The following is a 72,089-nucleotide window of genomic DNA, read 5'->3' on the forward strand; positions in this document are numbered from 1 at the left end:
AAAGAGGCATAAGAACCATGAGGATAGGGACCTTTAGTATTTAAAGAAATACTGAATGGGGGTAGAATGTGGGTGATCTCTAATGGAATGAGCTGCAACAAGCTGAATATCAGTTTCACCTGAAGTTCAGCTTCTGAGAACAGAGTAGATTAGTCGTTTTGACTAAAGCAGACCAACTGAAGATTTACCAGAAAGGGGTAAACAAAACCTGAAGGGTAAATGAATGTGCACAATGCCAGGTGTAAATGCTACTGCTAATGATGCAATGGCAACACCCAGATCCCCTAACGAGGCTGGTGTACCCATCCTAGAGCTGTTTTGAGTATAAGAGGCTGTTGGTACATAATTACACAACTGCACCCTTCCCGGGAAGGAATAATCAAGAACAGGAGGTATCCTCCCTGGTAGATTATTCACCACTATGCAGTCATTGTTCAATGAATGAATGAATGAATGAGTGGCAGAATGTTATGAAATTACCAAAGGCCTACATTAAAAATGAGTAAATAGGCAATATCCACAGAAAATCTCTGGGCCATATTAAATCCTCTATTACCTTTGTTATATCAACAACATTGTCAACCATAACTTTGCTTACTTTAAATGAAGATCCACTCAATTTTATGAATTTCCTTACCCAAGACACACACTTTTTTTTAAAGCCTGAAAATGAGTGACAAAAAATTACATCAATTTGTTAAAATCTGAATTATTTAAAACATAACCTACTATAAAGATTTAAGGAATATACTATAATTAGCATAACACATTGACTTTTTAAATTTTCTTCTTTCACTTAGGTTTATTGCATATATTAACAACAGATTGGCTACAAACCAAATATATTATAAAAATGGAAATCAAGTTCATATATTAATGGAGATTTTATACACTCAGAAAAATATATTAGTATTAGAATTGAAGAAATAATGAGCTGGGCTCTCTAGAGTTTTAGGATGAAATGAGAATTAAAGATCCAGTAAACTTCAGTTTCTTCCTAAGAAAAATTTTATCTTTTAATAATCAATGGAACTATAAAACCCAAAATTAAAAAATAGCAATATTAAGGTGACTATTATAAAACATCAAATTGTAAGAGCATTGAATGGTTTTATTTATTTGAGTAGGAGAAATCCATTGGGTTATTTCATCATGCAATTATTTTGTGAGTATATAAATATAAAAATGTTCTTACATAATGAAATTATGATTTTACTCTTAAAAATACAAAATTGAACTTTAAATGTGCAATATTTTTGTGAGTAAACACTGAATTTTAAACTTTTACAAAATAACTATGCAAATAAAATCAACATAAAGCAATACTTTAGCATACCAGTTTCTTTCAAATATACAAATTTATGCAATATATATTTCCATATTCCTCACATTGTCTCCTTTATAGTTGAAATCTATGCGTGCATTTGAAATACTTATTCTATAAGCTAGTTAATACATTCAAATCATTAAACCATCGTTGAGTTTATGATCTGAAGAAATTGTGAAATATATACTCCCCATAAATAAAGGTGCAAATTTTTTTAAATCAATATTAAGTGATTAGAAGTAGTGCTTTTACTGGGAATTTAAAATTAGAAATAAGCATAAAAATGCAGAAATAAGCTGAAAAAATGCAGTCACCACAAGTCTGCAGAAACTGGACACCTATTTGGACATTAATTATTCTATTTCACATCAGGATTACCCACATGCTCTGCCATCCTCCATTCTACAAATACGTGTTGAACTGCTACACGTGTTGTTAGTGTAGTCATGAGTTGTCAAAATTTTAAGTACTTATGGGGAGGTTAACAACCATTGTTACAACCCTCTCAAGAGCATATTTCTCCAATACCGAAAGCTTAACCCAAGGATCCCCAAGCTCCCCACAATTAAAAAGCTTAAATCCAAGTAAAACAGGTGTTCTCAACTCTACTGTTTCAACTCTACTACTCCTATCCACTATGAGTAGCCAAGACCAGTATCATACCTGGTTAAATATTTTGCATACTCTTGTAGATCTGTATTGGGTCAACTCAGCTAAATCGGAAGTACACATCCCAGAATTCCCTTCCCTGCATAATCAATCCCCTGTCATCATGAACCACAGAGATATTTTGTTCATGGTGCTGAATATCAAAGTGAAGCAGCAGACACATTCCTAGGACATCAAAATGCCAGTGTAGGTCATGAGAGATTGTTATTTATCATGCAATTGTCTATGGAATTTCAGAACCTTGAGTTAATGCTAAAATATTTTAAATATCGTTTTTAATTTTCTTATTATTATGGTTATCTGATATTACTTAAAACATGGGACATATAATTTAGTACAGCTTGCAATGGGCGGCAGTTATAGTAAAAGCTGATGCTTTGAAAGTGAAAAAGTGGCATATTTGGGTGGCATTAAAATGTTCCCTGAAAACTGCCAAAGTTAAGGCACAATTGCTCCAGAAATGTGTTATATTCTTTGGAACACCACTCACAGGTTTTGTAGATGTGTATTATGTCAATGAACAAATTAAATTTTTATTTGCAAAATAACATGACAATAATTACAAACAGGATTCACTGAACAGGTCATGCTTCATTTTTTTTTTTTTTTTTAAGTCTCTGCTCCTGCTGTGGGTCTCAGAAATACTGAACTTAACCTTTGATGGTACATCAACATGCACTGATCTTGCTTTTAATTTGATGTCAGTGGATCTCTCTGCACCAGTAACAACGCTCTGCTGATGACTAAAAATCTAATTTTCACAGGAGATTATACTCTCCCAGGTTCCTAAACAATTTTTCTCAGGATATGAGTTTCAGAAAAAACATCTAAATTCCCTATGAGTGTCAAGAAAAAAATTATCACATGGAAACTGTTCTTTTGGAGTTGTTAGGGACTTTCTTCAGTTCCCTGATGAAGGAGGGAAAGCTGTCTTCCTATCTATATATCTATATACAAGATGAAGATGCAGAAAACTCTCTTACTCCCCTTTTCCTGTCCTGATATATGAAGGTATTCTACCTTTCCTTTCTCTGGATCATTCCTTGCAATTCTCTCTTCATTCTCTCTCCAGCCATCTCTCTCTAGCCCCCCCTTAATTTCTCTCATTCTTGTTCTTGTTCTCTCTCATTCTTTTTCTTCCCATTCTCTTTCTCTCATTCTCACTCAACAATAATGTATTTTTAAAACTCATTTAGGGCCTCTCTGGTGGTGCAAGGGGTTAAGATGCAGCCTATGAAGATATTCGCAGCCACTGCATCATGAGTTCAATCCCTGGACAGGGAGCCACCCTCATGGCGCAGCAGATCTCTCCTGACTCACCCGCTGCTCCTCTCAGCAGTGTGTTTCAGTCAATCTGACTGTTCTGTTCCCCCCTCTGTCTCTGGTGAGTCCTGTCAACTCCCAAACCACTGGCCTGACCCCAGTGCTTGTATGCATAAATAAATCTTTTTAAAAAACCTCATTTATAGCAGGAATCTAGAAAACTTAAATAAGAGACCAGGAAAAAGAATAACCATACGAAAGTAAAAATCAAAATCAACAAACAACTATGAACCAGAGACACTCTATGGGGAGTAGGGGGTGGAAAGGGAGGGACTGGGGTCAAAATAAGGGGGTTAAAATTGTATGGGGAATATAAAAATAAAATTTAAATTAAAAAAAATAAAATAAATGTATTATGAGTGAAAAAAAACTCATTTAAACTTTCCTATGTTATTATTATGTGATCCTCTCAGCACTTATTATTACATTTATAGCTAGAATATCACCCGAAAATATATATGTAAAATGATTTCCTACATTATAAACTAATACATATCTCATACAGTAGGGATCAAACACACATACACTGACACACAAACACACACAGTTTAGTTCTTTTGAGAAATAAGTTGAAGAAAATCACCCTGTGAATTTTCTAGAGAGATGAAATATAAAATAGACCTATTTTGGTGGTAGATTTAAGGATGCCAAATAAATTCAAATGTGCTATTTGTATTTGAGGCAGTTGTGTTGTATACAAGTTGATATGAGTTATATTATTTAGAAATGTGGAGTCAAATTTCTGATGATGATCCATTCTTATTGAGACAGGTAAAAGTACTTTGATGTAAGAGAGAAATGTACCAGGTTTTCCGTGAATGGAAAATAAAGAGATGCAACAAAAGGAAGCAAAAGAGAATGACAGTGACTTCTAAATAGATTAGAGACTTATTTACGAAGAAGGTGAGAAAGGATTAACTGGGATGACTGATGAACCTCACCACATGTTGAGGAAATGTTAGAGTAAGTGACACTGAGGATAGAAATTATATTTGACAAGAAGAAAATAGCATAGACGATGATATAGAATGGGTTATAAATAGAAGCCAGATTACTAAGTATCAAGAAAGTGCACATTGAAGCTTAGAGACATTCTCTGTGGAGGAGCTAAGTGAACTCCAAATACCCACTAAATCTTTCAAATATTATATTAGTAACATTTATGCAGTGACTGAAAGAAAATAGACATGTAATTTTATTTGGCAAATGATTGCACCATATATAACTACAATTAATTTCATATCAAAATCATTGCTTTAGTAAACAAAATAAAACACATCAATATTTCAAATATACTCACTTAGAGCACCTTAAAATTCTGTTCATAATTTGTCAATAAAAGCATTCCTCTCTACTAAGAACCAAATCTATCACAAACTCATACCGATACCTTTAAAGTAAAATAATCATAAAAATACTGTTAAAATCCACCATCAATCAATCATAACTTGTATATATTTCCAATTTTCCTTCTCCCAGGAAAAAATCAGCAAATGCACTCATTTTATCTTATCTCACTATAAAAATTATTGCAAAAAATAGAGCACATGAGAATTGCATTGATTCTTGAACAGTGCAAAAGGTTAAAAAATAAGAAAAAATATTTTTAGCTTTTATTCTCCTTAGAATAATCATTGATACTATAATCTGTAATATAAAAATAAAATAGTTCTCACTTGTAATACCAAAATAGTAATTGGTATTTGGTATTTGTTTTTAGTGGCATGTATTCATAAGATAATATGGGACTGAATAAATAATAATAAGGCAATAAATTGGAGCAATTTTCCCATATATACCAATTGCATCAATGAAGGATCAAGGTCTCTCAGCAACCCCATGACTCACGGCTGCAGGAACTACACTTATTCAGAAAGCCCAGTCATGCATGCACCAAGCACTGCTCTCTCAGCAGGAAAGAAACCCTTTTAGAACTATAGGCTCAGCAGGATCACTACATATAAGCTTCGCAACAGACTCAATTGCAATAAACATCCCCTTCTTGTCTCCATAGCAGTTTTGACTCTACAATGAAGTATGCATCATGCATAATGCATGTGCACACATATGCAGATATACTATATACCTGTTAGATGTTTGCATTTACATACCTGCATACATGTATATACATACCTGCATGTACATACATGTGTGTAGGTGTACACATATTACATCTATATAGGGAATACATGACATGTATATATACCTTGGTATACATACAACTAAATATATACATAATTTGGACAATTATATCATATATTGTATTTAGATATATGTGTGTGTGTGTATATATATATATATATATATATATATATATACACACACACACACACACACATATATTCTCCATCATGGTAATGGATATTTTGGTTAAACATACTTTTTTCCCATTGAAAAAGTTAGATAGCATATATTCAGTTAACTTACATCATCTTTTTTTACTATTCTATAGTGATTTGAATTTATAAGCCCTTCCGTTAATTCTCTTAATATATATTAAGCAGCATGTTAATGGCTTTAAGATTTGAAGAGCAATTCAAATTTATTTTAAACTTCTAGGGGTTTAAGAGTTAGTGGGGCAAGCAGATAAGAACCTATTATTATTTGGCAATATACTGTGGATACTGTGGTATAATAGTAATACAGAGATTTATGGTTAGATGCAGTGTGCATTTGTATTTACATCATGAGCCCACATATACCATCAGAAAAGCTTGCTTTCTAAATTTTATCTCTTCTGAAGACTCACATATTACCTTTTGTTTCCCTAGAAAACCAAAATCAATTTCTGTTATTTTATATTAATGAAATCTTGGGTAAGCATCATCTCTAAATTGTAATAAATATATTTTTAAAATTGATTTAAATTTAGTTTGAAAAATAGAACATAATAACAGTGGCATCTGTAACACCTAAAACTGGAAATTCTGACATCAGTTAAGTATTCATTACAACAGTCCTTTGCAGAGATTCTCACATGGCACCATATTACAGGTAAGAAATAAATACACAATCTAGCACTCTGATTAGAACATTCAGCTACATTTATTTTTATTCACTCACTTGACTGGATGATATCCCCATGCTCTCCCTATTTTTGAGTTTCCTAATGAAGTACAATTTCTCCCGGAATTCAAAAAATGAAGATAACTTCTTTCACTGTCCCAGAAAATGCAAGGGGAATAAGAACTAAATTTGTCACAAATGCGATGCTTTCACATGTGACCTTAAATCTTCAAGGCAATATTATATAAACAATTGGAAGTTATATGTCATGTGTAGCAATGGAAACTCTCATTATTTTCAGGAATAGAAAATGCAAAATGGTACAATCACTTGGAAGAGTATTTGAAAGTTTCTTATAAAACTAAGCATAATCTTATACATGATCCCCCAAATGTGCTTGTTGATATTTACCAAAATGAGTTGAAAATGTAAATAGACGCAAAAACATGAATACTGATGTGTGTAGGTTTGCTCATAATTGCCAGACCTCAGAAGAAAATATCTTTCAGTAGGTGAATGGATTAAGAAAACCATCTAACATACAAACACCAAAATGGGGATATTATTTAGCACTAAAAAAAAAAAAAAAGAAATTTCAAGCTATAAAGAGACAGAAGAAATGTAAATGCACATTACTAAATAAAAGAAGCCTATTTAGAAAAAGCTACAAACTGCTTGATTTCAACCATACGACTTTCTGAAAATGGAGAAAATATGTATATTGTAAAAAGATCAGAGGTTGCCAGTGGTGAAGTGGGAAGGGAGCAATAAACAGACATAACATAGAGGATTTTTAAGACAGTGAAATTATCCTGTATCACACTAAAATGGTAGATGCAGGTTATACATAGTTTAAATACATAGTATATATAACTCCAGGAGTGAACTCTAAAGCAAACTACAACTTTGGATGATAGGCATGTGTGAAGATGGATTCATCGTTTGCAGCAAATGTACCATGATGGTGAGGATGTTGATAGTGGGGAAGCTGGGGGTGGGGAGGGGCCATGCAGGGCCATGCGCTTTACTTTCTGTTCAGTTTCCCAGCAACTTTTCTTGCTTTTTGCTGTTGTTTCTGTTTTTATATGCTTTTTTTCTGTAAAAAAAATCTTGAAATATTTCTATTCTTTGTTGCATGTGTATACTGATACATGTTTGTAATCCCTGATGCCTCATATGTTTGATCTTTTTCCAGTGATGGATAGATATCTATTTCCTTAAATGCATGGGGCCACTAAATCTCCCAGTCTTTGCTCAGAACTCTGTGTGATTGCAGGCACATGCCTCACCACTCAGGCAGTTGGGGCTTCTCTTCCTGTTTTTATGTTCTCCAGGTCAGCCAGGCGAGAGCCTCTGAGGTCTTTCTTGGTTCTATACAAAGCTCATTATATGTGTATAACATTTTATTTAGATTCTCAGGTATTTGACAGTTTAACAAAGTCCCACGTATGTTTCACTCCCTAGCTTTTCCTTTAGGTCAGCCTCCAGCTTATCTCACCAGTTATCCACAATTCAGAAACCCATTTTAAACAACTGCATATTTTTTGCACCAATACCCCTTAGGAAATGATTTATTTCACTGGGCTATGGAATGGCTCCCAATTATGATAAAGGCAGCCTTGGAAACAAGAACTTTGCTTTGAAGGATCTCAATCACTGTTCTGCGTCCTTTAGAGGATACTTGGTTATTAGAGAGGCAAGTTTCAGGATAGACACAAGTTTCAGGGAAAATTAAAACATCACACATTATTCATAACAGCCAATATATGTAAGCAACCCAAGTGCCCCATGATGGGTGAATGGGTAAGTCTATGATTTACATATACATTTGCAATACAATAGAATACCACTCAGCATTAAAAAAAAAAAAAAGATGAAATCTTTCTATTTTGACAATATGGATGAAACTTGAAGGAATTATTCTAAGTGAAGCAAATCCAAAGAAAATTGACAAATACTCTATGGTTTCACTCATTTATGGAATAGAAAGAAAACAAAAGCAAAAATAACCGTTAGACACTGAAACAGATGGTGGTTATCAGTGGGGAGGCGAATGAAAATGGAAAGAAGAGACACATTTATTGGTGGCCAATAGTGACTGGACTTCCTGTGATGGGCATGGTGAGAATATGTGATCGTGAAACCTTTGCAGTGATGTAAACTGATGTTTTCTCAATAAAAATAAAAAAAAAAACAAAACTGTAAAACCAAAGAAAACAAAAATACTCCTGCACATAATGCCATTACTATTGGTATTCATTTTTTTAATTAAAATTCCCTAACTTATAAAAGTCTCTGCTTGCTCTTCAGAGGTCTGACAAACTTGAGTCTATTTTTGACAGTTTTCCCATTATTATGGAAAAGAGATTATCAGAGGCCTTTACCATTTTCACTGACATCACTCCCTGTATCTATATCACAGGTATCTTTTTTTGTAAATAAATTAGGATGCATAGAAATTCATGGGAAAGAATGGCATAAAATATTGAATTTCAGGTTGAAAAGTTATTAACTTATATAACCCAGAGCTCAAATTTAAAATGAATATTTTGAAAATTATAATCACTTCTATTTCCTGTAAACTTGATTTTATGCTGCCTTCGTGTTTTTAGCATCTTCAGAAAATATATCTATCATGATATATTAAATTAAAATAGGTGAATTATTTTAGTAAAGTTATGTGTTTTTATCTATCAAGATTTAAATGAGACACTGTGTTAACAGCTTGTTTATTGTAACCAAGGCAGTTTCTTTCTACAGTGTATCATTTTCTTTTTTATCAGTAAGCCATCATTTCATTTCCTTTCAATTTTTAAAATATTTTTAGCTAAATTTATGATTCTTGTCTAGTTCTGTTATTTTTATTTTCTCTCAAGCATTTTTCTTCATGTGGTAGATAGGAACAGTCCATGAGAAATAATATTCATATTGATTAATTTATTTGCCCTTGTAGTATGGCAATAATTAATTTATTTCATCTTTCTATCCCTTAAGGGGGTGTAGCTTTTTTTAAAAATAACTCTTTAATTTTAATATGTTTTCTAAATTAAACATAATCACTGAATTTATTTTCTTCAGCATGTGTATATAACACACAAAATTTTGCTTTTTCTGCATATTTATAGCACATTGAACCTAAAAGTTCAGAATTTGCCTATAATTTGTGTCCTACATCTTCGTTTCACACAGGTATATAATGCTATTTGGAATTAAACAAATGGAAGGATGATTTCCTTGCTGAAATCAAACCCAATCGAAAGTAATCTACCAGATTGCTTCATTAATTTCCAAATTGTTGAAAATTTATGTTTTCACAAACTGAAAAAGCAGTTTGCGATTTTTGAGACTGTTTATCCAAGTAATTTTATGAAAAGCAAAGATGAAAAGATCATTTATCCATATCTGATTTTTGCTCTCCTATATACTTTTTATGTAAAATAGAGCCAAAAAGATACAAAAATTAAAATGTAAAAAGAATCAGCAGGTTCGTGTATGTGTATTACATGTTTGAGGAGGGGGTAGTGAAAATGAACCACCCAGTTTCCAGTCAGTCTTTCCTTACTCTCGTCTAACAGCTACATTTTTCAGTTTTTGTAAATTGTATGTTTAAAATAAATATATGTGAATCTAACCCATGGTAGCAGATAGAAAAATTAGTACAAATTCTATTTCCTCCCTTTATTAGCCTTGAAATCTTAAAGCAGTAAAACATCTCTAAACATAATATCCATAATCTTTCAATTTCTATCCTAATGTTAACCTGTAATAATTTTTTTTTTTAAAGATTTATTATTTATTTATTTGTTTGTTTGTTTATACATACAAGCACTGGGTACAGTCAGAAGTGCGGGAAGGTGAGAGAATTCACCAGAGCCGGGAGCAGAGCAGGCAGAAGGACCGAAGTACACTGCTGAGGGGAGCAGTGGGCGGCAGGAGAGGTCTGCGCGCCATGTGGGACCCTCCTTTGGTGGCCAGGGAGCAGCCGGGGATTGAACTGGTGCTGCAGAGGCTGCGGGCAGCTTCGCAACCCAGCGCTCAACCGCTGCGCCACCGGGGAGGCCCTAACCTGTAATAATTTTTATAAATAGTTTGTAAAGGATTTAGCAGAGAACTAGATGCATAAGACTAGCAAGAGTTTTGCATTTGACATTAACTGTACATTATTTAAATCTATCACTCAAAAAATGAGATATTTTATTCCACATTATTTTAAAAATATAACTATTAAGCTTTCAGTATCTTGTAAAAAAGGTTTCAAAAATCACTATCTATGAAAGAGTAATTTCATTAATATATGTTTTATTTTTATATTAATAGGCATAGGAATAAATAGAGCAATATATGGAATAGCAAGCTGTTACTTTTCATGAGTTAAAAGACAGAATCTGTTAAGATAAGTTTGCTACTGTGTCCCTCACTGACAACTAAGAAGCCACCTGATATCATTGTACAAAGTCAATGTATCAACATTCTACAAATGCATCACAAGAAAACAAACTAACCAAACCAATTTGGGATAAATTTAACAAATTCAAAATGTGTTTGGCACTGGAAATTTATGTGATACTACAATACATAATAGAATACCAAGAAATAATCTACTTACTAATAATATAATCAAAAAAGGAAGTCTATTTCCACCATTTATTTCTTTAGAATCAAGTGAATCAAAGACTATTTTACATTATACTTTAGAAAATGTACATCAATCACATTGATGTGAAATAATAGAGGGATATACAAAATATCATTATTCATCTAAACAGGACAATAAAGACATGTTAAAACTAAATAAATCTTTATGCATATATAACCTTTTACAACTTTTCTTTAGCAATGAAATGACAGCCAATCTCCCAACATTTTTTTTTTTTTTTAGCAAATAAGATGAAGTGTTTATCTTTAGAAGGAATAACATACTGAATGTGTCCATTGTATCTGCATTAGGTATTTAACATGGGAGTTATTCTACCAAAAAAAAAAAAAAAGATAGATTCCTTTTTTAGGAAGAAGAGGTCTCAAAATAATGTCCTCCCCTAATGAAAGTTCTATTAACTTGAATTCACAATTCAATATTTAAAAATTTTCCTATCAGTTCATCATTCATTATCATTATCAAATTTATAAGTAAAGATAAACAATATCATTGCATAAATGTATTAAACTACTATTGTTATAAAAATAAACCTTACCCCTCAGTTCTAACAAATCTAACAGGCTGAAAGCCTATTTCTGAATTTCTTATCAGTTAACATCATTCAGATAGAACTTATAAAAAGACACACAAAAAGGAAAAACTGATTTATAAAGATCTTACTAGTTTAAGATTAAAAAACACATACCTGCATACCACAGAAAGACAACTTACTTTAAATAAGAAATATGAGCTTACATCAGTTGAAAACTAATATTAAATACAGAAAAGATATTAGAATTCCACTTTTTGCCTATGTAAAAATGTAGATATTTTCCATGTATAGTGTCTTGATGGAAATTATTTAAATATTTTTTGTTTCAATGTGTGAAGGAAAATTGTGCTCTAAAATTGTCAGAATTTATTTTTAGTCAGCTTATGTGCTAAGACATAATTAAGATGGTTGGTTTTCTTCTGGCTGTTACTTACTCTACCAATTCTGGTACCAAAATATGTACCCATCAGAGATCAACTAGGGAAGCAAAAGTAGTGGGAGATATTTATTAAGATTTTCATTACAATGAATTGGCTTTTGTGATTGTTAGGACTGACTGTGCAAGCCAAAATTTAAAGGGAATGTCAGAATAATAAGCTGGGACTCTCAGGCGTCAGCAAAAACTGCAGTCCACAGGCAGAATTTCTTATTCAGGGAAGTCTCAATTCAATTCTCAAGTCTTTTCAATGATGGATTAAGACCTATCAGAATTACCCAGTGTTCTCATTTACTTAAAGTCAATTCATTTGAAGTTTATTCACACTTATAGCATACCTTCACAGTAGTAGCTAGGTTTGTGCTTGAAAATCTGAGACCATCTTCTCCAACTTGACACAAAACTGCCCACCATAGTCTACCCTTTGTGATTTGCCAATCACATCTCCTTGAATCATTATTCATCTCCAAATAAAGATAACAATGTTATATTTCTACTTAACACAATACAGCTATCCCACATACAACTGGAAGCTACTAAATCTGTCCCCAGCAGGGGATACCAAGTCCTGGGGTGATGTTTACTATCTTTTGATATCCTTAAATACTATCCTTAAATACTATGACATAAAATTAGCTATTATTAGTAAATGCATGTTAGATAAGGAAATGCAAATTTTATATACACCAAATTATTTATAACGATACTAAGAACAATCACTCCTATTTCAGTTCTCATTTATAACTACCTTCCTCACTACCAGTTCATATGCCTTTGCCCTAGTAAACACTTCATCTGGTCATGAAACTGCCTAGTAAGGTGAACTGAATCGCCTAGAGCATCTGGACCATTATAAATCCTGTCTCAACTGGATTGCTGAAGTTTTTCATTAATTTTGATCATAGGACATGTCACAGTACCTTCTGTATTTCAGATATATTTTCCTATCTCCACGTTATAGTAGTGTGATAATTTCCCTCTAGTAACCCCATCCAATATAATAACACCTTTTATTGTTTGCTGATCTAGAGGAATAAATGGGTGAATGACAGGTAAGTTTACAATTCAGTGGAATCATTATATTGTCTGCTTGTAAAAGCTTTACTCCCTTGAGGACTTACACATCTAGACCACCAGAGTTTAAGGACGTGGAGGTAAAATATTTTGCTAGTGGACTACTGGCAAGTGGAGTCATTCCATTTCTACACATTGATTCTGTACCTGTGACTCTTGGTAATGGGAGTAACAACACTATATATTGGGTGACTTGATTTAGAGTGCATATACCCACACTTTCCTAGCCCCAGAATCACTGTCACCTAATTGGTCCTGTAATTGAGTCCTCAAAGGACATTCCACATATCATTATCAGTGAATAAAATGAGTGCAGTAAATTTTCACACTTTAATTACTTCCAAATGAGTTATTTTATCATCAGATATGGAATATCTGGTGGATTTTCAGTATGCATGCTGTATGGAATAACATGATGTTGGATTAGGTATTGCCTAAGTCTACAAATGTATATTTTAGTAGAAGTTTTAGGTGTCAAAAATGTAATCCATATCCAGAGTAAGAATTTACCCAGGAAGAGCAAAACCCTAACCTTTCTATAACGGGAGAAGTTTAGTGTGACCAACCTGTCCTTAGGTAGCTAAATGACTACCTATGGGAATGAGGGTAATATTAGGGATTTAGTGTTACTTCTTGCTCCTGGTAAATAAGTAATTCAACAATGGCTATAGCCAGGTTGACCTTGGTCAGTAGAAATCCACATTGCTGATTTCCTGTACAGTCACTGCCACTGAGACCAAGTCACCTTGTTAATGAGTCATTTGGGAAATAAATTTTTGGATTAATTATTTGCCAAATATCTTCAGAATAAACCATCCTATGCATCTACTAAAACCCTCTCCTGTTAAGGTCACACTTCAGTGATAATTCAAAAGGGACACAGATTTCTTCACATTGTTTCCAATTCAGAGAAGTGGATCCAAATACATCTTCCCCAGATCTTATTGATTCCATTTCCCAATTATATTTATTCCAAGTTCCTGACAATTCAGTCAAATGATTGGCCACAGCCCATATGCACCATTACTTCTGGCCACTTATGCTTTCAGACTGATTGAAAAAACAAGCTGTACCACTTCAAGTCCTGCCTACAGGAGAGGATTTTCTTTTATCTCTGCCCTTCAGACCTGTCCTAGAATGGCATTACAGTGCTCCAGCTGACTACATTCAGTTGGTGTCTGTCTATGATGCAAAAGCATCTGTAATCCAGACCAGTGAATTATTTTTCGCAATAAAGTAGTTGAAAGGGACCCCCCCCCCATGAATTCATAGGTGTAGAGTAGGAGAGAAGTAATATAGTAGAGGAAATAGTCATGGGAATTTCGGTCCCTTTTTTATTCAACTTACCTGTGCATTTGGAGTCTGCGAGAGCCTGCTTTCACATATATCACCACATTTGATAATGGAATGCTACTAGGATGCTCAACATAATGATTCAATAGTGAGATTATAAAGGCTTATTGATCAAACAACAGTTCTTGTTACTAGGTAAGTGGTGAGCATGACTAAGTCTTGCAGCAGAGAGGTTGGCTGCTTGTAAGAGCCAGCATTGAGATTCCCCTGGAGCTCCCTTCTAAGGGATCCAAACAGCACTGACAGGTCAAGTATCACTGAATGTGCTATTCAATACATCATACACTACTCAAGTGGGATCATATCTCATACAGCAGCCCTGAATTGTAAGGTTTTCTCTTGTTTGAGTACTATTAAAAAGTGAAAGATCTCTGGGCTTTTTCAATCAGACAACACACCCAAATGAAAAATAGACTGTTTCTAAAATTCAAAAAAAGCTCACTAGACATTGTACCATTTTTTTGGTTGTAAAAATAATAAAGCATGACAATTTAAACTTTATTTCAGCAATAATGTGTTGATATACACCAAGTCACTATTTCACCAGACATTTCCCTGTGAAGTTGCTCTCAATTTTCAGAATTATTCTCCAAACTCACATGCAAATCCTCTACCAAGATGTCTAGAGTAGTTGTTTCCTCTTGCACACTGGGATCAATACATACCAGGAACAATCAACCCATCACCATCAAGATAATGGACCAGTAGTATTTCTTTCAGAAGGAAAATATAATAAAGGTCTCTGAAGATTAAATTATGACATGGAGTAGGCAACTTGATATGCCCCTGATAGAGTTCGGGTATATTACTGGTATTATTTGAAAGCAAACTAATAGTAGGTAGGTATAGAGAAGAAAAAAAATTGCCTGATTATATCTACATATCAAGATTTATGGTATCTGTCAATTTCCTCAAACAATAAAACCTCATTTGAAATAGTGGCAATTAGAGTTACATAATGACCTCATTTGTAACTACTGTCATGGTCCACATCCATCTGCTTTGATCACAAAAAGCAAGTTCAATGGGATATGGAGGGAATCCCAACCACTACATCTTCCAAGACCTCAGTGATGGCACCAACCTCTACAGTCATTCCACAAATGTGGCTTTGCCTTCAGCTTACTAATTTTTGTAGGTAGAGGCAGTTATAGTGATGTCCTCTTAGATTTTGTACCATATTAACTCTTACCCCACCTATCAGGGAGCCAATGCATCACATTCTAATAGTTGCTGATTTTTCCCCCTAATCATGCATTCTTGAACTAGAAAATTAACTAGAGAAGGGATCCAGAGACCAACTGGTTCCATCGTAAGCAGAAGAGTTAAAACTTGGTTGACCGCTGAACTTCCAATAGCCCTTCTCCCACTGATAGATCCAAGGTATGTTTCAGGTTGCAGGAATCAATACTTGCAACCTGTCTATTAGTCTTACAAAATTATTATTTCTTTCTCTCTAATGCATATTCACCCTGATAAATTTATGCATAGTCTGATGGATAAATCTTTGATATACATTTTGAAAGTTTGGCAGGATCCTTTTTTAAAAGGATCAAGCCAATGACCATACTCTCCTTGTCTTTGGTGGTTAAGCACCACTAATTGACCATAACACCCCAGAATCCTATTACCCCTAATGAATTTAGGGATCTCAATTCAAATGCTGCAATTTCCATTGCACTTGTCTTGGATCTATCAGAGAAACATCTCGGGTCTAGCTGACATTCTGAAATCCAGAGAGACAGCCAAATAAAAGAGTCAGAAATAAGGCCAACCTGAAGCAGAAGTTCTGGAGCCATAAACTGTAGAAGATCTCAATCGTAATTTTCAAAAATTGCCGGAGGGCTTGCCTGAAATAGAACAAGAGTGCAATCTCAAAGGTTTGCGGTCTAGCGGAAACTCCATATTCTCATGGGTATTCTCTAAGGACCTTTGTAGGGTAAGGTAAAAGGTATCAGGCTTTTCTGCCCTCCCGCCATCAGGATAGATGATGGATCCTTGCAGTCCTGAATGCATGCCTGATGGCGGGCACCTCGAGTAGGATGTGGGCATAGGCAGATGGGATTCACCTGGGCTGAGACTGTGCTTTTAAGGGCAGCGTCACGGGGATGCCAGTAGAAGCTGAAAGAGAAGCCAAGAAAGAAGGAGAGAAGACAAGAGAGAGAAGCAGAAAAGGCTGGAGAACCCAGATAGAGTGAAGACTTGCTGGGGGCTGGGAGGCCTGCCAGCCTCCCAGCCCCCCAGTATCCCTGCCTGCTGTGTACCAGGTAAATCCCAATAAAAGACCTGCAAAACCACTGAGGACTCTGACTCCTCCTTTACCCGGTCTGCTGGATCCTAGAAAACCTGCCCTGTGTCCATTCCTGACCTTACAACCTTCATAGGTCCTCAAAATCAAGATATAAGGGAAAAATCACTGCATATCTCTGGCAGCAGAAGGAGGTAAGGATTTTGAAATATGCTGAGTGTATTCTCTGCAACAATGGTCTCCTTTCCAGAGAAAAATGACATTTCAAGAACTTCATTTCCCCTGTTGGGAGAGCTTTCACTAACTCTCTCTCCCTCTGGACTTCTTTTTATGAACTAAGGACCTGGGAGGATAAAGAAAATGTTATGAAGTTTGTAATTCTGGGACACAGATTTCTTAAAACCTTAAAACTAATCATAATTTAGATAATAAATGTCTTTCCTTTCCTGCTACTTACCACCACATCAGCAGGGCCCATGTGTAATGATGAATTAAGGTGGAAAGATTTTTAAGGTACAGTCTCTATTTAAGAAGGCTTGTTGGAGAGAAGGAGAGACATCTGTGAAAACAAAATAAAGAACACCTGAGAACTTTTCCAGCTTTGCATCTAAAACTATAGCAGTAATTAAAAACAGTCCAAATTTGACTCTCTTAACATAAGACCTCACATGAAAAGATTATTTACATCGATTTGTATTATCCACTGTTGCAGGTTGGATTGCATCTCCAAAAATATATGTTGGATTTTTAATTTCTGATATCTGTGAATATGACCTCATTAGTACATAGTGTTTTTGCAGGTGTAAAGCTAATATGAGTTCATGCTGGATTAGAGTGGACCCTAATTCAATGGATGATATATTTATAAGAAGAAAACTCCAAATTAAAGGGATAATGCCATGTGATAGTAGATATGTTGGGGTAATATAACTACAAGCCAAGGGACCCCACAGAATCTGTCAACCATAAGAAATTATGAAAAGCTAAGAAAGGAAACTTACGTAGCCTCCTAAATCTAAAAACAGCTTACCTACCATGTGATTTCAATTATATGTCAATTAGAAAAGGCAAAACTATTCAGAGAGTAAAATGTTCAAAGGTTGTCTGTGGCTTGAGGGTTAAGAGGGAGTTTTAAATAGGTAAATCACAGGGGATACTGACGGCAGTGGACTATTTTGTGGTTGGGGGGTACATGGAATTATGGTTTTGCCAACATCCATAACAGCACAATGAGTAAACATTAGTGTATGTAAGTTTTCTATAAAAATCATGCAAAAGTTGAAAGATATCAGTAAGGAAAGTGTTTAATAAGAGAATCTACCAGTATGACAAATATATGAAACAATGTCACTGAAAGAGACGGTGCTGACCTATGTACCCTGGGAAATGAATGAAGTCAGTAGGACTAAATGCAGAGACTGCTCTTGTGTGTTTTACTCTAGTCCATTAAGTTGCTTCCCACTGAGCATTTGTTAACATTTCTGATACTGCTCTACATGCATGCTGAAATTGAACAATTAAAGAAATCGTTAGTGAGTAGTTAGAGCCATGTTTCTCATTGTTGTGAGAATTTACAGATAAGCAAGAGGAAATGTTAGAGTGATTCACTTGGTTGGTGATGTTTTCGAGTTGGAGACTGGTATAAACTCATGTTTAGCAGTGCCAGAGAAGGGAAGCCTGCACTGTAATCAATGAATTGCTAGTCTCTGGGTGGATAAGAGTAAGAGTTAAAAACTCCAGGGGCCCCCCATTATGGAGCAGGGGTGTATAAGGTCAGGAAGACCACAGTACAGGTTTTCTGATCCCATGCAAACCGGGTAAAGGAGGAAACGGAGTCCTCTGTGGTTTTGCAGGCTTTTATTGGGATTACCAGGTACACGGCAGGCAGGGGTGCTGGGAGGCCTGGAGGCTGGCAGTGCCCCCAGCCCCAAGCAAATCCGCACTCTCTCTGGGCTCTCTGCTTCTGCTTATTTGCTTCTCTTTCAGCTTCTGTTCGTTTTTGGCTTCTAACTGGCGTCCCCGTGACGCCGCCCTTAAAAGCATAGTCTCAGCCCAGGTGGATCCCATCTACCTATGCCCACACCCTACTCCAGGTGCCGCCATCAGGCATGCATTCAGGACTGCAAGGATCCATCATCTATCCTGATGGCGGGAGGGCAGAAAAGCCTGACATTTTTTCTTTACCCTACAGAGTGATTTCACACATTTCTGGAATTTAGTTCCAAGAACTTCATCAGGTTCCCAATACAAGTTACCGGTTATTAAGAGGGGGAAAGGAAAGACACCATTTTGAACTATACCAATCTGGTTTGCATATTGTAAGCCTATAAAACCTTTTTGCAAAATTTGTTTAGGCATGGAAAAAATATATCCCTGTGAATCTCTGTGTGGGTATTTTATGTGTAGATTGCACTTTCCTAGAACATGAATAGAAAAATAAGGAGCTTAATTACACCTCATTTATACTAGGGGAGATGAAAAAGTAGTCATTTTATTATTCAAGTCATAATCATGTGTAGAACCTGATTTTTCTTAGCTCATCCTAAGCATGCATTACTTTCACAATAGCAATTAGTGTCAATAATAATCAGTAACTAATAGAAAAAATATCCTAGTTTACCAATATTAAGTCAATTATAAGATAACTTTATAAAGCAGTTACAGCAGAGATTATAAGGGTAGAACAATTTAGTGCCCAAGAGACATAAATAAGAAGGACAGAAAATGAGGGAGGTAAAAGTGGTTCCTTCATGGACTAAAATTAGTCTGTGATTCTTTGAAAATGATACACCATAGGGTCTCCCCCCAGTGGCACAGCAGTTGCGTGCTGGTCTTCGAAGCTGCCTGCAGCCTCTGCAGCGCGGGTTCCATCCCCAGCCACCGGTGAGGGTCCCACATGGAGCTCAGACCTCTCCTGCCGTGCCCACTGCTCCCCTTAGCAGTGTACTTCATCAGTCTGCCTGCTCTGCTCTCCCCCCTGGCTCTGGTGAATTCTCTCACCCTCCCACACTTCTGACTGTACCCAGTGCTTGTATAAATAAATAAAAAATATCTTAAAAAAAAAAGTGATACACCATAGCAACCAGTAAGTAATAAGATCACATTTAAGTTTAGCTTCTGAGAGTTTTGCCTTCCTGGAATCTGGACATTTTTATAATTTTAAAATTGTGCTTCTTTCAAAAATGAGCCTTATTTATTGCAACTTATAATGTTCCCACAGAGAGAAATAAACCTCTTCTCCAAGAGAGGATTTGGGCTGGAAAGAAGAGGGTGATGTTAATTGAATCTTCAAATGCAAATGGCAAAATTACCTGAAAGTGGTGAGCTTGCTGACATCAGGAAGAATGAAGCTACTCTACAGTGAGGACTGCCAAGTTTTACCCCATCCACAAATGTGAAATGAGGACTGTCTGATAACCTGATTTGCAAACATAAATATATTGCAAATAGGAATATCAATTTTTTTCTTTAAATTTAGGTAAAATTCTCAATATATTGAAAAATAAACACCAGTGTCAGGCTTCTATTATTATTAATTATATTTAATCTTAAACATTATCCATGTCAATTCTATAGGAAATTTGAGAACACAGATCTGAAAGCTCTATACTTGTAGTTAGATCCCAAGGTGAATAAAATAATTATTCTAGTTTTCCCCCAGAAAGAGTTTCTTCATGGAGCCACAGCTCTCAATTGATTTAGTAGAGAGACCAGTAACTTCCACATATATCTATGACTACTGTTTTATTCAGTAAAAACACTTTCTTCAATATATGCATTTCCTCATTATTAATAATCAAGACTAGCTAGATATAATAAATGTCCAAAGGTTAAAGGAAACTCCATAATTGACAATGTTGCTCTTCAGTGAAAAGATATCTGGGGACATTAGTCAAGAGGACCAGCCTCAGAATAAATTAGCAGATTAGCATGGGATATGGCTACTTGGGGAATTGTACAAGATGACAACAAAATTTTTGAGAAATTTTAATGATTAAATTTCCCCAAGGAAAACTTCTGCTGAACATTCACTAAAAGTATTCTCTAACATCTCTTACATTTCTTAAAGTTTTCCCCAGTGATTCAAAAGTGAATAATCATGTTTCTAAAAAGGGTTGTAATGATATCTAAGAGACTGTAGTAGCAGTTATGCCTGAAAAGGCACAGGTGACATTTTAAGATTCCTTCATGGAGCAATCCTTTCTTGAATTAAAGTGCATACCACCTCACATTCTAATACTAGTTAAATGTAACATTTAATGAATACATAGTATGCTCTAGACATCTCTGAGCATCTCTCACTAATTTTTAAAATAATACTCTTTTATCCTATGTATAATTCACAAAAAAAAAAAAATAAACTGAGGCTCATCGGTATAGGATTCATTTGTAAGTTTTATTAGCAAAGATGGGAGCAAGCCACAGTATAATTAATAGACTCCAAACTCTAGGTATGTTTCATTATGCCAAATGATCCCTAGAATGCCAAGGCGTTTTTCCACTTAGAGAAAAGATAAAAATGTTAATATCCACAAGATTGTACCTCTGTTCTACACTGTGCATAATAACTAATAAAACTGCTTACATTTTAAATTATTCTCTGTCACAATGTTACCACTTAACCTGAGAAGAACACACTCATTTACATTCCAAGGGCAGTTTGCGATTTGAATTAAACATAAGTGTACACAAGAAAGGCATCCCATGATGTTTTCTAGGGAGTTAGCTTCTAAGCACTTATTAACTAATATATTTTCTTGGCAGATAAGTGGTAAACTAAAATGCATGGTGCTGTCAGTGGAAAGAAACTCAACTGAGGGCTATTCTGCATCCTGCTCACAGTCACAGCAGTAATTTGTTGTGTGACCTTGGACAAGTCGTCATTTCATGTTTCAAAGGCATGATTTTTACTTTCACCAGGAGGGAATGGACTAGATAGACAATTGCTTATTTTCACCCTGAAAATGATATTTATGAAATAAAATCATTGTAGAACCCATTGCACAAGATCACAGTCCTCCTAGAGTCTGCATCTCAGTTAATCAACCTACTCAGTCAGTCCTCAAGTCAAAACATTTGCATTTCTTTCATTTCCCTTATTTCCTGTGGAATTCGGAGATCTAGGCACCCAAGCATGAGGAAGATTCTTGTCACACAGTCACACTGCAGACTGATTGTCCACAAAGGCTTCCTATCCTACTGGTACTCTATATTAACAGATGTGTGAAGATGGTAGATTTTGTTAACATTCAAATGACCTGGCATATTACATGGGACGATTCTGAGCTTAGATGGCTGCTGTTTGGGGAGCTACCCTCGACTGGATGAGCCAGCTGCCCAGCAGAGTTGCCTATTAGTCTCTGTCTCCAAAGCAGCTGGATACCAGGAGTTGAATCTGCTGGATATCTTAAGGTGAGATGGTTTTCTGGTTTTTTTATTATTATTATTATTATTATTATTATTATTATTATTATATTTTCTAACTTCATGTATTTAAACTTACAGGAAATTATTTTTCACTTTCAAAATCTGCCCTAAATTTGATCACTTCTTTTTCTATCTGTAACTCCCATGCCAATAAAAGCCTACTTGATATTAGCAATTCTGTTAATTGCTCCTTGGTATAACTCTTGATCTGATATGGCCCATTTTTTTTTCACAGTGCAACGAACTGATATCCATTCATCTTTTGAAGGTCATCTAGACTTAACACTGCAATGCAAAGTTCTCCTTTTAACAATCTCATTTCCTCATTCTGAAACAACCACTCTAACTCCCTTATGCTCTTTGACTAAGATAAAACCAATTTCCTGACTTTAATTATGTTCTTGTACCCCACACCATTCATGTCTCAGCCCTCAGAAAATTAGCTGTGCAGTTTCCTAACTCTGCCCCTCCCTAGTCGTCACGCCTTTTACTCTTGTAGTTTCACTGATCACTGTCTTGTATTATTATTTTTAATATTAATGTTTTTCCTTTCTATTTGGTTATATGCTTCATGAGCTATAAGACTGTTGTGTTTAGTTATAAATCTAGAGCAAATATATTATAATATCTGTTTATCTACATATTTACATAGGATAGAATGAGAGGTAGAGAATTTCAGAGTTAATGAGTGGAGAAGTACAGAGGCAGCAAAGTTCTAGAGAGAGGTTTGACGTGTAGGACAACTACAGTCTTACATGTGTTCATCGTCATGTCCAACACTTCTGATGTGAATTAGATGATATCTATCATATTTTGTTACTCTTTATGTTACATCTTTATGTCTATCCACGTTATTGTGATTTATAAGAAAAAATATATATTTGTTCATCAGATGACCAATACATACGTGTCATATATACTTGGTCTTTACACACAATTTCTGACTCACAGTTCCCAACTGGCTAGGAATTTTCTACTGTTGAGAATGATAAAGTTGTCTTTTTCAAGATTTATTTTTTTATTTATGCATACAAGAACTGGGGTGTAGGCCAGGGGTTGGGGGACTGGTGAGGGTGATACAGTGACAGAATGGGGAGCAGAACTGCAGATCTACTGAAACACACTGCTGAGGGGAGCAGCGGGACAAGACAGGAGAGGTCTGCTGCGCCATGTGGGTTACCTCCCAGGCCCTGAATCAAACTCAGGCCACAGTGGCTGGTGAGAGTTTGATAGTACTGAGACTTTAACCCTTGTGCCTCCAAGGTGGCCTGATTATTATGTGAATGTGGTGGCTTTTGGGAAGCATATCAGGATTTAAGCTTTTTGCCAGGAAAACCAGGAAAGTTATTAGGTGATTGGATTTTCAGTCTACCCCCAGATCTCCAGGAAGCAAAAAGGAGCTGGGTTCAATTCTTTTGCTAAGGGCCAATGATTTAATCATCATGTTTAAGTATGGAAATCTCTATAAAAATCTTAGGGGCTTTGCAGAAATTCTGTTTTGGTGGACATATGGAGACTTAAGGGAGAGAGGTAAACCTGACTCCATGATTTTTCCTGTAACTTGACCTAGGTGTTTCATCCAACTGGCTGTTCCTGAACAGTATCCTTGTAATAAATTGACAAACTGGTGAGTAAATAGGTTTCCTAAGTTGTGTAAGTCTCTTTAGTAAATTAATCAGATCTGAGGAGAGGGTTTAGGAACCTCTAACTTATAGTTATTTGGTCAAGTGGACATGCAGCAGTCTGAACTTATAACTGACACCTGAAATCTAATAAGAAGGGTGTGTGGGTATTTCCAGTATGTACCTGTATGGTCTGAGCACAGGTAACAGCTGTCAGAAGCATGGTAGTCTTGGGAGAACCAGTAAACTGGCAGATATCTGAACTGAGTTGAATTTGGGCACCCTGCTGGTATCTGAAAATTGTTTTTTGATGTGGATCCAGGTAACCTCAGCAGAATCCATGTACTTTTAGAACAAATATTCTCATCAAGGTTACCATTATTAATAAGCATGAAACAGAGAATACTATCTTGTTCCTTTTTAATTAAGATTTGAAAAGTAAGCTGTGAAAATTTCTTATTTCCCCAAAATGCTTCAATTGATTCTGTACTAAGATAAACATGTATGCTCTAAGGCCTGGTTTCACTTTATTATTAAACAAAAAGTTTTTGAAGAGAAATAGCATGGCTTGCTGTGTTTTACACATCACAGTTGTTTATTTGCTGATGCAAGTTGATTTGGACTTTTTGTAACCTTATTTTTTGCTATAAAATAAAATATTGGAAGTTGGCTTGTGAGTAGCAGAAATTCTTTAGAATTGCTCCCTTAAGAGAATGAGTTCTCAGTAGAATGTTGTTTTGAAAAGATGAATAGTATTGTGGGAACATAGAAATCTTTATTGAGATATATTTTTGTTTTGTTATATTGTAGTGTTATATATTTTTCCCCAAGTATTATTTGGAATATTAGTCTAAAATGATTCTAAAACTTAGTTGAAATAGACAGGAAGAAGAATAGCAAACTAACAGTGATAAAGTTCCAAAGACAGAAACTAAAAGTAGTCAAGAGGGAAATATTAACTAAAATTGCTAAAAGAAAAGAAAATAAATTGATAAAAGAAATGTCACTTTAAGGCATCAAAATAAAATGAAAGACAGATAGGTTTCAGCCTAATGACTGCTTGGTGGCTTATATGAAATGGATTGATTTTCCCAGTCTAACTTTTAATAGAAAATCATCTATATTCCAAGACAAGGCTAAAATTTGAGTTAAAGAAAACTTTACACAGTAAAGACTTCACATGTTTTTCACTAAACCAAATTAAAAAAAAAAATCTTAGAAAATAGTTTACAAGCGTAGAAAAAAATTGTATGTTATATTTGGTAACATTCTTTGGCTCTAGATTAAACTATAAATCAAAATCTATTAATAAAATTAACTATGTGTTTGTCTACAAAATGTTCAAATTTATTTTATTTATTTTACGGTCGTGATCATTAAGGCACTAGTAAAGATGTGACATACATTAAAATTCTAATTTTAATTCACTTTTTTATTATTTTTTAAAGATTTATTTTATTTAGGCGTATAAGAGCTGGGGTGTAGGCCAGAGGTGTGGGTGGTGAGAGGATTCATCAGAGACAGAGTGGGGAGCAGAACAGGTGGCGTTACTGAAATACACTGCTGAGAGGTCTGCTGTGCCATGTGGGTCAGCTCCCTGGCCAGGGATTGACCTTTTGTTGAAGGAGCTACCCATAGCTTCATAGTGGGGAGACTCACCCCCCTGTGCCGTAAGAGAGGCCCCCGCTTTACTTTTTAAAAAGTGCCCTTATTGGTATAATTGTGTAGTTTATGGCTTTAGATAACTGGATAGGAGATGTCAACATTTAAAGTAGTGTTAAGATAATCTTTGAAAAAGTCATTTGACAATATTTATTTTGGAATGGTTTGCTTTCTTGATTACTATTTATATAACTTTTCAATCAACAGTCCATTTCAATATTTTCTCACTTAATTTGTATATTTCATAATGTGTTGTTTACTAAACACATCAGATTTATCAGTATGAATGTTTTCAATTTCAAACTTTACCTAAATTATGTGTTTCAACATAAAAAAGAGCTATACTAAAGTAACATTTTAAGTTAAAAGGGAAGATGCTTTTAAAAACTTGAATGAACTTATTTTTAGGAATTCTATAGAATTTCATTTTAATATTAATGAAAACTTATTGAAATATAATGGGTTAGCTAATAACCTTACATCCCATTATTTATATATATTTATATGTATATATATATGAAAGAATGAACTTTTTCAAAATGTTTTACTAAATACTAGTTGGTTATGAAACATTTATACCAACTTTAATGAAAAGAAATATCATCTTAATATTTAAAGTTTCTAATATTTTACCTTTTTGGTCTATTATCTCTACTTCCTATTCAAGGATATTTTTTTTTTTGCATGTTGTTTTTATCAACCATTTATCTCATTTTAAGTATTTTTAGAAAGGATCTGAAACCATTAGTTTTTCATTACGAACAGTGTTAATTTATGCATTATCTATTTCTTAACTAATCATTTTTTGAATACACTATATTTCATATTACTTTTTAAAAAACATTTTATTTACTATTATTTTATTGAGTTTTGCCAATGGTATTGTATTCCATTTTTTAAAAATCCTCTTACCCTCCCTTATTATTTGCTATGTCTCTTTTTAAAAATTTATTCTTCTCTTTCTAAAACCTTCTGATGGAATACTAGATATTTTTTCATTTTCTATAATACACACATATGCATACATCTATAGGTATAGCTATATATCTATAACTATACATTTTTTGCTTACACTGATATAGTTCTCTCACATTTGATGTTTCATCATTATTTCATTTTATCCCATGTATTGTATTTCTTCTTTAGTCTATAGATTATCCAACATTTCTTAAGCACTAAACAGCTGAGAATGCGTCTGATTTTTATCAGTTACTTAATAGATCTTAATTCCACTCTGGTTAGAGAACATTGATGGCATTATTCAATCCTTTCAGATTTCTTTCGTGATTTGTTGTGTCTCTCTTAAAGGATCTATTTTGGTAAATATTAAAGTGCCTTTGAAAATAAAATGTGTATGCTGCAATTTCTACATATATATGTAGAAATTTCTACATATATATTTCTACATATATAAATGGTGTGACATTTTTTAATCATGCTAATAGAAATTTCTATCATTTTTGCTTTCACGTGACTGAGCGATTGTTCAGAAATAACTTATCATGGTCTCATGCTCTAGGAGGAGAGGCCCTGGCTGATTTTACGCTATGCTATCTTTTCAAGGGCATCTATATAGTGAACAGTATTAGAAGATAAAAATGTCTGAAAATGAAATGATAGAAAGATAAAGATGGAAAATAAGGAAAAGAGAACAGATTATTTTACTCTTAGGTTAATGAAGATATTTCCTTCTGTGGCAAAGCTCAGTCAGGCTTACTGGTCATTTCTAAACATAATGTCAAGCATCCTCTTCTTAACGCAAACTGTTTTTGCAGCATTACTTGATCCTCTCCATGCCACTTTGTAATAATTAAGATTGGGGCAACCAAAAAAAGGACATTATCCTGGATGCTGCTATTGCTCTGAATAGTAAACTCTTTTCTCTGTCACCCACTTATCTAATGTTCATGTTCTAAAAGAGTAAAATATAGGATCCTTTATAATTTCTTCAGACAGATATTTTAAAGATCTTCCAATATATTTTTGGATTTGTCCTATTTTTTTTAGTAATGTTAATTATTTCTCTCTATATTTTGAGACTATAATTAGATTATTCTGAATTTAAAAATTAATAACTCTCAGAGGGATTGGTCCTTTTAAATGTAGGTCATTCCCCTCTTAAATATTTAAAGCATGTTGCCTTAAAGCCAATTTTATCTAGCATCGTATAGCTACTATGAGATATTATAGTAGTGTTTGAATAAACCATTTTCCTCGATTAACTTTCCTCTGTGTGTGTGTCCAATTAAGGTATGTATCTCAAGAGAAATATGTTATTATATATCATCTAACAATAATTGATTTAGTAAAAATTTTGTATTTCCTCATATTGAATATAATTTCTGACATGTAATTATTTTTCATTTTACCTATTTTATGATCCATTAACTCCAATTTTTTAATTTGTTTCAAATTAATACAGCCTTTAAAATAAAGTGCTGAAAATAAGGGTTTTTCACTATTAAATATATTTAAGACCTTTATTGAAGAATAGTATGGGATACACTGCATATGTCTAAAATACACAGCTTGATACATTTTGACATATGTCTATATGTGTGAAACCATCATCTCAATCAAGATGATATGTAGACCCTTTAGCCACAAAGTGCCCTTATCTGGACCCCTCCCACCTTGGAATCTCTCCTTCCTCATATCCCAGTGCAGCAACCAGGGAGTGATGCGCTGTCTTGTAAAAATGAAGTCACCTAGTATGAGGCTGCTATATGTTGCTCATTTCACTCACCATAAACTATTTTGAGAACAGCCCACGACATTGCAGAGGTGAATCATGCATTTCTTCTTATTGAGGAGTGGCATATACACAGAATTTATCCTTTCACCTGACCACGAGAACATGTGTTTTCAGTTTGGGGCTATTAAGATAAAGCCACTATGGATATTTATGGGCAAATCCTTTTATTTGTCTTAGAAAAATACTTAAAAATGTTATGTCTAGATTCTGTATTTAGATTTTAAGAAATCACAAGACTTTTTTCAAAGCAATTGTATCATCTTACCTTCCTACGAGCCCTCCAAAACTTCTAGTTCCTCCAAAATGCCATCAACATTGTGTATAGTCAGATTTTCATAATCCGTAAAATAGTGAGACAGCATTTTTAGGTTTCTGAAAGAAAAAAAAGAATCAATCTAGAAGTTTATATATAGTGAAAATATTTTTGCTGTTTTATTACAAACATGTCCTTTCAGTTTCTCAAAGAAAATTCTAAAGGGATGTATAGCTAGAAGGAATCACAGTTCTGGTGATGTGAGTGCTAATTATGTTGCACATACTTAGCTTCCTGCCTAATGCAATTTTCTTCTTCCTCACTAACGTTATCTCCATTTAGTTGGGATTTTGAAAAAAAATATTTTGCATTCCATCACCTTACTATATAACAAGAGGTGATTTTACCACTCAGTTCTGAGTGGAAGTCACAGACTTCTAAGAAAAGAGTTTGCATCCCTATTGTTCTTTTTTTCCCTTTGCTTCATCTGTTCTCTCTTTTCTAATAAAGAAATAAAATTGGTTGAAGCTGGAGAGGCTGTGAAGATTAGAGAACAATCTAGGGAAGTGAGGAGGCATTTGTTCAGAAATACTAAAGGCAGTTAATCAAGGTCAATTACCACCTATTCTACTTCCATTTTCTCATTACATAAAGATACAATCAATTCTTTATTTAAGGTGGTGTCATGTGGAATTCCTGTGACAGTTTATAGCAAAGTCATTTCCTGATAAATAAATATGACAAATACGTGAAATGTAGAGATAATAATAAATAAACATAGCATATAAACATGATTGAATACTGAGCTCAGAAAAAAGCAAAATGCATTATTAAGAGCTAGAAATTAAGTGAAATTTAGGATTATGTTTTGATATGAGAACCAAAACCTAAGGGTATACCAGTAAAGGAAAAAAAAATAGTTTTACACCTCAGGGAATTAAATTATTGACAGTATATAGAACTAAAGGACATAATTCATGCATAAAATCAGACATTCATGGTAAGTTAGAAAAAAATCCCTATATACTACCATAAAAAGAGAAAAAAAAATGTTATTTCCTGGATTTGGGTGGGGGGAGGCGGTTAAAAAAAGTCTTGCGTGGAATCAAATGCATTCTCCCTGAAGTTCTTTCAGGGAAGACGCATGCAGCAGGCAGGTTAAGCCCTCTGCTAAGAGCTTTTAGAAATGCCAAATAGAAACATTTACATAAAACAAAGAAACAAAACCTCAAATGAAACATTTAGTAGAATAAATTCAACTGATAATATAGTTCAAAGGAATATAATTCAAAGGAAATGATTTGGAATGCAATCCCAAGCGATAGAGAAACAAGAGAGAAAGAGAGAGAGAGAGAGAGAGAGAGAGAGAGAGAGAGAGAGAGAGAGAGAGAGAGAGAGAGAGACACTGACGAGAACGAAAAATTGCAATATATTGAATACATCTCATTGAAGAGTCTGAGGGAAAATTCATCCTATGGCTTTTTCCCATCTTCTGGTAATTGCTGGAAATTTCTGACATTCCTTGACCTGTAGTTGCATGATAGCAACCTCTGCCTCTTCCCCGTGTACACAGGTGTGTGTGTTCACCACCTCTTACAGCACAGCAGTGACACTGGATTCAGGACACAGGCTGATCTAATATGAGCTTATCTAAACTAATTACACATGCACAAGACAATATTTTCAAATAAAGACTCATTGTGAGATCCCAGTAGAACAATAATTTTGGGTTACAATATTCAACTAGCCCCACATGGCTTAAGAAAAAAGTCCCCTCTTACTGCACTAACCCTGTCAATTTTACAGATCAGTTGTAAGAATAATCCAAGAAATAAATATTTTCTTATAGAAACATGGTGAAAAGTCTAGAACAGGAAATCTATGTGCCTTATAAAGTGCCATTGATCTTTCTAACAAAACTTGACAATAACAGCACTTCCAAGGAAACATAGACTGATGTCTATACAATCATAATTTTGTTTATAAGTATCAGAAGAGTGATACAAGCAATGCATTAAATACATGAACAACATTATTAGGAAGGGGGTTTTACTCATAATCAAATACATGAACAAATTAAAGGAAATAAAGCCTATGCTTCTCTTTGTAGAAGGAAAAACGATGTTAAATTGATAAAAAAAATTCAATATAGCCTCATAAGACATCATGCTTAGCAAACCACCAATAAAGTAGAAATTTCCAATATGATGCTGTGTATTTGATGGAAAAAAAAAAGTTTGTCACAGAGGACATAAATCTAGTCAGTCAATTTATCTTTTAATTTAAAAGAGATACTTAAGCCAATGTCTAAATATTTTCTGCTAGAAAGAAATGTAATTTTTATTTTATTTTATATCTTATTGATAGAGTAATAAATGTAAGTTTACATTTAGTGAATTATCCATCAAGAGCAGAGACAGTCTATGTTTGATTTAACTAAATTACCTCTAACAGGCATCTTTGCAAACATGGTTGGCTACTACAAATTTGGAATTAAGCAATGAAGTAATTTTACCCTTGTAGGTAATGGTTGTTTAACATGGAGCTTTCCACAGGCTTTTTATACCAAACTGCAAACTATACAATTACCTTTTTTTTTTCTTCTGGGAATAGCTTACATGGAACTTCATGAACACAGTTACAGAATATATATGTATATGTATGTATATGTGTGCATGTGTATATATGTATATATGTGTGTGTATATATATATATATACACAAACTTGAGAAGTTTATCTCACTTGAAGTTATCCTTACGTAATTATCCTCCTACATTCTCCCTTACTTTTGCAACCAAGCATAAAAATTAGTTTGGCACCTCTTATGTTCACAGTATGTGTAAACAATTTTATTTCCTTCAAGTTTCACTTTCAAATGAAAATGACTTTGTGACCTCCACTTTCTTTTCATTTTGATCCAGAATGAATCAGGATATTTGGCTCTGATAATTTTCTGATTCCATATCCCCATTTCACTGCCTCCTTTGAACTAATTTGTTTCACAAATGATTGTTTTGAGTCGAACCACTTACTCAACCTCCTAAACTATATTTCTAAAAGCATAGGCTGTCCTATCAGTAAATGTTTTGTTTGTTTTTCATTAATAGAGCAGCCGAGGTAGCATATTAATCATCATGTCTGTCACAGGTAAATATATTCCACCAATTTAGATTTTAATTTTCCTCATAATTGAACATAAAAGGACACAATCCTCCTATTTAATCTGATGTAATTTGTTCTCCTCTTTCTAACAAAAGTAGTAAAATCTTGGGTAATTTCTGTATCAGGGATATATTCAGTGACCTTCAGCAAAGTTAGTGCATAATCCACTATTCAATTGAATGATACTAAGATATAAATTCAGTATTATCAGTTGTATTTTTATTTTGATTATGTCTTAAAGTTAGATTTAGTAATGCTAGATTCCTTTAAATTCTTGCATTTTCCACTCCAAAAGAACATACCACCCATATGCTGAGTGTTGGTATTTTTTTTAAAAGATTTATTTATGGGGCCTCCCCGGTGGTGCAGCGGTTGAGCGATGGGCTGCGAAGCTGCCCGCGGCCTCTGCGGCACTTGTTCGATCCCCGGCTGCTCCCCGGCCACCAGAGGAGGGTCCCACATGGCGCGCAGACCTCTCCTGCCGCCCGCTGCTCCCCTCAGCAGTGTACTTCGGTCCTTCTGCCTGCTCTGCTCCCCGCTCTGGCTCTGGTGAATTCTCTCACCCTCCCGCACTTCTGACTGTACCCAGTGCATGTATAAACAAATCAAACAAACAAACAAATAAATAAATAGATTAAAAAAACATGCCTCTATAAAAAAAAAAAAAGATTTATTTATGCACACAAGAACTGGGGTATAGGCCAGTCATATGGAGGGTAAGAGGATTCACCAGAGACAGAGTGGAGAACAGAACAGGTGGATTGACTGAAATACACTGCTGAGGGGAGCAACAGGGGAGACAGGAGAGATCAGCTGCACCCTGGCGGGCCGGGGGATTGAACTTGCACCACAGAGCTTCCCAGTGCTATGCTTAACCCCTTGTGCTACCAGGGAGGCCTGTGAGTGCTGCTATTTTTTTGAAAGTACCTGTAAAAGTGTTAAAAATGATGCTAAAAACAGTGTGAAGTTGGGGGGCAGGTCACTGCCTGTGGGCTCTCTCCTGTGCGCTCAATTACAAGACATCCCTCAGGCTCAGAGTCCAACAGCAATGGGGTTTATTTAACAAATAGAAGATTGGGAAAAGGAAATAGTTTCTAAGGCCACAAGTGGCCTGCTGTCTCAGCCCAGATAGTGTCCAGTAGGGCTAAATAAAGTCAGAAAGAAAAAGAAAAATACCGGATGATCTCACTCATAGCAGGAATTTAGAAAACCTAAATAAGGGACCAGGAAAAAGACTAATTAATACAAAGTAAAAATCAAAATCAACAAGCAACTATAAACCAGAGACACACTAGGGGTGGGAGGGGAGAGGAGGGATTAGGGTCAAAATAAGGGGGGGTGCAATTGTATGGGGAATATAACCAAAATGAAAATGCATGCATTGTGCAAACATGAAAAATGATGTAAGAATTACATAAAATAAAATATATAAAAAAAGACTTGCTCATGCAAAATGTCCTTTGTCCCTTCAACAAGAGCCTGGCATTGATGGTACCCTGGTAAGCAGCGGAGACCAGCATATAATTCAGGGAAGCTGGAGGTGCCACAGTTGGGGCTGCTTGGGTGATACTGGACAAGAGCCTGGAACAATGTCTGAAGGCTGGGTAGTCCAGCTCTGGATGCCAGAGAGCAACGGAGGCAACTTTTGCTCTTGCTGTCCCAACATCATTTCTCCAAAATTTCTGACTTCAGATTAAATTATGTTTAGTTGTAGGCAAATGAAATCCATACCCTAGCCAGTTTAAGCCAATACTGACCCAGGCATTCTTTCTCTTTGAAGTCAACAGTGAACAAATGAGCATGTAACTTATGCTGCAATAATTCCCCCAAAAAGTCATTCATGAGAACTGGATCAGCTGCTAGGATGGCAGCCAATGCACAAGACAGGACAGAATCAAGAAAATTACAAAAATAATGTGATAGTTTCCTGGACTCCATAGTTTTTGATTCATAATTTCTATTCATTGTTTAAGACAGTTTAAGTTTTCACCTATTTGATACGAAGAATTTCTAATATATAGATGTGAAATTGGTTCTTTTATGTAACTTTTATCTCTTGTAACAAAAATGAAAAACTCTCTTTATAAGAATATATACTGTTATGTTGACTATCCATTTCTTGAAAATTAGATGAATAGTGTCAAAATTTCAGAAATAGTCAAAATAAAAAGTGAGTCACCAAAGCAGCAATTAGTGGAAATTTACTTGCACACACCAAAAAGACAATTTATACACTAGGAACAAGGAAAATAAAACCTGGATGAGGTTCAGGATTGTATCATTGTAAAGAGCATATATAGTAAGAAAACAGTGACTTTATTTTTCACAGTGATTGATTATGGTAATATCAGAATGTTCTTCAATGATATGGAATTGGTCAGTATAGTTACTTCATATCAGCCTCAAGAGAAATTTCAAATTTTGCTTACGATTTCCAGAAGTATACATAAAAAATGACACAGGTCAGGTTAGTCTCAAAAATAAGCCAAATTAGCTTTGTTTGTATGACTAAACTGATTGTTATCTGCACAGAGAATTTTCAAGCTTGTTTTCCTTTGTTTTTGATTTTAACAATAACTAGATAAATGTTTTATCATTCTTTGCCCTAAAAGATTAGAAAAGTGGGGCCTCCCCAGTGGCACAATGGGTTAAGCACAGCACTGTGAAGCTGTCTGCAGCCTCTGCAGTGCAGGTTCAAATCCCGACTGGCCAGGGAGATAGCCACATGGCGTGGCAGACCTCTCCTGTCTCACCTGCTGCTCCCCTCAGCAGTGTTTTCAGCCTGTCTGCCTGTTCTGTTCCCCACTCTGTCTCTGGTGAATTCTCTTACCCTCCCAGGACTCTAGCCTATACCCCAATTTGTGTATAAATAAATATTTCTTTAAAAAAAAAAAAGATTTGGGCCTCCCCGGTGGCGCAGTGGTTGAACGCTGGGCTGCAAAGCTGCCCGCAGCCTCTGCGTGCCAGTTCGATCCCCAGTGGCCACCGGAGTGGCTCCCACATGGCATGCAAACCTCTCCTGCCACCCGCTGCTCCACTCAGCAGTGTACTTCGTCACTGTGCCTGTTCTGCTCTCCACTCTGGCTCTGGTGAATTTTCTCACCCTCCTGCACTTCTGACTGTACCCAGTGCTTGTATAAATAAATAAATCTTTAAAAAAATAAAAAGATTCAAAAAGTGTAGTGTATGATTGATTTAAATGTATTATTTTCATATATTCATACAAAATGGCAACAAGATATTCAGAAGGCCATGAGACTTCTCATTTCTCAATTTGTCTAAGGAAATGTTCTTGTTCAATAAGCTAAGGGCATCATCATAAGACCTTTCAATATAAGTAACTAAGAAACCCTTGAAAACTGTTAATCACTCTTTACAAGTGCACACATAAGGGGATTAGGGATGGCTTTGCTGAATCAGCATAGTATTATGAACTGACAATCAGCCTGAAGAAGACAGCTCATTAGCAGCCTAAACCACGAAAACACCACAGAGAACTAAAGAGCTCCATGGGTGACACGGAGCTGAAAGCTGTCAGTGAATACTTTTCTTCTTCAGCACAAATACTTTTAAAAGAAAAGTTAACAGGAAAAAAAAAAAATCAATAAAATCAGCATGACCTTCAAGATGGCAGGAGGTAGAGCATGTCACCCAGCCAAGTCAATGTTTTTTTGAGCAGCCAGGGACTCCACTTCCTGTGAGGATTTTGTTATCAGTGTCTGATTTAGGAATTGACCAAACATATTCTATAGTTGACAGGAATTAACAAGGAAACATCATAAAGTCCACTCTACTCACTTTGGAAACCCCAAAAGAGAGCCCTCATTAAAGAACAGGGTAAGGAGACATTAGATATGTGAGTTCATGAATATTGTTTAGGCTGAAACCTAGGAATAACAAAAATTAGACTCATATTGTATGTGTGTGTATCACAATTCCTATTTTTGCCAATCCTTGAATCCAGCACCTATAGGCAAGAGAATGGATAGGATAACTAAAATCCATGATGAAAGGAACTTGCGGTGTAAAAATTAAGTTAATGTTCTCTCTTTTATACATGGCATTTAGAATAGTTCTTTTTGGAAATGTCATGAAACCTCTTGTGGAATGTGTTATGATATTAGCATCAGAAGACACTCTTTGTTTCTTTCTACACTATAACAGTTATGCAATTACTAAGACATGTAAGTCAAAATCATTTATGCTGTTTAAACTGCACTCATAGCTTAGTAGTAGTCAACAGCACTACTGGTTTTCTAAGAAAAGATTTTATCTGTTTAAAAATACATTAACTTTATAGAATAAATGGGGAATTTAGTTTCTTCTAGAGAAAATTCTAAAGCCTGCTTCTCAGGTGGAAACTTCAAATGGGTAGCTAATGAAATTCAATATTCTAGGATATGATTATACATAATAATCTAAAAGATACAGTAAAATTGAATTTTGACCTCTTATTCACCTCTGAATAAAAATGATGAAAGACCAGGGAGACTAGGGAATTTAAGCTGAAGGGGGAAATCAATAAAATTAAGTAGCCTTCCCTCAGCAGACTGGAGTGTATTTTTGCCTGTGCTAAACCACATTTAAAGTCTTATTTTTTTTTCTTTTTGCTGTGATAAAAATACTTTATATTATCACATAAATATAAGCATTTAATAATCATTTCAAGTTACTATTTTGAAGGAAATTAAATTAGCTTTCCAGAAGTTTTACTTAACATTTACTTAGTCACTTCAATAAATCTTGAAAAAGTAATGGAAGATTACACTTTTTTAGAAGGTCTGCCCCTTTATTTTTTTTTTTTTAATTTAGTCAGAGTCTTAGTGACTAGTTATTTTTTTTTGGATTTCTTAATGTTTTTATTGCTTATTTCTCAAGGTCAGTAATATTGGCATAAATGTGTTTTAATGATAGTGCTACCATCACCACAATCTAAAGCAGCTCTAGTTTTTAATTAATATGTTCTAGATAATTGAACATGAGTGTATCCACACATGCATATAAGCATATATATTTATCTCTATACAGCTATTTCATTTTGAAAGCTATATATGCTTAAATATTGAGTTTGAATTATATACACAAGAAACAAATTGCTGTAAAATCATATAACACTCAAGTGACACTCAAATGACACTCAAGTTCAAAAAGTCATATTGATCCGTGGGCTGACTTTATCCCATAGCTACTTCAATTTGATGATCAACTTTTTAGGTGGAGGCATATAGCCTACATACCTATAGGCATCTGAGGTTTTGACTTTTGTTGGCCTTTGGTTAATTGAGAAAAACGAGGGGGTAGAAAAGTAACTGGTTTCACATATTGATAAGGAAAGTTCTGTAATTCCTGCCTATTTAAAAAATGTTTTACAGTTTACAGCTGACCATCAATTTGAGGCATCAAGAAGGGTAGTGTGGGGAGGGGAGAAAACAGGCAGGGAGGAGAACACAACAAACCATGGTGAGGAAACTGGGTTCTTTGGCAGTGGGAAAACTATGGTGACCACACCTGAGGGGAGAAATCCTATAATGTGAAAAAACAAACAAGGATGCAAAATAAAGTTACAACATTAATAAAAATAAATAAAATTCAAAAAGAATTTTAGAATGATTATATATCTGCCTTAGTCAGTTCTAGCTATTACAATGAAAAAATGGAATTATGGGCCTGAAAAAACAGGCATTTATTTCTCACAGTTCTGGAGGTGGGGAGTTCAAGTTCAAGATGTCAGGTTTCTTGGTTTCAGGTGAGTGCATTCCTTACCTGCAGACAATGGTCTTTTCTATGTGTACTCAAGCCTAGAAGAGCGATCTCTCCCCCTTTTTTTTTTTTTCTTGTAACAGTAACAATCCCATTGTGGGAGTTCTATCTTTATGACTTCCTCTAAACCTAATTACATCCCAAATGTCCCATCCTATTAAATTTGGAATTGGGCTTTTAACGTATACATTTGGAAGTGTGCGACACACAAGCATTCAGTCTATAACAATATGCACAAAGAAACTACTTTCCATTCTCTTCCTTAATATGAAAAAGACAACAATAAAAGGGGTTTCTAATAAAACTTCAAAGTATGAGATTCTTAACAATGCTCAGAATGCCTGTGAAGATGTGATCCTATTTAAAACAACCTTAACATTGTTGGCAGCCCTGTCTCTTATGCAGAATCAATGAGCACAATATTACCCTCCAGATAAGGTTTAAAAGAAATTTAAGACTTATTTATTTATGCATACAAGAGCTGGGGTATAGGCCAGAGGCATGGGGGGTGAAAGGATTTACCAGAGACAGAGTGGGGAACAGAACAGGCAGATTGACCAAAGCACACTGCTGAGAGGAACAGTGGGCAAGACAGGAAAGGTCTGCTGTGCCATGTAGTTTCCTCCCTGGCCGGACGGGGATCCAACTTGTGCTGCAGACAGCTTCATAGGTTGTGTCTTAACCCCTTGCAGCACAAGGGAGGCCCAGGTTTAAAAGTAATTCTAAGCAGTGCAATGAAAAGTAACTGAATACAAGTTTCACAAAGAATACAATCACAAAAATGGGAATTTATGTAAAGGAAAATGGCCACCCTAAATTGAATGATTTATTATACCTATATTTTTCTAAAGTAGCATGAATGCTAGTCCTTACCAACAAGCCACCATGTGATCAACATCATATTTCCACAATTTTGCAAAGTTTAACTGTTGCTAAACTTGGGGGAATTATGGAATCTTGTTAAATGATTCCAACTGATCCAGATGGTCTATATATTGACATTGTAATGGCCCTGGCTGATCAAGAAGTAGGGACAATTGAGAGAGAACAACTTTGGTGGTGGAGGGGATTCATTAAAAAAAAAAAATCACTCATTTATGAAGACTTCTTGTGAAAAACCAGGATAAATAAAAAACAAGAGACCCCACCTAAACTAAAATTTATAATAGCTGGTCTTGATACTATACCTCAGAAAAAGTAGTGCAAATACAGACTCCAAATTAAGCCAGTTTGAGGTGCTTCTAGACTTCACCCCACTCTCATGTTACAAATCTATCTTCCTGTCACCAAGAAATCTATCACAGGATGTGAAACTGTTGTGGAGTACAGCTGTGAGAAAAGGGGGTTGTAGAAGAGTGATTTCACCTTTTCTCCATTTTCTTCCATCCCCCACAACATATGAGAAAAAAAAAAATCTCACTAAATTTCATCTTATATTGTGGAACCTGAACCTTGCTTTCAAGGAAGGGATTTCCTGCTGACCCACTCACCATTACCCAGATAGGTTGCACACTGAAGATGGCATCACTTTGTATATTACATATTTTTGTCATGAAAAGTGCATTCCAAGAATTGCTTATTAACAAGAGGCCAAACCAAGAAGAAAAAAATGTAAATATACAAAGTGGTTTCTAAAATGTCATTAGTCTTTGATGAAATACATTTAAAACCCTTTCACTTTAACTTAGAGGCTGTATTTTCTGAGAAAGAGCCATGGTGTGAATTCCTGTACCTTTAGCAAAAGTTACACTTGAGAGGGTAAGATGACAGGAGCAGCAACGACTAGCAGGAAGGAAGGATTGAAAAGCATTTTATTATGATCTGCTTTAATCTTCTCAACCAGTTTATAAATTGAAAATTGTGACTCTCCTTCTCCAAGGATGAAAACGGAGCCTTTATGATTATGTAAGTAACTTCAATGGAGGATGAATCATGTAAAGGCCAAGAAAGCAATTAAAGTTGTTTTTTTTTTTTTTTCTCATTACAAAAGCATATTCTCTTAACAACTTTGTTATCTTTCTTTCTAGAAAATGCAGTGTTGATACTACCCAATAGACAAGATTTTCTCGATACATTAAATTATGTCCAAAAGCCTTCAAAATCACATCAAAATCACTTACATTGTGAGGTTTTCTTTATTTCCTTCTCATTCACTGTAGTATCTTACTCTTATCTAGATATTTACGAGCCTGAAACCTCCTCTTCCTTCCATATCTCCATTTTCTCTTCCTCCTATTCCTCTATTTCTTCTAATTGCTTTACCCTTTATTTTGCCTTATTAAAAGGAACTATATGACACATAAATTATATTACTTAACTCAGAGACTTATTTCTGTATTCACTTCCAGACAAGTATTTATTTTGCTCTGACTTTTGCAGTGTAAACCATCTAGAATGGAATCTTTTTTCACTTGAAGGTTAGGGAAGTGCACAATCAGTTCCATGCCTTAGGACAACTCTTTTAAAGGTGTGATTTAAATGAAGTTATCAATCTTATCTTACTCCCCTTGCTATTTCTATCATGTTGGAATAATCTATTCAATATTTTAGTCAAATAACTATTTCCCCTTTGCTTCTTAGGTTCTTTTCTTAATATTTTTATCTCTTTACTTTAGAATGATTATTATAGACATTACTGGGTGGGAGATTCTTTAATTGAAGACATGTACTATATTACCAGTCTCATGACTATTCATAATGCTAAACTTCTCAATATTTGAATACAAAGCATCAGAATTTATCATATTAGTAAGATATGTTAGATCCTACATTCCTAGGCTAAGTGTTAAATATAGGTAGTAAAGCTTCTAGATATTGGTAGCCTAGGGTTAACACATCAATCGTGAGGACATGAATGATTCAAGGAAACCTATGTGACTGTAACAGGCAGATAGCTAATTCTGGAACACAGGAAGCAAATAAAAGGTTTGTCATTTGGTTTCATGTCACCTTTATTATAGATACTGCTTCATATATCTAGATAACTAAGCAGTAATGTGGCCTAGTCTACCGTAAAATAACAAAAATTCAACTGAGTTAATTCTAAAGATCTAATTGGCTTTATTAAATGCCTCATGAATCAGCCAGCATTCCTTCTAGAAAGTTGAGGGGCACCACAAGAAACTATATAAAATGGGAGGATTTTATATACAGAGTGAGAGTGAGACAAGTGTATTAGCAAAAGAAGAGAAATATTATTTTAGGCAGAATCATTTTTCATTAAGGGAATGTAAGGAGCTTTTATTTTATTTTACTTTATTTTTTTAATTTAAATTTTATTTTTATATTTCCCATACAATTGCAGCCCCCTTATTTTGACCCCAATCCCTCCTTTCCCCGCCCTCCACCCCCCATAGAGTGTCTCTGGTTCATAGTTGTTTGTTGATTTTGATATTTTCTTTCTTATAGTTATTCTTTTTCCTGGTGTCTTATGTAAGTTTTCTAGATTTTTCCATGGAGATGACTTCATGGGTGTTACACAGGCAACTCCGGATTGGTTTAAATTTCTACTTTGGGCTAAACCTACTATTAGATGTTTTTATACAATCAGGCTAAGCTATTTACCAGTCCATAAAACAGCTATTGATATTTTATATCAGTTTTAGCATCATCTTTTTCCCATTTATTTTGCTCTATAAATATTTCCAGAACTATATGTGTAATCATTTTCAAGCACCCTTTCCCCTCTAATTGTCAAATAAACACACACACACACACATTATATTGGGATATCTCTATTTCATAGCAATATTAAATTCAATCATAATTAAATTAAATTAAATCACAGTAAGAATCAGAAATCTATGTTTCTCTGAGTCTTTTGGTGTGGTCATTCATTTATATTATTTTATATGCAGTTAAATATTTTATGTCTAAATCAAAGAAATGTGTCATTTTAAATCATAATTTACCAAGTCTAGCTTGGCATCTAAATCAGTGTTTTAGGAAGATGCTAGAACATTGTCTATGGTAAAAAAATGTTTCAGTTTGGATAAATTACTTCAGAACTTTCAAAAAATTTTGGGACAATTATAATGTCAGCCAAAATAGAAAACCACTGATAGCTGGAGTGACCAGTCAGAACAATTTCTCTGAAGCCTTATTCTCGAGTGTTCTGTGTTCTTCTTCGATAATAGGTAACTAGGTTTTCTGACACCCATTTCCTTCAAACTGTACAATTCATATAAAAAGCCAAAAGTCCCAATCTGCCCAAATCTCTACTATTCCACTCCTATAAGATGAGAGAAAATTGAGAGTTTACACCAAACAGCTCTCACAGCTAAAAGGTTTTCCTCAAATTTTAAGATCAAGAGTTAGCCTGGAAGGAGGAGATTTATATTGAAATACCTTGTCATATCTCACCACCACCTTCTTTGTTTTTCCTTGAGACTGAACACATCTAGATCTGGAATAGTTTTGGAAACAGTATATTCATAGAGGGATTCCTTTAGTAAAACCACTACTAAATATTACTGATTACTATAAAATAATATTAATTAAAATGCATTTGCATTAAATTGGGGGTCAATAAACTATGACCATGATCTAAATCTATCTTATCACCTGTTATTATAAATAATACTATTGGGACAAATGCACACTCTACCATTTACCTATTTTCTGTGGCTGCTTTTCTAATTTTTCAAAGTTGAATGATAGTGACAGAACTGTATGGTCTGTAAGATCCAAAATATTTATTGTCTGATCCTTTACATAAAATTATCAACATTGTATTAAATGAATAGACACACACACACACACAAAAAAAAAAAAATCAAGAACAAATATACACTAGCACATGTGTACTTATATTAAAAAAAAAAAAAAAAACCTACACAAATTGAAGATGATCAAAGTTGAAGCAGCAAAAATTACCAGGATACATCAAAATAATGTCTGTCCTAGAAAGATGATATGAAACTGATCTCCTGCATACAGCAAAGATTTCTGGAATGCCCTCAGGGATTTAAGACCATAATTTAATTCATGGTTAAGGTACCATTTTGGTACTTTGGAAAAACATGGTTTGGAAAAAGGTGATCATAAAGGAAGTAAGACAATTTGGAAAAATATGCGGAAGAGAATTAACATCCAGACTTGAGGTTGCATCCAAAATTGGTCCATGGCTTGTACTCTCAGAAATTGGAGTTTGGAAATACTAAACGATAAAGATGTTTCCTGGTGGTCAGATTGTGCAAACAATATCACTCATAATTAACACTTGTGTTCCGCTGGGAATTTCAGATTTGGATAAATTTTAGATAGCCTATGCGGCTAATTCTCAATAAAAAACAAAACAAAACAAAACAAAACAAAAAACCTTAAAATTCAATCTCTAATAGGTTTCCCTGGGCAGAAATATCAACCATATGTTGCTGTATTTTCATTGTTTGAGAAAGATGTCTTTTCTGTCCTCATTCATAGATGAGAGAAGATATAAGATAACTTGCAGATAAATTTCTCCAGAATTCACCATGTTTTGTTCCCTAATGATCTGGCTGTGTATCCTTATTGTGTTGCTGTAATCAACCTTAATCATGAGTCTAATTATATGCTGAATCTTGTGAGTTCTAACAAATCTTCAAAATTGGGGTGATTTTGCAGACTTCCAATACATGGAGTATTGTAATAGCATAGGTAAATAAACTCTGAGTAGGATAAAATTAAGGCAAAGAAGTAGGATATATTCATGGAAATAGTTAGGGAAATTAACTTCAATGGGTTGATTTATTCAGTTGGAAGGCAGATTTTTGTGTGGGCCTGACTTCATCAACTGGAAGTCCTTCAAACAGAGTTAAAATTTCTTTAGTTTAGGGCCTCCCCGGTGGCGCAGTGGTTCAGCGCTGGGTTGCGAGGCTGCCCGCAGCCTCTGCAGCGCTGGTTCAATCCCCGGCTGCTCCCCGGCCACCAGAGGAGGGGCCCACAAGGCGTGCAGACCTCTCCTGCCGCCCTCTGCTCCCCTCAGCAGTGTACTTCGGTCCTTCTGCCTGCTCTGCTTCCCGCTCTGGCTCTGGTGATATCTTTCGCCCTCCCGTGCTTCTGACTGTACCCAGTGTTTGTATAAATAAATAAAAAATAAATAAATAAATCTTTAAAAAAATAATAAAATAAAATTTCTTTACTTTAAAAATATACTTGGGCCTCCCTGGTGGTGCAGGCAGTTGAGCACAGCACTGTGAAGATGTCCACAGCCTCTATAGCGCAGGTTTGATCCCGGCCAGCCAGGGAGATACCCACATGGCACAGCAGACCTCTCCTGTCTCGCCCACTGCTCCCCTCAGCAGTGTATTTCATCAGTCTGACTGTTCTGTTCCCCACTCTGTCTCTGGTGGATCTTCTCATGCCCCAAACCTCTGGCCTGTACCCCAGCTCTTGTATGCATAAATAAATAAATCTTTTTTAAAAATAAAAATATACTTGTGGATATCAGCTAAAATTGTAGAGGCCTATTTATTTCAGATACTAAATATTTAAGGGAATACCTAGAACAATGGAAGTCCCCACCTTTGTGGCCCTGGAAATAGGACAAGAAATATTTACATTTGAATATGTAAAATGCAGCAACCCTGGGGACTCTAACCTGTCTCACTCTCTCCTCTCCATTTTCTGTACATCAGAAGAAGGCTAGTGCCTAAGGCCTTTATTCTCCCAGGATTTTTATATATAAAAATTGGTAGTTTAACTCCCACAGGAAACTTTTCATGTAAGGCTCAGCCAGTGTAATTTTTATTTGCAGCACATTTCTCTTTTCAATAAAGTTCATTTGATAAATCCCAATATACCTCTCAGACTGTACTTTAGAAGTTACAAATATCAAAATGAAACAAAACCGTAACAGGACAGGGAGAGGGACACCCCAGAACCACCAAACATGCCTGCTCTAAATAGGTTCTGTCATCGGCCACATCTAGACCAAACATACTCGAGTGCACAAGTCCTTTTAATGGAAAGGAACTTTAAGAAAATTAGTGTGCAACAAAGAGAAGGAAAAAAAATATAGTCTCCAAGCCAAGCACCTGAAGTGACTCATTCCCTGTGGGTAAATGCCCAGCCAAATAGGGTTGGCTAAAAACAGGGCCGCTGAAACCGAAAAGCCTGCCACATGTTTAAGGCACCTTCTGGTGGGGACCCATAGGAAAGGAGAAGAAAGGACCCAGCACTGGCAATACAAATTTAAACCTAACATTCTAGCACTTTAGAGACAGATTGAACAAATCTCACATTACGTATTTCTTATGCTCTTGAATAACAATGTCATCTCAATGCTCTTTCTAGGATACTGATATACTTTATTACAAAACCAAAATAGCAGGTGAATATTAAAAAAAAAAAAACTACATATAAGTAGATCATCCTTATAGCCTTATGCACCTATCAATGTTACACCTTAAAAGAAAATGAGCTTTGGGCCTCCCCGGTGGCGCAGCGGTTGAGCGCTGGGTTGCGAGGCTGCCCGCTGCCTCTGCGGCGCCTGTTCGATCCCCGGCTGCTCCCCGGCCACCGGAGGAGGGTCCCACATGGCGCGCAGACCTCTCCTGCCGCCCGCTGCTCCCCTCAGCAGTGTCCTTCGGTCCTTCTGCCTGCTCTGCTCCCTGCTCTGGCTCTGGTGAATTGTCTCACCCTCCCGCGCTTCTGACTGTACCCAGTGCATGTACAAACAAAACAAATGAACAAACAAATAAATAAATAAAAACATGCCTCTATTAAAAAAAAAAAAAAAAAAAAAAAGAAAATGAGCTTTGGGCCTCTCTGGTGGCGCAGGCTGTTGAGCTCAGCGTTGTGAAGCTGCCTGCAGCTTCTGCAGCACGAGTTTGATCCCCGGCCGGCCAGGGAGCAACCTACATGGCACAGCAGAACTCTCCTGTCTCACCCACTGCTCCCCTCAGCAGTGTATTTCAGTCAGTCTGCCTGTTCTGTTTCCCACTCTGTTTCTGGTGGATCCTCTCACCCTCCCGCACATCTGACCTGTATCCTGGTTCTTGTATGCATGAATAAATACATCTTTAAAAAAAATGAGCTTTGGATCTATAGTCGCAGACAAGAAAAACAAAGCCAGTTCTCAGTCAGAAAAGTTTGAGAATAACCACTAATTGATAAAGAATGTTAACAATATATTAACTTGTTATATTATGAATTTAATTCCCTCCAAATATTTATATCACTGGTGATTACATAAGATATAGTCAGCTTGATTAACTTTTTAAATATAAGTATGAAACACTTTTCTAATTATTGAGGTGCATGAAATTAATACTTAAAGTTCAATTTACAAATGTTTATACTCAGACTCATACAAAATTATGTGGATCAGTACTGCTAACAGTATTTAAAAATTGAGGAGGACATTAAAAAGGCAAGTTCATAAATTAATTATAATTTGGGGTACAGAGATTTCATTCAAAACCTGAGTTTTTCCCTGAGGAGAAACACAATTCAGGGGGATTTATGGGAAGAAAAAAAGAAGAGGTAAGTAGTTAAAGAGAAGAGTTAATTAGTGTTAACAAGCTTAAATTATTCTTGACTCTACATAATTGATTACTGATTCTAACCTCTGGCTAAAAGTCCACAATATCCAGTACTTCTGATTGGGATGATTTCTTAAACAATCCTTTGCTTGATGGTTCTTAAAACAATTGCTTTTTGGCCCAGGCAAAAGGTCTTTGGCCAGTTCAAACAAATCAGGTAAAAAAAAATTCTTTATAATGGTTATCTGACCCCATTTGAAAATGACTTCACAAAGGTCAGTTTTTCACAGTACTTTGTTATTATTACTATTGAAGTCACCATAGTCTCATCAAAAACAGAGACTGCAGGAGAGTCCGATACAAGCACATTCTTTGATAATAATTTTAATATAGCATTCAATCAAAATACTAAGCTAATGTATCCAAATTGGAACTCACAATAATGAAGGTTTAATTCACACTTTCAATAACACAATAGAAAGATTTCAATAGACACTAGAAATCACTGACTCACAAAAATAAAATACAACATGAGATCCTAAATTAAATCATAGAATAACATAAAGGCTTTAAAGGAAAAAAAAAAAAAACAATGAAATCCAAATAAAGTCTGTAATTCATATTCATAGTGTTCCATTATCATCATCATCGTTACCATTTTAGTTTTGATCAGTATAGTAGAGTTACATAACATTAATAAATTTAAGTGCAGGGGCCTCCCTCCCTGGTGGCACAGCAGGTTGAGCACAGTGCTGTGAAGCTGTCTGCAGCCTCTGCATTGCCAGTTCGATTCCAGGCTGGCCAGCAAGATACCCACATGGTGCAACAGACCTCTACTGTCTTGCCCGCTGCTCCCCTAAGGAGTGTATTTCAGTCAGTCTGCCTGTTCTGCTCCCCGCTTTGTCTCTGGTGAATTCTCTTACCCTCCCACACCTCCGGCCTGTACCCCAGTGCTTGTATAAATAAATAAATCTTTAAAAAAATTAAGTGCAAATTAAGAAATCCATACAACTCTAAAGTTGTCCAGCTCTTCTGTATATCTAAATTTATTTCAAACTAAACAGGTTAAAAAACAGTCATTGTGGTTTGACTCTACCTTGGGAGAGTTCTAAAGTAAAAAGTTTTTAGGCTGACCCATTATTTGTGTTCCTGAAGTTTCCACCCCATCATCTCTCTTGAGAAACTACTGAACACAATTCATACCTTTATCATGATGGATAGCTCCAGATATATGAATGGACTTACCACATGGCTAAACTATAAACTTTTCCAAGTTAAACACTCTCTAGCCCTTAAGCTTTTTATCATTCAAAAGAGTTTTAATACTTCCCCATCCACTGACTCTCTAAAAATGAATGTACAGGATCTTCTTTGTCCTAAGGGCTGTGGTTGACAGCAGTGCCTCTTAGCACTTGACAGGAACATTTCCTGATGGAGACCCTCCATGGCTAGGCCTAGCTGCAGTATCTTCATCAACTGTCAAAACCTTCTAGACATGGGAATTCCTGGCAGCTTATGAAACTGAGAACGACAGCTCTTGTTAATGTTAGCTCATAATGTAAGTAGCGTTTTCCAACAGTATTCAGGGCTGTTTAAAATTTCCTTGTGGAGACTGTAATTTCTGAGTAGCTCTTCTACTCCTTACTATTGCATTAATGATACACCTTGTCAAAGTTTTTTGTTGTTGTTGGATACTGGGGGTGGAGACTTGTGTGGCTATCAAACCCATTGTCTTAGTCTCCCCAGACTGCCATAACAAATATCATAGACTGGCTGGCTTAAATAATATTTCCTGTATTCTGGGAAATAGGAAATCCAAGATCAAGGTACTAATCAATATGGCTTCTAATGAGAATCTTCTTCCTTGGTTTGCAGATGTCATTTACTCACTGTGTTACATTGTTGCTCTTTGCTGTGTGAATGTGGAGTGAGGATTTGGGGCTTACTTTCTCTTCTAACAGAGGTTCTAATTCTATCAGATCAGTGGTGCAATTTTACCACCTATTTTAATATCAATAATTTCCTGGAAGGTTCTATCTCAATAAAGGCACATAGGGTGGGTGTGGTTAGATATTCAACATAAGAATTTGCAGAGATATGATTCAATTCATAGCATTTTGTCCCTGGACTTTCAATAGTCATGTCCTTTATATATGCAACATACATTCATTTCATTCTAAAAGTCTTCAAAAGTCTTCACTCACGCCAGCATCAATGCTAAAATGTCTCATCTAAACATTGTTTAAATCTGATATAGATGAGATTGACATGCAATTTATTACAAGGAAAAAAATCCTCTATAGTTGTGAACCCGTGAAATCAAAGTACTAACCTATAAACAGCAATGGCGCACATGCATAAGATAGACCTTCTCACTCAAAAAGTGATGTCCCAAGCAAGCCCAAATCCTAGCAAGGATAATTCCATTAGATATTAAAGCTTAAGACAATGTTTCAGTTTAATAATCTGCCTTCCAAGTCCACTCCAGTGGCTGTCATCCCCAAGGCTCTGTGGATTACCCTGCCCCTGCAGCTCTTCAAAGGCAGTCCTATCCAGAGGCACTGAAATGATGCTCCAGTCCACCTGTCCAGAGAGGTAGCCCCGCCTTCTAATGTCTGGAAAGAGACAACCTTGACCCTGAATCAGTGGTGGGAGTGGCAGCCCAGATGGTCTCTGAATCACCTTCTCAGTGATCCTTCCCTTTCTGTGAAGAATACCATCCATTTGTAGCAAATGGACTGATTCCAAAGAACTCAAAAAGTTCAACAGCTTTCCTTTATTCCACCCTGCTATCCAGCCATCCATGCACACAAAGGCAAATAAGACTCAGTGTAAAATAATTTTAATAGAACTAGTGTGCATAGACAGAGAATAAAGAATAAGAGTTTCCAATAAAAAAAAAAAAAACTAAAGTTATCCATCCCCTCATGGGTAAATGCTCAGCAAAATAGGGTCACCTAAAGTGGGGTCACTGAGTGTCCCAAAGGCTTGCCACAAATCTAAGACACCTTTCTTTGGGGAACCATAGAAAGAGGGGGTAAGGGTGAGGTGAGTCTGGGATGAAAGGAGCAAAATCATAGTGCAAATCAAGATAATAGTTGCCATTATCAGCCTCACCACAGATCGCTCACCCATTGTCTCTACAAGTCTCTCCTCTGCAGCTACTCTTCTTCCAGGAGCACCAGGGTACAGCTCAGGCCACAGGAACAAGAGCTCTCCTTCCCCTTTTTCTTCTTCCCAAGAACTAATCTCCCTTCCATGTTAGATCACCCGGCTGCTCAGCTCTGCCCTTAGTTAACTGGGACTGGGGACATGGAACTTCCCCCTTTCATGGAGATGTTGCTCTAACAATAACGTTAATAGTCTCTGCAGAAAAATCTATCTCTTATTTTTTCAACATGGATATGATGAGGATTTTCCAAAGCTCCAATTTCTGTTTACATTTTCTAATGATTCCCTATTAAATTCCTCTCTCCTTTTGCATTTTACTCTAAACAGGAAAAACCAAGCCATTCATTCAATTTTTCCCTTAGAAATCTCAACAAAATATCAAATTTCATCACTCACAAGTTCTAGCATTCATAATACACCAGAACATAATTCATCCAAGTTCACTGCCACTTTATAAGATGGATGCTTTTCCTCCAGCATTTAGTAAGATGTTCCTCATTCTGTTAAAGGTCTATCAGAACGGTCTACAATATCCATATGTGTAATATTCACTCTTCTAGCTTCTACACATTACCCAGTTCAAAGGCTATATTTCCACCTGTATTTGCATGACATATATATGCCTAAATGTAAATTTATTATCAGGATTTGGCCCATGTGACTATGGAGACTCAGAATAACCGAGATCTAGTTGACGAGCTTGACACCCAGGAGAATGAATGGAGTGACTTCAAGTTTGAAAGCTTGCAAGCAAGAGAACCAAAGCAGCTAAATTTTGAGTTCATTTCTATCAGCCTAAAATGAGTGAGAACCTGATTGAAGAAAATACAAACATTTGTATGTGGAATCCCTGCTGCCCAGGGAACAGAAACAGAAATCACTTAAGCTGTGTTCCCCAGTTACTCTGGATAGGGAATCCTTATCCACACAAAAAGGCAGGCTAGTTTACAACAAGGTCCACTTCATGCTAATGAGGTTTTCAGTCATTGCAGTTTTGATTTATGGAAAATGCATCAAGCTTGAGTGTTCAAGCTCCTAACCTGGACATCTGTGTGACTGGATTTCTTTCAGCTCCTTCCCGGTGGTGGATGTGTCTAAGCATGCTCTGACATTCCCAGGGGCCAACCCTCAACAGTCTCCTATGCAGTAATTACTGTGCAAATAACTCCAAAATGTTTCATATTTCTTGTCAAGTCCAAAGGCTAAAAAGGTCAATGTTTCATCTCAGACAGGCAGGCAGGTGGAGTTTCCTCTTGCAGAAGGTTCAGCTTTATGTTCAATTCAGACATTATGCTGACTCCATGAAGGCCAACCACATTAAGGAAGGCAATATTCTTTACTAGATCTATGAATTAAAATGTTACTAATCCCAAACACTGTCATGAACAAAACCATAATAATGTCTCATCAAGTGTCTGCGGATCTTATGGCCCAAACAAGGGTATACCTAAAATTAACATCATGCATACCCATGCAGTCAAAATTTCGTTTATGAAATGTATATTTTTCTGGATAAGACTGAGTTGGAATGTTCATTAGCACATTAGGAAAAAATGTGACTATTACAAATAACTTGTAAATGCTTCCAGTTGAAAGGCTGTTTCCAGTCAAGTTCCTGTTGTGATTTCTAGTGGAGACAACAGTGAAGAGAGGCATTAGGAAAGCAGTACTCTCTCAATAACAGCATCTTGGTACCATCTGAGAGACATCACTGGGTCACCCTGTGCTCACTTGAACAGGATGCCTTTCCAAAGTTTGTAATAAAGCACATCTAAAACTCCCATGGGGATTTGAAGTCAGGTAACTAGAGGAAATTGTAAGAACCCCATTTTCTCTCTACATGGTTGCTTCTAACCAAAAGGAATTAGATACAAGCATTAAATCATGTTCTAAACAACATTCTTGAGAATAACTTTCCAAAATACATATATAAATTAATACAGATCAATCTTCTGTTGCATAGTTATTTTGAAAAGTAAATGTGTAATCATTTCTGATGCATTCATTTAAAAAATATTTTATAATGTATACATACTCAATTACAGAATACTGCAAAATAAGAACATAAAAGGTAGAAAAAATACCTGCCACCTAGAAACAGTTTGAGTAACATTTTGTGTTATAAACACATATACATACACCCACCTTGAAGTGATTATTTATAAAAATTTTTGCTTTTTTCAACTGTTTGCTTCAAGTTTTTACCCATGCAATTTACTGTCTCTTAATTAATTTTAAATGCTTCATTATTTTCATTTAAATACACTTTGAAAATATTTAAAATTAAAAACAAGTACTTGTAAAGAATATGATATTTACCCAACACTGATTATTTCTGTAATTAAAAATAATAATTAAGGATTCTTATATCACTTACCAATTATATGACTTTTCCCAATGTGAGAAATAAACCTTGTCCTTAATTATCATCAATAATCCCAATGGTTTTCACTATGCTCTTTTTATTTGTGCAAGCTTCCTTAACTATTAGTATGCGTCTCTTAAAGCACTTTTTAGAAGAGAGGACAAATTCTTCCTCTTCCTCTCCTTCATCTTATTCTCTTCATCTCCCCATTTCTACCTCTTCTCTTCCAATGGTTTTCAAGATACATGTACTTTTGCTGTTTATCAATTAGGATGAAGACACAGGCAATTTTGGAGGTTGTCTCAGACAACAGAATTGAAATAGCTGAGAAAGTTAGACAAGGGTCAAGGTTACCGCTGAGATGGCAGATGGCCTCTCAGAATTCCCTGGTTGTTTATTCAACAGCTACTACTCTTTTTGAGGGTGGACCCTAGAGATATTCATTTCTTGGATATGTTTGCCTGCATAGCTGAGATCTCCCCAGGGAATGCCTGGAGGAAGAAAGCAGAAAGCAGAAAGCAACAAAGCTAATAATACAGGTGCTGTCAGGTGTCAAGAGTGTGGGTGCACGGGGAACTGTCCAACACAAGTCTGGCTGAAATCAGAAATGTGCTAACACTCTGTCAAGGGTCACAGTTGTTTAAAAGATTTCAACAAAATTAAATATTTTTTTTCTGAAACTATTTGTGGTTTTGATTAATAGCTTTGGTGAAAATTCAAATCAGTGTACAATTAGTGTCTTTCAGAATTGTACTGATAATCTGTCATTTATCTTTCATTGCTAAAGTGAAGAATCTACCAGTAGCCTATTTGGCATTCCATTTGATGTGATCTTTCTTTCTCCTTGACTGTTTTTTAAGATATTCTCTTTTCTGTGATGATTTTGACTTTCATTTCCATTCATCTAAGTGTGCATTTCTTATATTTGCCTGTCTGAAATTCATTATATTTCTGAAATTTGAAGATGCTGACTTTAATGTTTTGGAATATTATCAGATATTACTTCTTTGAATGCTGCCACTCTACATTTTCTCTATTCCTTTCATCTGCAACTCAGATTAGATGCATTTTAGAACTTTTCATTTTAATCTTTGCAAGAGTTAACTTTGTTTCACATCTTCTATATTTTCTTCTCCAAATGTAATATTATGTATTTTTTCAGATATGAGGAAATCCCATTTTATCTGTGTTCAAATGCAGTTTAACTACATTTAAATTTTATTTCTTGTATTTTATTTTTAAGACATATGGTTTGATTTTGTTCAATTCTGTTCTGTATTTAATATTATTTTTATTGAGTGCACTTTTTAAGAAACAAATCATACTTATTCTATGTTATTTAACAGATGATTTTATCAACTGAAGTGCTTGCTTGAGTTTTATTTTGATTGATGTTACTCTCAGTTATGTGGATTTTTAAAATCTATTTGATCTATAAATTACGTGTGTGTGGAGGGGGAAGAAGGCTGGAGAACGTAGATCCAGTAGAATTGGCTAAATAGACTGGTTTCCAATATAGGACTGCAAGAAAGATAGTGAAAGTCCTTTTCCTTCTCCAGACTAAAAATTTACAGGAAGAGTACATGAATGTGGGAAAAAATTCTATATGTAAGAATAGTTTTTCCTATCACTGGACAGATTTACTAAGCTTTAGATTGAAGAAGATTTATGGCTCTGGAGAGGCATGATAGTTACTTACAAAGTTACTAAAGTTGTCTTTTATCAGCAAGAATATAGAGATAAGTAGAGCTCAAGGAGAATGTTTTATGTTAATTTTTCTTTTTATTCAGTTAACATTGGTTTACAGCACTGTACAGAAAAAGGCTCACATACGTATGACACCGTACCACTTTCACCACCAAAGTATTCATAGTCATTTACTCTGAACCACCCCACTTTGATCCCACCCCTACTTCCCTCTGTAGCAGCCTTAATTCTTCAGTCAAATTTCTAAGATTTGATTTGGTTTAGTTTCGTTAGCTTTTATTTTCACTATAATCTGCATATGAGTGAAATTGTTTGGTATTCATCTTTCTCTTTCTGACTTATTTCATTATTATAACCCCCTGCAGTCCATTCATATTGTAACAAATACCAAGAGTTCATCGGTTTTTAATAGTTGAGTAGTAATCCATTATGTGTATACACCAGATCTTCTTAATCCATTGCTCTATAGATTGACACTTAGGTTGTTATGATAACTTGGCTATTATAAATAGTGCTGTAATGAATATAGGAGTGCATGCATCCTTTCAGATAAATGATTTTGTATTTTTCAAGTAGATACCAAGGAATGGAATTTCAGGTTTATATGGTATTTCTATTTTTAATGTTTTGAGGAGTCTCCATACAGTTTTTGATACAAGGAACATATTTTGAATAGCTGGATTGATTTATAGAATAATTCCTGTAGAAGTTTAGTGAATTTTATAAGCATATATTATTAGAATTGATGTTCAGAGGGTATGCCATTAATTTTTGGTTCTACTGAATGGAATCATCATTTGAGTTGATATAATATCCTCAAATGTTTGCAAACTAGCAGGAATTTCCAGGTATATGACAGATAACATATAGGCAAAATTCCACTAATGGGAATATTTACTGCAAGAGAGATAAATGCACTATCTTTTCTCTACATACATATGGAATATTCCTAAATTGTTAAAATGTTAGCAATGTAAGCAACTCCATACTATCTTTATGATGCTCATAGAGACACATTTAATTTAATGTCACTGACATATATGTTGATAGATGTGGTGATAAGGGGTGCTTCTTTATCTTGGGTACATTTTATAAATTTGCTCTTGCAAAACCAGAATGATTATTCAACTGGCACCATCTTAATTGGCTCAGCTGCAAACCAAGGAATTACACACTGAGGGAAAAATATCCACAACTTACAAAGTTGATGCAAAGAAGAGGAGACTTGGAAAGGCAGCTGAGGAAATGAAGCCAGGTCAATTGTGTAGGTTTGTTCATATTTTAAAAGTGGAAATTAAACACAGTAAATATATAGAAATTTTCTATTGAGGGTTTGACAGCTTATTATCAAAGTTTGATTGGTTAAGGGAACAAATCCTGTCCCACTCTCCACTCTTTAAATGGCTTGGAGATTTCAATTTCTATCTCTGAATCTGAAATAATTCAAATACAAGTATGAGGATCATGATTTACAACAGATAAATTTTAATAAAGTACTGAATTTATTGCTTCAATTAAAAACATAGAATCTGAAAAAGAATGAATGAAAGACCAAGATCTTGTCATACAGCTTGGAGTGAAATAAATGTGGGATGTTAGATTGCATTCAATAGATTGGAGGGAAAACAACCTTTGAATATTGAACAAAAGAAGGAACAACAAAGCAAAAGCTCACTTATAAAGTAGATTATATTAGAAAGAGGTTATCTATTCAAATAGTCAAAGAAAGAAATTTCCAAAGACAGTCTGTTCCCACCACTGTCTGGTCCAAGCCTTATTATTCTATTTTAGTCAAAGCATTGAACTACTAGTTACTTTAAATTGTTGTAAATTTTTTGACTTTTGTAGTTAAATTAATGTACCTTGGATTTGAATACCAAAGGAAGGCATCTAAAAATCTATCATAGATGGGAGAGTATGCAATTGCATATCAATTTAACTTTACCTTTTCAGCACATTCATTCCTTTTGTTTTCCTGATCTAGTGGTCTCAGGCCTTAGATTAAATAAGGATTTCCAAGGAGAATATTATTAATGCTCAAACAGCATATCAATAACAATTTTTGACAGTGTGCATTCCAGAGGTACTTCAGTTTGGGTCATAATTTTCCTCATCCAGCCTCATAAAAGCTGATCATGAATCCCTCCATTAACAAGTGGCAAAGGCCGTTCTATGACTATTTGTCAAAACTCATGCTATCTCCCTGGGAATAGGAGCAAAGAGCAATTGCTAGTGAAAGTACTGTTATTAGCTATGTAGCAAATCATGTATCTGCTGGATTAGAAAACCTGATTTAGGGAGAAGGTAGAAGTCATATAGTCAAAATGACACTGGTTGTAGGGGAAATTATTATTTCTCATTGAAAAGTCCAAGTTATGGTTGTCTGTTTTTAATTGGATTAGTAATTCATTAAAAAAAAACTTACAGAAAATTTTATAGGACAATGACATAAAAAAAGGCAGAAAGGAATCTCATTAATGGAACCACAAGCTGAGTGGGGATGGGTGTGGAGAGGAGCTTGAGAAATAAATGACAAAAGGATATTGGATTTGCAGGGATGCATTTGGGAAAAAAAGAAGTAAAGCTTCTGGGCTTTGTTTCATTTATTTCTGGAAAGAATACTGGAGGGATTTTCCTGGGAAAATGCAGGTGGCCCTAGCTCATCTCCTCACAACTGTGTTAACTGAAACTCCTCCCAAATAGCCTGTTAATAAAATTTAGAAAGAAGTAGGGACCTTAACTACGAAAATCTTTACAGAATACACTTGTTTTAGGAATTCTTATGGCAAGCAAATTTAAACTCCAAGAATTTAGGTAGGAATCTTTCCCTTAAAATTGTATACAAAATCTTAAGCAATCTTTGTATATAATGGAGATTTCAATAACCTAACTAGAGTCCTTGATGCCCTTCATATAAGGGGATGCAAAACACTTACGAATCTTCCTCACTACAAAAGAGAAAGTATATACAAAGCAAGAACAGGAGAAATGCACACGGCACCTCAGTTTTCTCAGAAGTAGGCTTAGAAGTCTAAATCCAATTATGAGGTAGTAAAAAAATAGATCATTGACACTTAACAGCCATGAGCCTTGGCCTTCTTGGTGTTAGTCATTGGCTTAGTTAAAAAATTAACATCTTCATTCTGGAATTTTTTTTTTTGGGGGGGATAGAGTTTTTTAATTTTTGTAATGCAAACAAAACACCTGTGCTAATATTAATATATACTATCATTTTCTTTATTTCACTAATAAATAAACTAAATGTAAAGGAAAATTAATAACAGTTGAAGTGTGTACATCAACAGATGGCAAAATTGCAGACTAAACAAAGGTTGATTTATTCATCCATTTGTTTTGTCATTTTGAAATACTATGTTATGAAAATATAGTCCTTGAGTGAGAGCAAAATAATAGAATAGGTGTGTTGATCTATTTCATATTTAATTTATATTTTCATGGCTTATATTTGCACAGGGTAGCTTCTTATAACACCCACTTCACTGAATGAGTCTTAAGTCATTTTTGGCATCACAAAGGTATCCTTTTGCATGCTTATCAGAAATCTATTCATGTTACTTAACATTGCCTAGTCCCTGCCATTGTATACCAGTAAGCGTATGACCTCATGTCCTGGCTATCTTGGGATGATGTTCCTTGTTTCCCTTATAATTTATTTGGTGCTCTAAGAACATATTTTTTAATCTTTTTTTTTCAGGTAAATGTAGAACCCTTTAAAATTATGAGATAGAGTTGGTATCATCAATGTACTACTAAGGTACTCTATGACAGACGACATATATCCTAGTCAATACTATTTTAACATCACAGACCAGAAATTTCTCATTATTCTTCCAACAAAATCCTTACATAAACTGACTACTTAAGTACCTATCACAGAATTTGTCAGACATATGAAATACAATGGCGATTCCTTTGGGACCTTTGCAGCAGCTGCATAACAAAATAACAAAATGTTATGATGTATATTCAAGAAAATTAAAACTTTAAGTTGACTTTAAAAAATTTTATAAAGCAGCCATTGTATAAAAAACAATGAGAATCTATGAATGTGACAGCTTTTGTTGCAAATGCTTTTCAAATGTCTAAAAAATTAAAGTCCAACTACATTTTACATTTAAATATTGTATGTTATGCAATAAGCTAAGTGATGCTGCCAATTAAGTAGACAAAAACAATATTTTAGAAAGACTTTTGACTGAAGCAGTACACTAGGATTTTGTGAATATTTTCACATTAAGAAATCATGATGTGGGACTCCCTAGTGGCGCAAGGGGTTAAACACCGTACTATGGAGCAATCTGCAGTCTCTGCAGCACAACTTTGATCCCTGGCCAGCCAGGGAGCTACCCACATGGCGCAGCAGACCTCTCTTGTCTTGCCCGCCACTCCCCTCAGCAGTGTATTTCAGTCAATCTGCCTGTTTTACACTCCACTCTGTCTCCGCTGAATACTCTCAACCTCCCCATCTCTGGTCTGTACCCAGCTCCTGCATGCATAAATAAATTTAAAAATATATAAAAAAGAAATCATGATGTACTCTTTATAGAATAACAGAACACAGTCTTTTGAAAAATACAATTTATAACTGAAAGGGGAGTGGACAGTGAGAATGTCCAGAAGAGCCATGTGTTTTAAAGGCAACAGAGCATAAAATGAATGCTGCAGAAAATAAAGGAGGCATATGGAAAGAGAGTGTCCTCACCTATTCACCTGTAAATACAGATTATGCTGAATAAATACATACTGTCATAAATGCACATATAAATGAAATAGGAATATTGAGCTTCTTTATGGTGTATGCAACATAAACCATGTTTTCCAATGTTAACCATTTACATATTTACATAATTATAACAATTTTCTATCACTGGGAAGTAATACATATTAGTCTAGGTCTGATGAAGGAATCACCGTAACACTGTTTTAATTCCTACATGAAAGAGTACTGTTATTATTTATATACCTAGCAATTGGGAGCTTTAATATCCTCAGTTATTGATTTTTATCTAAATGGATATCTAATTCCTACATGTTTCATGTCTAATTTTGGAAAATAAAATATAATAATTCATGTGATAATACCTTTTAACTCACAGAGTGTTCCATTAGTAGATACTTTATATTTCAAGACATTAATATAGCACCATAATTCAGATTGAAGCCTTCTATTCCATAATGGTCTGTTGATGAAGTTTGGATATGTTGGTAAAAATTAGTTATTAATTCTAGTTTCATATTTCACAATATATTATTGATGCCACAATATGGAAAGAGTAATTTGAGTGAATTTCTTCTCAAGGACACATCTATTTTCTACTAAATTTTACACTTCCAAAAAAAAAAATCTTGAAATAAATTAATAAAAGAGTGGTTTCTCCATATACTGTGAGTGAGAATAACGACATGGCAAAAGGAGACTACTTTAGGGTAGATCCTTCTTCTAGTTCAGAGAAAGTCTTTTGGGATCCATAAAATTGTAGGAATCTGTGTGTTTTACAGAAGAGGGACTTTGTTCTCTCTGACTTTGGGGCCAATCAGTATTTTATGTGACATCTCCCTGGACATAAATAGGACCTCTTTGGAGTTCTGGTTTCTGATTCACACTGTTTCCTTGATTGCAACAGGCCTCAGGAATAAGAATGAAAACAAGATCAATCAGATATCTACATGTAAGTGGCTTACATGAATTAATTGAGTTACTGAAAGCAACCAGAATCCCTAGCAGATGGAGGAGGTTGTGGATCACAAGATGATCACTTTGAATATGAAGGAAATATGGCAGAGGAAGCATTTAAATAGGATAAATAATTAATTATATTTAAAGTTCATTTTGGAAAATTCTAACAGCTCTATATGATCCTAAAGATTTAAAGACTTCAATTATAAATTTGATGATTTTTCTGTTTCATATTGTGTAGCATAGTCATGAATTTTGACAACCAGGGAAGCATAATATAATGCCTCTTTTTGCAGAATTACTGTGCCTTGTGTGTATTGTTGTCTTCATTCTAAAGCTGAAATTCGGGCGGTAGAAGCCTGAACAGGTGCAGAGTGATGAGGTCTTTTAAGCAGTTTCCCACACATTCGGGAGCTGATTGAGAACCATTGGACTGATATGGCCCTACCTTGCCAATAGGAAACTCTCCCCAAACAGGAACAGATGTTAATATAGGCAAAATTGTTCTGTAACAAAATTTTTATTTAAACATTTATAGGAATTCTTTTATTCCCCAAAATGTTTCAACATTCCATTTTATAGGAGAATCATTTTTGCTGCAGAATTTCTATCATTTTAAAGAACATCATAGAGAATGATCACTTGAAAAATAAGTACTTTCTTTTAATTATTGCATGTGGATTTCACAGATTTGTGTCGGTTGGTTGTATTTTTTTTTATTTAAAGTAATCTTACAATAAGAGACCATATGAAACTTAGTTGAATGAATAAATACATATTTGGTGTATTTCTGACATGGTCTTCATATACAAATTGATCTTCGGTTCACAGGGTTGCATGAATTTCCTATAATTCTTCAATTTTTTAAGAATTTCTACCACTGCATCATTTTGGATTCATTTAAATGTACTTTTGAAAGTGAAATCACATTTTAAGGCTGTTTCTCTAGCCAAATAGAAGATGAATGAAAATTTTCAGGCATTGGTGCCATATTCATTTGTTGTAAAGTTTGGGACATTTCTTAGTTGTTTTAGATGATCCTTTTTCTTTAGGAAATAAATATTAACATTAATTATCAATTAACAAAAATTGTAACTTTGGACTGTTTTTATTCATGATGACAGTTATTCATTTAATTAAATAATCCAGAAATTGCCATGTACAGTTCAATATGGCAGTATTGAAATTTTAGAAATTGATATATATGTTAATATTATTACATATGTAACACTGCAATTGATACTCTTGTTTTATATTTGCCATATTTTATTTCATTTGAAAAACATTTAAATCATTGAAATGAAAAAATTCAAAGATAAAAAAAAAACCTCAATGGAATACTACAGACTTATAAATAAAGACAAACTTGCCATTTTTGACAACATGAATGGAACTGGAGGGAATTTTGCTAAGGAACATAAACCAGAAGAAACACAAATACTTGATGACTTTACTCATACATGGGATATATAGAACAGACAGAGAAACCAAACCATAAACAAATCTTAGAAATCTGACTATAAAATTAGGGCTACTAGAGGGGGCAGAAAGTTGAAGAACAAATGGGGAGGGTTCTCAATGGACTATGGCAGAGAATTATGGGTTCACTGGTAGTGGGTTGTTGTGAAAATACACATCTAAAAAGGTCAGAACCTATACTTCTAAATCATATAATGTGCTGTATACCGGTTACCGCAATAGAAAAAAAAAATAAAAAATACATAAACTTGTCACTTTTTTCTGAAAATGGTAGCTATGCTGATTATTTTAAATATAGATGTACAGACAATAATGTAATTAAATGTATTGTGCATGTCATTAAAAGAATTTGAATGAGAAGAATAAATAGACTTAAAAGATACATTGATCTAGTATGCAATATATATGTATATATTTGATTAATTGAACATTTTAATTATTTTCTTAGTGTCACTGTCATATAAACACAAACAAAATTCCTTAGGAACAAATGAAAAATTGAAATGAAAAATTTCAAAATGAGATAATATCAAATGTTAGATATAGCCAAAATATATCAGGATGTGGATAAGAAATCAGAACACTTAAGTCCGAACTTCTGAATTCAGGATGGATATTAAATATTGCTTTACTGCAGGCTTGTAAATGCCAAAATATTGTCTTCAATGGGATTCCTTTAAATGAACAGACTGAATAAATCTAAGTAAGATCCATTCATTTTCTGTGTTTCAAGGATAGGAAAACCCTTCTCTACAAGGAAGTGAATTTCAGAAAGCCGTAAAAATAAAAAGTTCATTGGCAGTCCAGTTAGTCATTCTGGATTTATTTGAAGAATTGTATATGGGTAAGTTGAACGCACAACTTCCCAGAAGCCAGCAGTTTTGGAGAGTAGTTTTCTGTTTTCAGATTGATTTGAAGAAATCAGATATCCTTTTAATGACTTGAGTGCAAGGAATTTCACACTGGCTAGAAGGAAAAGCATATGTTTAGCTTTAGAAATTTATTTATATATACTATATTATATTTATAGTATAAAATTTGAGCGAGGACAGATTAGTATGGCATGTAGTTGTTATTCAGGGTGTTAATACAAAGAAATAACTGATATGAATCCATTTGGGATTTGAACACAACAGGTTTAAAAGTTCAATAAATATGACAACTCAGAACAGCAATGGGAGAGTATTCTAACTTAACTAAGACAATATAGATATGCCCCCAGCAATTCCCTAGTATTTAGGGCTCATTTGCTATTAATTTTACCATACATATAAAACATTTTAACTTGACATTTATTTATTTGAGGCTTTGTTAGCTGATGGTAAATTGCATGTCATTTATTCCCTAATCATAATTGTCATTTCTAACAAATTCTATTTTGCCTTTCTAAATCTAGAGTTATTGAGTCTGCTCAGTTACTGTCTAATCATTATTTAAACTAGGTTGATTAAGATGAAAGACTCAAGAGAAACAAATTGAATTTAAGAGACATACATGGCTAATGACTATCACTCCCTAAACACATAATATTTTAAATATATTAATATTTCTTTTCTATTTTGTGTGATTGCAGTTCCATTTTCCGCCTTTACCATTAAATATAGGAACTGAGTGTTGCAGCCTAAAACTGTAAGAAAGAATGGTTGATTACAGCCTAATAATCTCGAGGTGAGGTAATTTCAAGTTAAAATTTGAAGTCTACATGGGGAATCTTCATAAAATATTGTTAAAAATAACTAATTAGTTTTTTTTTAATCTTTCTCCATTAAACTTGTGTTAGTTGATTTCTGCAAAGATATAGGATACAGTGCTGCAAAGATATAGGAAGGGAAGAGATGATATAATGTGGACTGTTTCCACTAACTACAATAAAATGAAACACTATGACAAGGTGAAGAGACTTTGAAAGTATAACCAATAGGATGATAGGGGTATTCATGGAGACCCAGATAGGCAAAAGAAATAAATAGAAATATACAAGCTGGGATTCAGTGTCTCCATCATCCTAGCAGCATGTTGTGCCAATGGAAAAGTTAAACAGAGATTAGATTAATAAGTACCAAATGGTATTTGGATCTCCCATAATCCTCACTGGGATATGTAAGAGACCGATATGTCAACAATGAATGTATGGGTTGCTAAGACATTAGTGACTGCTGGACTGTATAAGGTAACAGAAGAAAGTCACATAATACACGGACCTTACATGTTAAAGAAATACACAAGCGCCTGAACTTCTATTGTGGGCATTAATGGTACATGCAAATGACCTGAAGACAATGACCACAAACTTAGGTCCCTCATGGGAGAATCACAAGAATGCAATTTTGACCATTCTCTACACAGCAAAATCTAACAAAGTCAAAGAAGAAATCAGTTGAATCACAGTCTTTAGTCCAAACATCCCAAGGGCACTATCCTTGAGAAGGAAAATTAGAAAGGTAGTAGTTATACTCCTGATAAGAACATGGGGTATAAATTGAGTGCATTTTACTATTGGCACTGAGATAATGTGACAGAAAGACAGTGTTGATATCTTTACAGTAAAACATTTCAACTTGTAAGACAATGGCTGACAAATGAGTCAATTTGAGGACAAAGATCAATTGACAAGTTGACCAAGTTTATTGGTGAAGTCAATTCAATGGCACTTTTTCATTATGTGCAGACTGAACACCAGGTAAAAGGTAATAATAAGTTACAATTACAAGGAAATTATATAAAGAGTAGAAAGAGTTAACCTGTGTCTACTGGGAATCTTGGGCACTGATTTTTCAATAGGGGAACATAATTTAACAGTGCACCCAAGTAATAGCTTAAAAAGCATTCACTTATTTTATAAAAAGTGACCAATTATAGATAATGAGTGGCTTACTTTTATCTTAATCCCCAAATATTGTAGGTTTTAGAGGGAAGCATTTAACTACTATATCCTGCTAAATTTGTTCCAGATCTTAACCCCTTACTATGTAATTACTTTGTGTTGTCCCTTAGAAAAGCAATTTAATTCAGCCTTCTGTTTCTTCTGCAACAGGTCAGTAATTTCCTCTTTGCTTTCAGAGTCAGGGAACTTTTTAGATATTTTTAGAAGATACAGAAAGTGTTTCAGAAAGTGTAAACAAGGCTGTTAAATTGGGAGAGAAAAACATGAGAGCGTTTAACATGGTCACAATTTACTACAGAATCACTTGAAAGAAGAGTATTTTGTGATTACCAGTCACCTAACTTGCAAATTAATTTACTGTTAAACACAGGTTGAAAATATCCCCTCTGATTTCTAGCAAGGAACTTATTTGAAAAAAAAAAATCTTTAAAGTTTGAAAGATGTATATGGGTGCAAAACATGAGTTCTCACTTCATATGTTTCCCACCAAATCTTTTCCACTTAACTCTATTGAAATCATACTCCATTTTGTTACTCTTATTTGAGTAAGTTGAATTTTCCTGAGTTATTACAAGAGGTTCTTTAGGAAAGAATGGAGGTGGGCAAGAAAAATTTCAAAATCTGTCACTCTGTCCCCTTTATTGCTACAAGAGAAAATGTTATTTTTAGCTTTGATCTTTGGGTAGCCATGGCTTCTGTCATGGATCACTAAGATACACAGTCCTTGATTCCCAAAGTGATACAGTGAATTTATTTAATACATTTATTTTGCTAGACCTCCCTGCTATGCAACAGGTTTATATCACTCTAGACAAGCTCCTGACTTCTCTATGGACTTTCACCAGCCCTGGAGCCCAATCCCAACTCCATCCTGTATGGAGAGGTTTCCTTCTTTGGTGATATCTTCCTGGAGTGACTATTCACTCTACCAAAGTAGGTCCTGTCTCTCCTCCCTACCACACCTTAGTGCTCTTGACTGTGTGAGGCTCCAACTTTGGTTGGATGCTTTGAGGCATCTCAGTTTACATGTGTCTCCTAGTTACTCTGAAAATGAGATTTTTAATTTTGTTAACCATTTGGAAAAGTTGCAAAATTCATGTTTACAGGTTTGACTTTACATGAAAATATATGGGGGAAATAGCTTTCCAAAAGTTCTGTGGGACTTTCGTTTTGTTATGTTGTTACAGATATTTCAAATTTCATAGGTAGGAACTTTCATCCAGAATTTGTAAGATAGATAATCAATTTAAATAATAGGATTTTAGAGGAGCAGAAGTATATTTACAGTTTTTTTTTAATTCAAATGCTAGTAAGAATTTCAAAGTTTTTGAGTAAAATAAAGTTTTTACACATCTAGGACTTTCAAACTATATTTTTGGCATTCCTACATGTTTGCTTAATACCCTGCATCACAGATCCTTATTAGAATATAGCCCAATTTGGGCCTCCCTGGTGGCACAATAGGTTAAGCACCTCACTATGAAGCAATCCCCAGCCTCTGCAGCAAAAGTTCAATCCCCGGCCAGCCAGGGAGCAACCCACATGGCGAGGCAAACAGCTACTGTCTCTCCTTCTGCTCCCCTCAGCAGTGTAATTCAGTCAGTCTGCCTGTTCTGTTCCCCTGTTCCCCACTCTGTCTCTGGTAAATCCTCTCACCCCCCACATCTCTGGCCTGTACCCCAGCTCTTATATGGATTAATAAATAAATCTTAAAAAGAGAATATAGCCCAATTCCCTGTATACTGACTTTTTCAAATAATAAGCTGTCTATGTCATCTTTATCCTTGTTGTATCCTTGTTGCTCTAGGAGGTAATTCACTGCCTAGAATAAAGTACATATTCATGAAATCACTCCACCATGCTAACTAGCCATCTCTAATTACACTATACCCACCACCACGGTGCCCATAGTCTTCCACCATTGTGCATTGTACCCACTCCCCACTTGACTCTTTACTCCTCTCTCTCTCCCTCTGGTAGTCTCAATCTACAATCAGATTTCTAGAATGTGCTATTGATTTGGTTTTAACTGACCCATAGTTTTGTTTCTCTATATTCCACATATAAGTGAAACTATATTTTTGTCTTCTTCTATACACTTTGTCTTGAATAATATATTTCCCATAGCAAGTGTTCAATGGATGCAAAGAAAAAATGAGATGGAAAATAAATGGATGCAAAGAAAAAATAAATAAATGGATGCAAAGAAAAAATGAGATGGAAAGTAGGATTTACAGAAGAAGAAACATTCACAAAGATGATCCTAAAAAAGAGAACTTGGACAAATATTTTATTTTTAGACTTTACACTATAGGTTATGCAAAATGGCATCCTGATGACTTCTTTAGATTGGTCACTGATGTTTTTTTTGCTTTGTTTGTTTTGCTTTTTAGGGAGGAGTGCTCTGTCTGTTTTAGCTAATGAGTTCCATGTTAAAAAATAACACCAGGATTTAAAATTTGTTTTCAAAAAAAAAATGTAGTATTTGGTCACATTCCTCACCATTGCCAGTTACTGGGATAGAACTGACAGTTCAGTTTGCCACACATCCCCCAATTCCCTATTGCTTCTCTAGCCAGTCTCCTTTACTCCTCTCTGTTACTTTGCTTTTCACTTAAAAGTGTTTTAAAGTGTTATAAATATGTTACAGAGAAATTCACTTGGTATAATTACCCACTATTTAAGAATACTAGTTATCATATTGTGAGACACTATTGCATTGTTACTGTATTATTTTTCTATCATTGTATGGAAAATTACCAATATACAGCAGACAGAGACCATCATATGTTTACTATCTTACAGTTTCTATGCACCAGGATTCCAGACATGGGTTAGCAGGCCCTATAGTTCAGACTCACACCAGGCTAACAGCAAGGCACCTCCTAGAGTCACAAGTTCATCTGAAACCCCAGTCTTTTCCCATTAGCAGAATTTTCTTGTTTCTAGTTCTATCTATAGTGCATATCATGGAATTTTATTTCCTTCCTCCAATTTGAGCAGAAGAATCTCCTGACACTCACTACTTTTAAGATGGTTAGGCCAGGCCCACTCAGATTAATATCTATTTGATCAACAAAAATTTAACTAATTATTAGTACCTTAATCATGGGAATGAAATGTCATCCTATTAATAGGTTCTGCCCTCCCTTGATGTGGGGTTCTCTAAGGTTGTTAATCATAGGGAGTCATCTTCGAATTCTGCCTACCTCAACTTTTAAGTCAAATAATAAGAAAAATGCTTTTAAGTCAAATAATAACTAAATATTAACAAGTTCCTATGTAAATAACTAAAATGTATCAGTGAAAGAAGTGTTTCTCTAAGCCTAGAGGTCTTTGAATAAACTTTTCAAATAAAAATATTTCTGTGCTGCTAGTCCTAGGTGACATCATGAAGGTTACATTTTTGTACTGCACGTGGCACATGTAACTTAGGACAGTTTGGCCAAAAGAAAGTATTGTGTGCTACATTTGAAAACTGTACATGCAATTGTACAAAACTGGTGTGATTTTGCATTTGTCAAGTGCCCCAAAGAGATGCTTTAGTTTGATACTATCACGTTCCTTAGATTGCCCACATGGTTTTCACTAGAATATGCACTATAGACATTTACATTTATTTTCTGCCGCTTTATTTAATTTACAGTGTAAATTTGTTATTGCTTCTCACCAAGTACAAAGATAGTTATCACTCTCTATTCAAAACCACACAGTTTTTCATTAAGATACTCATGCAATTTGCAGCAACATGGATGGAGCTGGAAGGGATCATGCTCAGCAAAATAATCCAGAAAGAAAAAGAAAAATACCAGATGGTCTCACTCATAGCAGGAATTTAGAAAACCTAAATAAGGGACCAGGAAAAAGACTAATTATAATAAAGTAAAAATCAAAATCAACAAGCAACTATAAACCAGAGGCACACTACGGAGAGGAAGGAAGGGGAAGGGACTAGGGTCAATATAAGGGTTGTGGGAATCGTGTGGGGAATATGGCCAGGATGGAAGTGCATACATTGTGCAAAAATGAAAAGTGATGCCAAAAAATAAAATAAGATACTTGCAGCAAGTTTTCTTCATTTTGCTTTCACAGATTTTTTTCCATCTCTTTGCAAATCGCATGTCTATTATGCAAATTCAAAGAATCACTCAGGTTAAGACTTCTTTGAATCTGTTATAATATGACTTTGTACTTGAACCATAGGATGCTATGGTAGATTTAAAAACTGCTCTATTCCCAGAAGGATTAAAAGTTGAATGACTTTAGTCCTTGTTAACTGACAACTTTCTAATAATGCATTCACTAGTAAATGGTTACCTTGGTATACTTTTTCTTTAGTTGTTTTCATTATTATTATAATTAATACATTGTAAGTATGAAAAACTGCTTATTTTAATTCAAAGGACATGTGATAAGAATACAATTTCTCAAGTGGATTTATAGGCAAAAATCACATGTAGGGATTATAGTCCCTAAAACTATGCATTGAGTTATGCTATGATGCAAGATGTGAAATGATCATAACTCAGTTTTGTTATATAAAGAACTGCTAACAATCGTGATGGAGAAAAATCATTTCAAACAAATGTCTTACAAGTTTAGAACAAAATTTTCCTTTGTGTACTAAGATCCAAAGCATATTCCTACATGTAGCCACATCTCCAAACTAGTAAATTAAAAATTTGAATGCCATCAATTTGTGTTGCAATAATATAATTATTTAGGCTCAATACGTTATTTAAAGCTAACTTCTGTATTTATTATTGAAGACTATTTTGAAAATTCCATGATCTATATCATTGAGATATTACTATTTGCAAAGTATCTTTACTCAAATAGTATCTTGTATATCTTTATTAATTCCATTTAGGTTGGAGTATTTTGGAATGTCTTTTTGTTAAGATGGTAGCATTCCATGATACTTTAAGGCCTTGAATAAGATAGAGACCCATTTAGGAATCCATTTGTCAGTCTGGAGTTTTAAAAGGAGTTGTTTAAAGAAATCTTTATGTCCTTCAATTAATCTGGTTGCCTAGGACCTATTGGGAAGATGAAAGTTCTAATGAATGTCTTTATAAAGAACACATCATTGTGTATTCTGGGAAGTGAAATATGTGCATCTTGGTTACCATTAGCAATGTTTGAAACTCCAAGGGGATAAGGAGTGTTTTGTGAGACCTTATGTTGTGGCCACAGTATATGTAAAGGAGTGTAACCTTGATTTATATTTTGAACATCTGTGGGGCAAGAGATTCCCAGAGTTTATTATCCTGAAGGGGACAATTTTTGGGCAATTGCCCAAGAGTTTGTAAAAATGTACAGTTGAGGCTATTTGCTGACATCCAGTGTTAAACTGACTGCCTGAAGTTTAGCCAACTGTGCTGAGTTTGAGTTTAGGACATATTCATTAAGGGCTGTAAAACAGCTACATTATACTTCACTCTATCATTTTTATGTTGGTGGCAATGCCATTTACACTGACTCTGAACTCCCACTGTTATTGACCTAGTTAATCCCAAGGAGTTTCTTAGTTAGCCAAAGGGATATGGAAAAAGATGATCCCCCACCCCCACCCTCAGGATATAGTATCTTGTTAGAGACAGAAACTAGATAAAAAACACCACCTTGTGCACATGGAAAATGTTAGAGGATTCAGGCTTGGCTCCAAAATTAATCAGGGAGGTCTTGGTAACCTGGCTAAGCTTATAGAGTACTGCTTCCATGACCCAAGGCATAAGGGTAGGTAAGTATACAGGATGATTGGTTCAGGATCTGTATCTGTTTTCAGAGGAGCTCAGTTTGTGACCAGCATTTTTGCTTTTATAATATATCGCATTGAGTTGAGCAGTGCTATAGTCAGAAGTTTCTGTAGGCTTTGTAGTCAAAAGTCAATCAACAACCTACTATCTTCTTAGATGATGCAGAAAATGCAGGAGATGTGACAGAAGATCATATATAAGGTATCCATAGTCAAGGTTCCTCTGGAGGGCACTAATGGGAGTGTCAGTTGATTTTAATTTGAATAGATTTTAGATTTTTTGCTGGAGATTTGAACATAGTGACATCAGAGAGATTAAGTAAATGGAGTAAGCAATATATTGCCTCCAGATCTCAAAAAAGACTAAAAGATGTTGAACTTGTAGATCCTTAATGAATATATCATAATACTCCTTGGAGGAAGATGTCATCAATATGATGTCATACCTGTGCTTGTGGAGAAAGCTAGATGCAGTTAAAATCTTGCCTGCAAAAATTGTATGCAATGACAAGATGCTAACATAACCCAGAGAAATCCTAGAAAAGGTGTATATTGCCCCTTGGAGGTGAAGACAGACTGTGGCTGACAGGCTATTGAAATAGGCACTAAACAGAATGCACTAGTCAAATCTATAGTAGCACAATGTCTACCAATTGTTGATTGGATGGAGTCAGTAACTTTAATAATGTTGGGTATTGGGTTTGGGAACTTAATGAATGGGGCTACAACATTAAGCTTACTTTAAATCACTCTGAGGCACCATTCCCTTCTTTCTAAGTTCAAGAAGAGGCAAAATTGAACTGTCAGTTCGATATGTGGTGAGGATAATCACCTATTCATTCATAGTGTCTTATATAATATGTTTCAATGTTTAAAGGTTTTGTTTTAACTTACATTGAGCCATCCTCACCATTTTTGAATGGCATGGCCATAGCATCTCATTTTGTGAAAACCAATTTGCAATTGTCAAAGACTTATTTTAATTATAATTTGTTTACTCCCAGTATAGAATATTATCTAGCCATGGACTTTGACTATGGGAAATTAAGCAATGCCGCAGTTAAGATGAGTTACATTTAATCTTTCTCTACCATATTTAATTACTATCTCCAAATTGTAGAAGGGACCATGTTTAAATTTAATGATAACCCCAGGCATATCTAATTTAAATGCCAGTATTGATTAACTCATGAAGTTTTGTCAATTGGTTCATTTGAGTATGTTAAATGAATTTTGAAGCTTCTGTTGTAGAGGCTCAAAAGCCAATCAGTGTTTTTTTTTTTTTTTTTATCTTTACACTATATAAATTCTTTTAGTAAATTGTGGATTTCCAATTGTATCAAATTATGTGTATATATATATATATATACACACACTATATATATATATATTTTTTAATTACTAAAATGTTCTCAGCTTAGATATGGGAGGGAAAAAAACCTTGTATGAATCATTACAGTACAGATTTATGACCCATTAACACACTTCAAAAATAAGGCCAATTTATAGAACTTTATTGAGAAGATCTTCATTCACAGTAAATTATAGTTCATTGAAAGAACAACCTTGCTTTCTAGTCACAGATATCTTGAATATTCCTTCAGAGCTTCTCAGAAGGAAGAGAAAAACAAAATATTTTAAGGATTATTATTTACTAACTTTGAACTGTTATTGAAAACTGATGATCAATTGGGACACTTCGGAGGGCTAGTGATAAATGTAATCTTAACCCAATTCACCTCCAGCACAACTTTACAGCAATCCCACAAGTTATTTCTCTCAATCCAAAAATATATTGAGGGCACAAGACCTAAAAAATGACTGTCAAAATTCCTCCATTGATCCTCTGATCCATGGATGGAGGGTTGTTATGGTAAGAAGACCAAATAGAGCAACTAGAATTGCAACTGCCTGACCCTGATTTGTTAGAAAACAAAATAAAATAAATATATCATACCCTTAGAGGAATAAATAGATTAGTGCCATCATCCATGACTTGAAATATGCAAAGTGTGAATTCCTACCACATCCCCATTTAATATGCCTATTTGGACAGTGTAAAGCCAGATGTGTCAAGGAGAATGACAGTCGATTATCACCCACATAATTAGGTAGTGATTCCAATCACAGCTGCATTTCCAGATATGGTGTCTCCCCTGGAGAAAATTAACACAGACCCCGACACCTGGTATACAGCTATTGAAACAGAAAATTCATTTTTCCCTATCTCTACCAGCAAAGGGAATCACAAGCAGTTTGCTGTCGCATGATAAATACAATAGTATATCTCTCTTGTCTTGTTTCAGAGCTATGTCAACTACCAGTTCTTTTTCATAAAATATTCTGGACTGGGAACGTGTGTTTTGTTGATATTGTGCAGCATACACTGTCCATTATATTACACATTGTCTGGTCATTCCAAAACAGATTGACAGTATATAGCCAGCATCCTAGATCCTTAGTGAAAACACAAAGGTGCTAAGGGGTGATAAATAAACCTCTTAATATTCAGCGGTCTATAAAATTAATGAAATACATGGAAATAAAGTAATTTGGCACATATTTTCTTATACTGCTGATGGAAAAAATGTTGCACTTTTAAATAACTACTATAGACACAATATTCACTAGATTTTGTTTATGGATTTTGAAGGCAGTATTTACCACATTTGGCCATACTATTCCAGTCCATTTCCTGGGTAATTTAAAAGGCTGATTATTTTGAATTGGGCCCAAAAAGGGCCCTATCATAGAACCAGGTTGTAGTGCAAACTGCTTTGCCACTGAGTCATACAACCCAGAAATCTATTGTTTTTCACAATGTCTGTGTCAAAGAGATAATTTTCATGGAGTTTTGACCAACCCAGTGAGAGATTAGGAGGCCCAAAATCACAGGATTTGGGAATAAGTCCATGATCTTTTCAACTTATTCTCTATTTGAAATGCTACCTGGATCATACTGTACTTTGGATATGAATATGTTACTTAATAAGACAAATTAAAAAAAAAATCTTTGCAAATGTAACTAATTTAAGGGTCTTTGGATAGAAAAGATATCTTCGATTATATAGGTGAGTGTAATAATTCCAAGGAATTAATAATAAGAGGAAAGGGAGAGTTTTAAGTTCCAAAAAAAAAAAAAGGAGAAGACAAAAAAATAGAAGAGAGAGGGGATGAGGAGTTGATAGCTGATTTTAAAGATGAAGGCGGGCACCATGAGGCAAGAAATACAGCTTTCTCTATATCTTCTAGACACCTAAAAAGGCCAGAAAGCCGATTACCCCCTAAAATCTAC

This window comes from Talpa occidentalis, unplaced genomic scaffold, assembly GCF_014898055.3.
Source record: "Talpa occidentalis isolate TD23 unplaced genomic scaffold, MPIMG_talOcc4v2.1 talOcc4.6, whole genome shotgun sequence".
NCBI lineage: Eukaryota > Metazoa > Chordata > Mammalia > Eulipotyphla > Talpidae > Talpa > Talpa occidentalis.